Source organism: Phalangium opilio, unplaced genomic scaffold (genome assembly GCF_054372755.1).
Source record: "Phalangium opilio isolate 3A_F unplaced genomic scaffold, DU_Popi_V2 ptg000011l_1, whole genome shotgun sequence".
Lineage (NCBI taxonomy): Eukaryota > Metazoa > Arthropoda > Arachnida > Opiliones > Phalangiidae > Phalangium > Phalangium opilio.
Window position 1 is genome coordinate 8,879,625 of NW_028324147.1, and position 70,357 is coordinate 8,949,981.

Here is a 70,357-nt window from a genome sequence, read left to right on the forward strand (position 1 = left end):
AATCCTTCATAATCGGTTACGTAGTTTTTATCAATAAAAGGTTGTATATCTTTAAAATACGAATAATTTCACGTTGACACAAATTTACGGATAGTTTTAAAGGTCTACACATTTTCCAATGAACCTATTATGCAATTTTTTTTATTAAGCTCTTATAATAACCAGAAGTAATATAAGAAACCTCCCGAAGGGAGGTTTCTTATATTACTTTTGTAATAACTAGTTTGCCCAGATTTAGCCCCCCCCCCCCAATTTAGAAACCTAGCGACGCTACTGACCATAGTTACAGTACACAGAAATTTTGAAAATTGTATTTCATAATGTTAGATTCTTTAGTTGTGTCCAATCCATGGTTTTACTGCAGACCACTATGCCCTCATCTGCCTAGTCTGCCGCCCGTCAATTATGTCTATTCCCAAGTATCACCTATTTGTCGCAATGGTTTCAATTCCATCACCATAGCTGGTGTCAAGATTTACGCGGCAATTGGGTCTTCTACGAACTAATTATACAATTGCGCTGTTTATTCGAAACCGTTATATAATTCTCATTTTTCTAAGGCGAAATAACAGGCATACGCTGCGCTTCGAACGTAAAGTTTAGACAAGTCTCTCAAAAATGTTCAAAAATTCTTTCCTAAATGATGTAACGCTCAAAAAGGTTAATAATTGACGAAATATATTTTTTATTATTAAATATATTTATTTTTATTTTCATATTTATGATAATCTTGTTTCTCAACTCAAAGTTAATGCAGTAAGAGGAATAATGTCGTTTATCTGTTTGTGTGCGTCCGTTGTTAAGGCCCGTTTTCAATCAACTTTTTCCAAGCTTTTCGCTGTGGCTTTTTTGGGTACTTTTGACGGGCTTTCGAAGATAAAAAATCTTCAAAAAAATTAAAACGGAAAAGCTGAAACTCGTATCGTTTTCAAACAAGCTTGAAATGAATAAAAAATTACAAGTGGGCGTGTTTTCATGTGTGTAGACGTCATTTTCTTTTCAAAAAAAAAGTCCTAAACCCGTAGCACGTGCCAAAACTGTTTGAGCGGCAAAAGCTTAAACAAAATGAGAAGCAAATATCAAACTCATTTAGATATCTGCTTCTCGAAGGTTTAAAGCCTGAAAAGACGAAAAGCTGAATTTGAAGCTTGTTTGAAAACACCAAGATTTTTTGCTTCGGCTTTCCGCTGCTACTTTTGAAGCAAAAGCTTAATTTTTGTTCAAAATAATCCTGATTGAAAACGCGCCTTTACAGTAGAACACCGTGTTAGCAGTTAGCAGAATAAATGCAATGTAATTTAAACAGTAGAAACTTATCATTAAATAACAATAAAAAATGCATGGTCGAGGAAAATATATTCCAATTACTCGGAGAGGTAAAATTATAGCTAGCTGATATGCAAGAATTCAAGATGACAACCATGACGTCATCCCAAAACTCAAACCAAAACTTTGACAAAAATTTAAAACTCACCCACCCGCTGATGCCTTCTTTGCAGTCCCTTTAATTGCTATAAATTTATTGATAACGAGAGAAACATTTTTGCATGAATATGAGGTACTTAGGGTCGCTGGGTGGGTTTCTTTTGTTGTTATGGTCCTAGAACAATAAACATCTACCTTTTCCAAAATATTGTATGTTTTGTATTTCAGGTTAGGTTAGGGTTAGATTAGGCTAGTTTAGGGTTAGGTAAGGCTTAGGTTAGGTTAGTCTAAGTGCCTTTGAGACCTCCGGCTAAAAATTATAAGCATTGTAGACATAGGTATTCATAGCCTATAATTTTATTTAATTTTTTTTTCAAAGCAGACAAACTCCTTGTTTTGAAAAACAAATTGGCCGTATAGAATAAAAAATAAAATATAAACTGACAGGAAACAGTCTTACGTGACGCATATGACTTACAAAGAAATATATTAGCGAATCGTTTTAAAAAGGTTATATTAGCGAATCACTTTATAAGGGTAAATTTTGTTCTTTTAAACTGTAAAATTTGCATAATAAAATACTAGTGTAAGTGTTCATTTTACCAAATCACTCAATCGTTATAAGCAGGCCTGTGCGAGTACTCGAATGAAGGCGAGTACTCGATCGAGTCCCGAGTCGAGTACTCGACTCGAGACTCGAAAATCAAAATTTTAGGACTTGAAAATTATTTCGAGTCCTTAAAAATCTTCACTATGGACTCGAGGAGGACTCGAACCGAGACTTGACGCCTTATCAAGTCCAAAAATGTTTACTTTTTGACCCGGAATTTTAAGTAGAGCACCACATCTAGTGGGGTTTAATCGATTTAAAGTTTAGAATAGACAGGTGATTGGACAAAAATTTGACTTCAGCTAAAGGAGTTAAGCAAACCAGAATCAAAAGTTAAAATTATTGTTACTGCGCGTCATTTTTGTCGTGACATTTATACTTTGTGAGTAAAATCAGGAATATTCCTGGTAAAATTTATCCTTACTAGAAATTAATTTATTTTAATTCTTGTAAAATTATGTAAAATTAAACTAAGTAAATTAAATTAAAGTTAGTATTAATAGAATTAATTTAATTGGACTCGAGTGGGACTTGATATAATTTATTAGGACTCGACACTGGACTTGAAACATAGTTCGTAAGCTGACTTAAGGACTCGAGGACTCGATACCAATTAAAAGACTCGACTCGAGATTCTATAAGAGATTTTTTAAGGACTCGAACCCCAAAAAACTGGACTCGCACAGGCCTAGTTATAAGTTAATCAGATTTTGCGGGCAATGATAGAATGTCCTGAAAATGTTACTAGCTTCAACTCCCCTCATACCCTCTTTGGTTTCACGACAAAAGCCGATACGCAACATAATGAATCTCAAGTTTTGAAAATCATTATATTGCATGAGAAATAAAAAGGCAAAACTGTTTAGATTTTATAAATGTAGCAAATTTTTATTGTTTCACATAAGTTAGTCTCGCAGAGACGGAGTGGCCGTCAAAGGGACACGACTTTGTTTATTTGCTTTTAGAGATTTAAATAACTTAACCGAATGATGTTGACAGAACTTTAGTATAGACCTAAGATATTTCAAGTTTGGTGTCTGAAATTTAAGTTGTATGACTCACACTGAAGTTTATTTGGTGCAACTATTCGTAGCTATAAGCACGGTTATTTAGCTACATACTAAATAAAACAAGACGGTCTAGCCCATATCTAAGCCACCTCGTTTACGTACTCTCACTATCCATATTTCAGTTTATTTACTTCTAGTAAAATATAACCCCTAGCATAGCGGTAGGGGCAATAGTAAATATAACGGGTGATCGCAACTGTCCTAGTATCTCTTAAAGAGTGTTTGTAGACGAGGCAGGATAGCATTGGGCTGACGATACGTTGGTCAGCGGTTCGAATCTTGTTCTAGGAAACAAAGTTACGGTAGTAAAACTTATTACCAGTACAGTTAGAAGCAAGCATCATCTAGAGGTGGCTCTGCTTAGTGCTATTTAACAATAACGAACGAAACATCTTTATCTTCTTCTTCACACCAGGTCAAACTAATAACCTAATCGTATGCATATACGATGTGGCTAGAAAATGTGACCTCGGCTCCGAAGATTGTAGTAATTCTCATAATTGGCGATTACTTCCAAGAACAGAAAACCCAAACTTATAATTTGTCCCCAAATGAACATTTTAAACGGCGGTGATAAGGTTGTTAGGTTCAGGGCAGAAATAATCTTGGGCGGTTTTTTCCAGGCTACTTTTTCAGTAAGGAAAGTAGTTTCCATTTCCAAATGAGTCAGGGCCTTTGTTTCGAACAATATGAAAAATCTACAAGGAAAATTATGTCAGCAATTTATTATGCTATGAGCACTATGATGTGTTAGGCGTTAGCGATGAAAATTATTCTAGCTGCAAATTGAGATGAAAATTATTTCGCTTTCTAAAGTGTAGACATGATAAGAGTAGAGTGGGACATTTTTAAAGCGTATTGACATCACCATAACTGTATTTGATCAAAATTCGATTTGGAATTTATTCACTATATTTTGATGTTTTAGCAAAATGATGTTTTCCCTATCCCCCTTGATCTCATACTGTCTCTCAGAGAAATTACGATGCTCCTCTAGCTATTGTGGATTTTCTTATTGATTGTTTTTTTTAATTTTGGCAGAAGGGTTTAAAAATTGCGCCTCAGAAAAATTCATCGCGACAAACATGATGGGGGAGGCTTCAGGACTATACTTCGATGGGGATTACTGATTATAGCTTTCATATGGTTATCATAAACTTACGCTAGCGTAATATACTCGTCGAATATTTTGTTTTGAAACGACATATTCTTGGCCATTGCAAAATATATGTATTCGGATCGAATACTAGGTGAAGTGTAGTAAGATATGTCTCTATTTTCTGAGTCTTTTTTGCTGGCCATGGATTTTGAAACAGTAAACAAGAATTTGTATTGGGCGTCAAAAAGATTCTTGTTGATTAACAGAACGTGTTGTTCAGGTTGGTTCCACAAGTGATGTAGTTTGTTAATTTTCCTTTCATAATTTGGAAACAGAAGGGTTTTTTCTTCGTAGCTTTTAAGCCACGAGTTAATATTCGGGTCTTCCAAATTCTTCGTATAGAGTTTGGTTAATGGGTAATTAAAAATTGTCGTTTATTCTTGAGAAATCTTTACCTTTAAGTACTGGTCTAAATTTTGATCATTACAGAAGTTGGGTACGATATTTTTGCTCTCGACAAGTTCATCGACGGTGTCCAGTAGAATAAAATTCATTTCGCAAAAATCCGATTTCATGTAACAGTTCACGATGTTTAAAATGAATGTCAATCCAATTAACCACGAAATTATTAAATATCTCCCAGTTCCGTGTTTTGATATAGAAGGATAAGCTATACGTTATAAAAGTTGAAAAAGTATTTTCACAACATTGTACAATGTGAACGAGATCAGATCAACACCTTCCTTTGTGGACAAACCTCAATACTAGCAACGGATGAAGTCACTATACTAAATTATAGACGTCAAATAAATACGTTTTGAACTTCAGGTTTTATTGTATTCAAATGTGAAAGTACGAAAGGAATTTTGGGCAATATGCCTGAATCAATGTTTCAAAGAACAGTCCTACGATTAGCCTTAGAACCTAGGCCTCTAATCTGTTTTGTAAACAACGAAAATGATCGATGTGTCTACCATCGTGGTGTAGGCATTATTCAAGATACATTTAATTGGCAAGAAGTTCGACTAAGCCATTCTACAGCTCTTGCCATTTTAAAAAGCATAACTACCGGCCCTATCATATCCACCTCCTTCAAGAATTAACGGACGAGGATTACCTAAGACGGCAAGACATTTGTCTTACCATGAGTGAACCAATTGTAGCCGATCCAGTACTTTTGAGAAAGGTACTATTTTCTGACGAGGCCACATTTCACAGGGATGGTACGGTAAACCGGTATAACGTTAGTTACTGGACCCAACAAATTCCTCACTGGTTATGCTACCATTACCATCAAATACGATGGAAGGTAGATGTTTGGGTGGGAATTCTATGAAACCAAACTATCGGACCATTCATCTTCGATGAGAACATCACTGGAGACCAATACTTGGACTTCCTGTGCCAGGAACATTTTGTTTCACTCAGGCATATTCCCAAATATTCCTTTTGTACCTTCTCATTTGCATACAATGAAACCTGAAGTTCAAAACGTACTTTTTTGCATCCTGTGTTTGAAGTCTATAATTTAGTATAGTGACGTCGTCCTTTTCCCAGTATTGGGGGTTGTCCACAAAGGAAGGTGTTGGTCTGATCTTTTCCGCAATGTGTAAAAGCTAGGGACTACGTGTTATCATTCCATGGTGTTTAATCATAATTTTTATAAGGTATGTTGCGTATTCGTATTCCTGTACTTTGTAGTGCTAAAAATCGTAATGAGAGCTAGTCCCTCCATGACACCAAGTCTGAGTAACCAGTGTCACGTTAGCGTTTTGAACAAACCCCTGACAAAACTTACGTTCCAACAAAATTACGAATGTAATGTCCCAAAATATTTTCAGATAATAGTATAATATAAACGTCCTTTCCTTTTTTAGTAAATGAAATTTGTGTATTGCTAAAAGAAGCGATAAAACTGAGATACTTAGTAGAAGGCAAATAACTGTCTGAAAAGGTAAAACAATTTGATTTAGAAATTCTAAATGTACCAACATCTGGGTTCAGTTTCAAATCCGTGTACTGGTTAAAATATACTAACTGTTGAATCGATGTTTAAAAATGCGAAAGTGGTGGTTAAAATCTGTCTTGGTCTCGACATAATGACGGAGTTCGCGTACGAGTATAACCCTCTCGGAATCCAGATATTTTTTCCAAAGAAAGAGTGAAGAGAAATAGGTGCCATCATTAAATGAAATGGGTGACTTCTAAGTGTTTCCTTTGTTTTTCAATAAATATGTGATGCTGTTTTAGTATTTCGAATCAAGACTTGAAATGCATTCACTTACATTGTAGCTTTCTAAATCCATTAATATACTGGAATGTTGAATCTTGAAACTGTTAAGTTAATATTAGTAAAGGTAAATAGAAATAATTAAAAGAAAGAGAGTCACACTTTGCACATTGGTTGAGCAAAGAAGTGAGAGAATGAGATCCGGTCTTGAGTTAAGTCGAAATCATCAGACTGGGCACTTTGGAAGGCTTTCACGGGTTACGACGTACTTCAGATGTTTATCTCATTCTCTAGTTTCTTTGCACAACCAATTAGCTGTTTTATGACGTCATTTTTGATTCTTGGTGATCATGGATTTCGTAATCTAGTAATGTAATTTTGGTTTGGGTAGTTTGACCACGTACAAGCGCTAGTATTCACTTGGGGGTTTCTATAGTATTAAGCAGGAGGGTGTACCGAGTAACAGCAGTTCACGAAAAGCAACCGCGATCCTAAAAAACAGCGATGTAGTTCAAAACGGCTTTTTACCCCTCCGAGTGACGATCACGTCAAGAAGAGGTATTACACTGGACTAGTCTGTGTGTGCGTGTCTGTCAGTCTGTCACCGCCTTCGCAGTTGAAAAATCGGAGCAAACTTATTCGCAATATCCGGACCGCGTTCGCAGTTCACAGAAAACAATTTTGGCCATTATCATCGTTACATCTAACCTATCATGTATAAAAACAATGATAATCTTAAATCTAACCTATCATGTATAAAAACAATGATAATCTTAAATCTAACCTATCATGTATAAAAACAATGATAATGTTAAATCTAACCTATCATGTATAAAAACAATGATAATCTTAAATCTAACCTATCATGTATAAAACAATGATAATCTTAAATCTAACCTATCATGTATAAAAACAATGATAATCTTAAATCTAACCTATCATGTATAAAAACAATGATAATCTTAAATCTAACCTATCATGTATAAAAACAATGATAATCTTAAATCTAACCTATCTTGTATAAAAACAATGATAATCTTAAATCTAACCTATCATGTATAAAAACAATGATAATCTTAAATCTAACCTATCATGTATAAAAACAATGATAATCTTAAATCTAACCTATCATGTATAAAAACAATGATAATCTTAAATCTAACCTATCATGTATGAAAACAATGATAATCTAACCTATCATGAATAAAAATCATAATATAACTAATACCCATGGGGTTGAAACAACCAAACCTAAGCTGACCTAATACCAAAGGCGCATAGATCTAATACTATTAGAGTTCAAATAACCAGACCTACTACAAGTACTATTGTCGAATTAACCCAACCTAGCCTGATACTATTGGGGTCAAATGCTTTAGTGCTGTTGGACCCAATCCCATTTGATCGCTCCCCATTCGGCCGAAACTAGCCCAGATGTTCGGTTTTTCAAAGGTGAAAATCGATCTCTCTCAATAGTCTTTACTGGATAACCATGCTATTAATTGTCACATTGAATATACACTTAAAATAATAAATATAATTTTGCTAATATTTCATATAGAACTGGAATATGTATATAACCACAAGAAATAACAGTCTTGCCAACAAAAACAGATTGGTGTCCGTGAGAGATTGGTGTTAGAAGCCAATAAGAAAGCGATATAATGAACTGGGTCCAGAAATTGGGAATACCTTTGCTCCGATTTGCGAACCTCAGACAGACACGTCCGTCACGTTATCGGAGAAGTAAAAATATTCGCCAAATAAAATAAGTGACTACAAATTCAAGTTATATTATATTGTAATGGTTTCAGGCGGTAACTAATTACTATTTTTTTTATTTATTTATTAGGGAAAATATTTTGGAATAAGTGGCAACTAATAATTATAGGGTCAGTATTTTGGAAAATGTGGGAGGAAATTATTAGGGCCAAAATCTTGGGAAAGGTGGCATCTAATTATTCTCGCCATTATTTTGAAGAGGTAGCAATGAAATATTAGAGCCAATATATTGGAAAAAATGGCAATAAATTATTAGGGAAAATATATTGGAAAACGTGACAACTAATTATTGGTGCCAATATATTGGATATTGGATGAGGCCCATGAGGGCTTCCTGTAAATAATTTGGTTCATTGGCTAAGATGCTACATGCATTGTTCGTTACCTCGTCTTCAGTTATTTACATTTACTTTAGATTTAGCAATGCCATGAATGACTAAATTCATCGGTTAAGCTTAACCATACCTGCCAAAGTTGAAACTTTTCTGTAAATATTGAAGTATCATATCGAATATCTTGTCATTGTGTCCTATTGTGAAGAACTAAAAATTGAAATCGTTATTTGTTTTGTCGATTTAAGTTTCGTTTGCATTATACATTCGCTATTTTAGGGAGCCTTGAGCACTTGCCGAATATCAAGTTAAGGCCTTAAGGGGATGTATTTTCGCGTCTAAATGCAACGCTGTATATTCCATCCTTCAGTTCATAGGCAAAAGGCGAAAATTCATTACTTGGCGAATAGCGAATGGATGCGTGCATGACGTCGTCTTAATACTTACAAAATCTCGCTGGATAAGTAGTGTTGTATTTACGTCTGAATTCCTGATTTAAGTAATTAAAACGGTGTTATAAATATATACTATTTAACCCTCAACTTAACTAACCTGTAATTGAAAAGAGTATTGTTGTAAACCAAACTGAAGTTGAAGAAAGTCAATTCATGTGGTATTTTGTCCCGATAGTTCATATATTGTACTGAAAAGTTCATTCTTTCAACATTCACACGCGCAAAAATTTTAACCTTCTTTGTTATATTGCAGCACTTAATGACCGTGAAAACTAAAACTTCGGGCAAATTAAGGCCAGAGAAATATTATTCTAAAAAAGTTACGCTAGATCATGCCATAGGAGTGTTGTCCTGTGAAGAAAGAATTTTTCAACAGCTTTTCCCAGTCAATATGTTCGTAAAACCATTAAATATTCAACTTCTATGTATTTCAAAACTCTAATCATTCGTGTCCCTTCTCCCAATTTGATTCATTGATGTTGCTATGGGAACATAAAATACAGTAGATTATCCCTACCGAGAACGTTAGGCCCTGATGTTTGCTACCTCTCCGAGTGACGTATATCACAGAGAAGTTCTGTCCCTGACGCGTGTGTCTGTTTTTACACCTTATGAGAACGCGTTCGCAGTTTTCAAATCGGAGCAAACGTATTCGCCATTTCTGGTCCGCATTCGCAATACACAGAAGTTTGGAGAAACGTATTTCATAATATTAGCTATTCATTCATAACATCCATTCCACATTTTTAAGATATGTTCCTATTGGCTTCTAACACGACCATCTTCTGTTCTTTGTCTATATCATACAAGCAGCAATCGTTGTACTTATTGGCTTCTAATAACAGCTACCATCTACTTGTCATACGTCAAAATAGCACCAATTTGTCTTGCTGTCTTCTTCTTCTTCGCCACCATAGTTAGTGCTAATAACATTTACGCGACGGTCGGAGCTTTGACGAAAGGTTCACGCAATATTGCCCTGTTCTTACAATCAGCTGTGATTCGAAACCCTTATATACTACCGATTACTTTAAGGCGAAAAAACAGGCATACGCTGCACTTCAAACGTCTATTTTAGTCTAGTCTCCCAAAAATGTTCAATTGTTCTTTCTGAAAACGATGTAACGAGCAATAAGGTGAATAATTAATGAAGAAAATATATAGTATGAAATATTTATTTTAATATTGTTTCTCAACTCAAAGTTAATACAGAAAGAGTTATAAAGTCGTTTATCTGTGTGTGTGTCCGTTATTACACTAGTACATCGCGTTAGCTGAATGCAGATTAAATGCAGTCCTACTCGGGAACCTATATCCACCCAAAGTTTATACTAATTAATCATATTAGTTTAAACGACAGAAGCTTAAAATTTTATATAAATTAGAAGTGCCCATTCTGGCAAAATGAATGGAGTGAAATATTCCACTTTGCTCGGAGAGGTGCAATTTTGATTTTCCCAACTTGTTTTAAATTATACTAGCTAAGCTACCAGGTCAGCCACGCATTGGACTCAACTGTACGAAGAATGTTTTTAAAAAAAACTTTTTTTCTAACTTTTTAACTCAATAAAACATTGATTTACACGGTGTTATTCGTGAAAATAAAATGTTGCGGGACTAGAATATTACGTTTGAATAGGCTCGCCGTCCCAACGTTGAGAAACTCAAAAAACTGCTTCTAAAACCATCCTCTTGTGTTATTGATATCAACAATGTAGTTTGGTGTAATTTGGTAACGAATTGTGACTGTGCCTGTTTGTTCTTTAAGCACAATCTCAATTCGATACCGAATAAGACCAAATTTAGTGGTTTATGTCAGTAACACTACAGTAAGAATTTAGAAAAGGTTTGAATGAGTTGCTGAAAGTTGGTCTCGAGAACTCCTAGCCATTAAGTTCGTAAAACCCATCCTATTCTAGACCTTAAACTCTGGTAGAAGTTTATCAATGAAAACGGTTTATTTTAAACATTAATTAAAGGTAATAATAGGCAAAATGGTTAATCATAATATTGGGAGCCTGGCTGTTTTCACCTTTATGAAGTTCTTTGTTGCAAAGAGTTCTTACCGGTGCCCCTCGCCCATCTTTTATAATGGCAATAGCCTTTTGTGGGAATCACCCCTTGGAATTAAGTGTTTTTATAGTTACTGGCCTCCTGAATAAATGTAGTGAGATGGATTTGAAATGATTACGGGCGACCTGCGGCAACGTAACTATCCCAATGTACCCCGCGCACGGCTGTGCCTTTGGTAGGCGATTGTTAAGTGCTAGCTCGTGGCGCCTTTGTATTTGCGGGAGAACTACCTTCTATTTTGTACTGTACGACCCTATAATTAAGCTCGTATATCTACGTATATTCATGGTACAACTATTTGCAGCGAACGGCAACATCGTTTACGTACTCTTGCTATCCCTACTCAAATATATTTGTAGGCGAGGCAGCATAGTATTGGGCTGACAATTCGATGATCAGCTTTTCAAATCTCGTTCAAGGAAACAAAGTTTAAAATTACGGCAATAAAATTCTGAATCATTACCAGTATAGAAGTGGTTCTGCTTAGCACTATGTATGAATAACGTACGATATATGAGATGGGGCTGAAAACGCCGACCTCAGCCCCGAAGATTGTAGTGATTCTCAAAATTTCCGATTACTTCCAAAAACAGACAACCCAAACTTATAATTTGACCCCAAATGAACATTTTAAACGGCGGTGATAAAGTTGTTAGGTCCAGAGCGGAAATTAACTTCGGCGGCTTTTTCCAGGCGATCTTTTCAGTAAGAAAAGTAGTTTCCATTTCCAAATGAGTCAGTGCCTTTGTTTCGAACAATATGAAAAATCTACAAGAAAAATTTCATCGATCATATCGGTAATTTATTATACAGGCAGTTACTATGAGCGCTGCTTAATACTGTGTCCGGCACTTGCGATGCAAATTATTCGAAAGCTGCACATGGTGGTGAATAGTGTTTTCAGTTTTAAAGTGGAGACGCTACATATTAGAGTGGGACGTTTTTAAAGGTTATTGACGTATTGCATCAAAATTCGATTTACAATTTTTTTCTTTTTTAGCAAAATGATTTTCCCCCCCTTCACCTTTCCCTCTAACTGGCTCTCAGAAAAATTACCCTCCTTTTAGCTAGTGGATGTTTTATTTTATTTTTTCGGCGGGGAGGGGCTAAACCATGCTGAGGGAAGCTTCTTATCTAAAGTGAGATGGTGTATACCGATTCACCAGGAGAATGATCTAACATCAAGGTTTTATATCAGATTTTTGCCGTAGCCTCAGTTCTGAAAGTTATGACGCTGAGATTTTTTACGTTCCAAAGAATCCCAACTAGGACTGTTCAGTGTTCACGAGCTCGAGCCAGCTTGGGCTCGTGACGACCGGGCCGAGTTCGAGCCGAGCCGAGCCAACACTTTGGCATCGAGCCACTACGACTCGCGAGCTTAGTCACTGAAATAGTGCTTTCCTTTTAGTCTTTTTCTCTCCACCAATAGCGTTCCGCGTGTTTTTACATGAAATAAAGCGTGGGAAAATTTGTTTCTCTCGCCTCTAACCATAAGCATATAACGATTTCTTCACTTTTTACCGAGCAGGTTTTAGTGAACCACTAAATTCCTAAACATGGGATAGCATTTCTAGTCGTTCTCAAGCCAGCTTGGCTCGGTTCGATCATTTTCGAGCCGAGCTGCCGTTTTTTCCACTCGACCCGAGCCGAGCTTTTAAAAAAAAATCTAAAATATCGGCCACGACCGAGTACGAATTTTTGGAACAGCGCTCCACAGCGGTGGAGAGTGAAGTCAAACAGGCGGGGCTAATTTTAGGCTGATTAAGTTCAAGCAACGAGGGTTCATCCAGGGTTTTTTATGACGACGGCGTATCGTGCGTCGTGCTAAGGTTTTTAAAGAGGCTGATTAATTCGTCTTAATGGATAAATTCGAAGTCCTCAGATTTATTGTTTTCTAGCTGCGGTATTACACTGAGCTTGTTGTGAGAGTCCTTTATCCATTTCTAAATTAAAACATTTATTTATAAATTTATAAATTTCGTTATTTGTAACTCGATCCACCTTATAAGTTCTCCGTCTCTCTATTGGCCGAGTAGTTCATTACGTGCGAAAAAAACCTCCAATCCATAAATTGAAGTTTCGTACTTTTTAGTGGGGGGGGGAGAGATTTTTTTAGTGAGACCCAGCATTCGGTGGCTGATGTTAGTTGCTCTGGCCTTGGGATGTGAACTTTATGAACACTCGTGATGAGAAATTCGTCAACGAGAACTTGACACACAATATCCTAATTCGTAGGATATCTCCTTGATGTTGATAATTCCCTTGTGACTAATCAGAACAAAGCTATCATATGGTTATCATAAACTTACGCTAGCGTAAAATACTCGTCGAATATTTTGTTCTGAAACGACATATTCTTGGCCATTCCCAAAAATATGTATTCGGATCGGATACTCGGTGAAGTGTAGTAAGATAGATCTCTATTTTCTGAGTCTAGTTTGCCCTCCAAGGATTGTGGAAGAGTAAACAAGAAGTTGAAATGAGCGTCAAAAAGGTTCTTGTTGACTATTAGAACGTGTTGTTCAGGTTTGTTCCACAAATGGTATAGTTGGCTAATTTTCCTTCTATAACTCGGAAATTGAACGGTTTTTTCTTCGTAGTGTTTAAGCCACGAATTAATATTCGGGTCATCCAAATTCTGGAAGAAAAGTTTGTTTAACGAATATTTAAAATGACCGCTTATTCTTGGGAAATATTTACCTTTAAGTACTGGTCGAAATTTTGTTCATAACTGAAATTAGGTACGATATTTTTGCTCTCGACAAGTTGATCGACAGTGTCCAGTAGGATATAGTTCATTTCGCAAAAATCCGATTTCATGTAACAGTTCACGATGTTCAAAATAAATGTCAATCCAATTAACCACGACATTATTAAATATCTCCCAGTTCCGTGTTTTGATATCAAAGGATAAGCTATAATTTAAAGATGTTGAAAAAAAAAGGATTTTCACCTAAATTATGCCTAAAGCTATAAAAAATATTGTAAAAAAGCTTGGCGCTACGTGTTATCTTTCCGTGGCGTTTATTCCGTTTAATAATTTTTTTTACCTCTCCTAGTGACGATGACGTCACGGAGAAGTATTACACAGGACGTGTCTGTCACCACGTTTTCTGTTGACAAATAGGCGCTAACGTAAACACAATGACCGGACCGCGTTCCCAGTTCACAGAAAACAATATTGGCTTCTACTCCATTATCATCGTTAGGGTTAAGATGTATGCGGCGATGGGATAGGGTTACGAGAAACGTCCAACCTCCCAATGGCAGGGCTTCCACGAAAGGTTCACGTAATTGCGGGTTTTCTTATCATTTACTGTGAATCAATTGCCTCATATACCGCAAACTTCGTCAGTAATTTTCCTTAATTTTGGTTAAAGGAAAGGACCACCACTTTTGCATGTTAATTTTAAATGAGGGTCAATTATTTGCCAGTAGTTTGTGTTTTTGAATTAATTCTAGTTAATAAATGAATTAAAAACAAATTAGAAATGGAAAGATATGAGGCGTCATTGCCGTTTTATTTAAAACTGTGATGTTTTACGGAATTCGGTGTTCTGTGAACAGCGAGCGTGGTTCGGATATTGCCAATACGTTTGAACCGATTTGCCAACTGCGAACGCGGTGAAAGACACACTGACAGAAAGACAGACACGTCCAGTGTAATACCTCTCCGTAACGGCATCGTCACTATTAGAGGTTAAAACCACTGACAAAACTTACGTTCCAACAAAATAACGAATGTAATGTCCCAAAATATTTTCAGATAATTGTAAAATGCGGTCGTCCTCTTTGTTTTCCGTAAATGAAATTTGTGTATTGCTAAAAGAAGCGATATAACGGTGATACTCAGTAGTAGTAAAATAACTGTCTGTCAAGATAAATTGAAACAATTTGATTTAGAAATTGCAAATGAACCAACACCTGAATTTCAAATCTCGTTAAAATATACGAACTGGCGAATCGATGTTTAAAAATGAGAATGTCGTAGTTAACATTTGTCTAGGTCTCGACATAATAACGGAGTTCGCGTACGAGTATAACCCTCTCGGAATCCAGATATTGTTGCCAAGGAAAGAGTGAAGAGAAATAGGTGCCATCATTAAATGAAACGGGTGACTTCTAAGTCCTTCCTTTGTGTTTCATTAAATTTGTGATGTTGTTATAGTATTTCGAATCAAAACTTGAAATGCATTCACTTACATCGTAGCTTTCCAAATCCATGCCTATACCGGCATCTAGAATCTTGAAACTGTCAAGATAATATTAGCAAATGCAAAGAGAAATAATTAAAAAATAATCATATTTTGCAGATTGGTTGAGCAAAGGAGTGAGACAATGAGATCACGACTTGGAGTAAATCAGACTGGGCACTTTGGAACGCTTTCACGGTTCTTGACGTACTTAAGATGTTGATCTCATTCTCTCTAGTTTCTTTGCACAACCAATTAGCTCTTTCATGACGTTATATTTTTCCTTTTCGACGAAATTAGTTCGGCTTATAAGCTACTCTTGAGCGTTAGAATATTTTTGGTTCTTGGTGATCGTAGATTTCGTAGTGCAAATCTGGTAATTCGGGGTTGGGTAGTTTGGCCGCTTACTCGCGCTAGTATTCACTAATATTCCGCCGGACAGTGTACCACGTAACAACAGTTCCCCCAAAAAGTAACCGCCATTCTAAAAAACGTCGATGTAGGTCAAAACAGCTATTTTAGAAGTAGCGACTGCTGTTTTGGGAAACATTAATTTTAACTACAGTTTCTAACAATTCTTCACCCTACAGTTTACCTTACCTATCATGTATCAAAAATTAAAATCTAACCTATTATCAAAAATTCATGATATAACCTCCTTCGGGGTTATATCATGAATTTCTGCTATTATGTATAAAAAAATCATAATATTACCAATTATGTATAAAAAATCATAATATTACCTATTATTTATAAAAAAATCATAATATTACCTATTATTTATAAAAAATCATTATCTAACCTATCATGTATAAAAACAATCATAATCTAGCCTATTATGTATAAAAACAATCATAATCTAGCCTATTATGTATAAAAACAATCATAATCTAGCCTATTATGTATAAAAACAATCATAATCTAGCCTATTATGTATAAAAACAATCATAATCTAGCCTATTATGTATAAAAACAATCATAATCTAGCCTATTATGTATAAAAACAATCATAATCTAGCCTATTATGTATAAAAAGATCATAATATACCCTAAAATGAGTAAAATACAATCATAATCTAACCGATTATGTATAAAGAAAATTATAATCTATTATGTATAAAAAATCATAAACTAACCATTTATGTATAAAAACATAATCATCTATCCTAAAATGAATACTGAACAGTTATAATCTAACTTATTATCAGAAGTGGTATGATACTAGAAGTATTGAGCTAACCAAATTCTTCACTCGGCATTAGTGAAAAGACTTGATAAAACACAAACGGTTGGCCCTCTAGTGGCGGTTTCAGAATTTTCCCTCCAAAACGTGAGACGCTCGCGGTGGTAGACGGCCGAACTAGATTCAAGGAGCCGGGTCCGTGTTCTGCGGCTTTAGGTTGAGGGGAAGGGGGTAGGAAATGTTTTTGGAACTCGACCAATTTTTCTCTCTCTAGTTTTAGCGCGTGGGAAGCGGCATAAAATCCTCAAATTTGTTCACTAGTGCCAGGATCTATTACCAATGCTAGAGCCCTTCACTTCTAGTCTCATACCACTTCTGTTATTATGTATAAAAAATCATAATCTAACCAAAAATCACAATACAAGTTACAAAAAAAGCGCCGCCGAGGATTAGTTAGTTAAAGTATACTTTTATTAGGCTAATAATAAACGCTGTTTAGTAATTCACATGGCTTTTATTGTGTTCTCTCGGTTTTGAATACTATGCTATTTTTAATATTAAATTTCAGTAAAGTTCTCCTATACGTCCAACGTAAACTCATGCCCCTAATTTCCCCAAACATTATTTTATACTAGGGAAAATATTTTTTAAAATTTGGCAACTAATAATTAAAGCCAGTATTTTCGAAAAGGTGGCAACTAATTATTAGGGCCAAAATCATGGAAAAGGTAGCGTATAATTATTCTGGCCACTTTTTTGAAGAGGTGGCAACGAAATGTTAGGGCCAATGTATTGGAAAAAGAGGCAACAAATTATTAGGGCCAATATATTGGAAAAAGTAGCAACAAATTATTAGGGCCAATATATTGGAAAAAGTAGCAACAAATTATTAGGGCCAGTATTTTGGAAAAGATGACGACAAATTAGTAGGGCCAATATTTTGGAAAGGTGACAACTAATTATTAGTGCCAATATATTGGATGAGGGCTTCCCGCCAACGTGGAAGTTCCTGTAAATAATTTTGTTCGTTGGTTCAGCGGCTACGTGTATTGCTCGTCTTCAGTTATTTAAATTTGCTTTAGATCGGAGCCTCCGAAATGAACTAGGCCCATGCATGTCAAATTTTATGTGGGGAAATATCCAGTTTGTTAAGGAAAATATTTTCACCATATATGTGTACGAGATGGCGCTTATATTACCGTTGTGACAGGGGTCTTCCTTAAATTATCGTTGATATTTTAGGGGTCAGTCATAAAATTTTTATGATAGAGAAAAGTTTCATCCTAAAATTAACGTAAATGTTTTGGGGCTATTCACTTTTTACTGAATCTTTCGGTTAGATTGTATTGATGACAACAAAATAAATTATTTCAATTAAAATAATTCAGTAAGAGTAGTAAAAACGTATACTTACAATCCGCGACCTTGGCCCAAATACCTTAGCAGTCGACAGGGTCACGGGGTTGAACTTTGTTTATTTTACGGTAATATAAGCACCCCCAAGCGTAAAACCACGGCGAACTAAATTGGTTAAAAAAATATTCTCGCTTCGCCACACGCATGGGCCTAGTTCATTTCGGAGGCTCCGTTTAGATTTAGCAATGACATGAATGACTACATTCATCGCTTAGGCTTAACCATACCTTCCAAAGTTGAAAATTCTCTGTAAATATTCAAGTAACATATCGAATATCCAGTCATTGTGTCCTATTGTGAAGAACTAAAAATTGAAATGGTTATTTTTTGCCAATTTAACTTTCGTTTGCATTATACATTCGCTATTATGGGGAAGCCTTGAGCACTTACTGAATATCAGGCTAAGGGATGTGTTTAAGCGTCTGAATGCGACGGGAAAAGGCGAAAATTCGGTACTCGGCGAATAGAGAATGCGTGCATGACGCCGTGTTAATACTTACATAATCTAGCTGAATAAGTAATGTTGTATTTTCGTCTGAATTCCTGATATACGTAATTAAAACTGTTTTATAGATATACAGTATGCTATTTAATCTTCGACTCAACTGACCTGTACTTGAAGAGAGTATTGTTGTTCACCAAACTAAAGTTAAAGAAAGTCAATTCTTGAGGTATTTCTTTCTTATAATTGATGTACTGTACTGAAAAGTTCATTCTGCCCACAAAAAATTTGATTCTTCTGTGCAGCACTTAATAACCGTGAAAACTTCAACTTCGAGCAAATAAATAAAGGCCAGAGAAATATTCCCTAAAAATGTGACGATAGACCATGTCATTCGAGTATTGTCCTGTGAAGAAAATTTTTCAACAGCTTTTCCGAGTCAATATTTTCCCAAAACCATTAAATATTCCACTTCTGTGTATTTCAAAACTCCAATCATTCATGTGAAACCAACAAATGTTTCTCAAAGAAAGACCAAAGTAGCAGAAACTATGGTAAACCTGTCGGTTTTTTAAAGTGCATACTCCCCAATTTATTCTTGATGTTCTTCGTTAGTTATTCACCTTATTGAGCGTTACATCGTTTTAAAAAAAAGAACAATTAATCATTCTTGAGAGACTTGACTAATACCAGAAGTGGTATGATACTAGAAGTATTGAGCTAACCAAATTCTTCACTCGGCATTAGTGAAAAGACTTGATAAAACCATAGATATAGTAAAACTATAAAGGGTCTAGATCCACTCCCTATAGAGCTATTTCAGTGGGGGAAAAATTTCGTCTGCTACGAAAATTGGGCCTGCCTTTGAGTGTAGGGCGGCCATTTTATGAGGGTTTTCTCTATGGGCAAATAGCATTGGTGACGTAGCCATTACCCCCTCTGAAATAGCTCTATAGGGCATAATAAGTCAAACCCTCGGAGATGCCATTACTCCATTTTATTATTTTTTATACGAGCTAAGAGCGGAAAAACGTATTTTATAAATTTTACACCTGTAAAATCTTTTAAAAAACACTTGGAACTTGTATTTCTACTTACTTTCGAGGAAATACCACCGTTTTCTGAAGGTAAGAGTCTTTTTTTATACATTTATTAGTAATGAAAACATTTAAGGCGAGCTAAGCCTTGGTCATGGCCATAATGTAGAAGTAGATTTGGAAATGGAGTAATGGCATCTCCGAGGGTTTGACTTATTATGCCCTATAGGGAGTTAACATAGAGTGCCACTCATCCTTATCATAGTTCCAATTTTGGCCGCTAATTTGTCCCCGATAGATGGCGTTTTATACGGCTACCCCCAGAAAATAGCGGCTGTCTGCTCGTTGCCCCTTCCGCGTCGACCTCCCATTGAATTGTGTATCTACCCTTTTTAATATATCTATGGATAAAACACAAACGGTTGGCCCTCTAGTGGCGGTTTCAGAATTTTCCCTCCAAAACGTGAGACGCTCGCGGTGGTAGACGGCCGAACTAGATTCAAGGAGCCACGCCGGTGTTCGGCCGCTTTAGGTTGAGGGGAAGGGGGTAGGAAATGTTTTTGGAACTCGACCAATTTTTTTCTCAGTAGTGTAGGCGCGATGGAAGCGGCATAAAATCCTCAAATTTGTTCACTAGTGCCAGGATCTATTACCAATGCTAGAGCCCTTCACTTCTAGTCTCATACCACTTCTGCTAATACTGACGTTTAATACACAAATAGGTAGTATATCGTAGCTATATGTAAGAACAGCGCAATTGCGTGAACCTTTGGTGGAAGCCCCGCAATTGGGAGGCTAGACGTTTCTCGTAACCATAGCCAATCGCCGCGTATGTCTTAACCTTAACGACGATGATGATGGAGATAGAAGCCAGTATGTACAGACTAGTGTCCATGTGGGATGGACAAAAGACCAGATGATGGTGGTGTCAGACCGACAATAGCCCGTGTTAGTGGAATACAATTTTCCAAATTTCTGGGAACTATAAATGAGGTCCGGAAATTGAGAACACATTTGCTCCAATTTGCAAACTGCGAACGCGGTCCCCTGGGGTGTAACAACAGACAGAAAGACAGACACGTCGAAATTAGAGCCTCTCCGTGACATACGTCACTCGGGGAGGTAAAAATTCTCAAAACTATATCAATCGCTACAATAGACATTAAATTTGTTTTTAAAACAAACCGCGGTGTTCTATCTTATTTAGTTATTTTGTATTTAGTTCAAGAAAATTTGCCTTTATTACTTCAAAACACTAATTTACACGACGAAAGCCGTTAAACAACATATTTAATCTCAAGTTTTGTAAATAATTATATTTCCATAAGATCTAGTAAGGCAAAACTGTCTAACATGTCAGATTCTTCAGTAGAAAACAGGTACACATTTTTAAAACTAGATTTTTCAAACATTGCAAATTTTATTGTTCCACACAAACTAGTCTCACAGAGATGGGGTCGACCGTCAATGCGACACGACTTTATTTGGTTTTAGAGATTTAAATAACTTGACTGAATGATGTTGACTGAGCTCTAGTATACACCTAAGATATCTATCAAATTTTCTGAAATTAAACTTGATGAGTTTAAAGTGAAGAATGGCTCTAAGTTTCATGGTTCGCACTGAAGTTTATTTGATGGAACTATTAGTAGCGAAGCATGGTTATTTAGCTACATACTAAATTAAGCAAGGTCTAGCATATAATTAAGTCACATCGGTTTAGGTACTCTCGCTATCCTTATAAAAACTTATAGTAAAATATAATATCTTTTGAAGAGTGTTTGTAGACAAAGCAGGATAGCATCGGGCTGACTATCAGATGGTCAGCGGTTCGAATCTCGTTCAAGGAAAGAAAGTTGAAAATTGCGGCAGTAAATTTTATTACCAGTTCAGATAGAAGCCAGCGCCATCTAAAGGTGGTTCTGCTTAGTGCAATTTAACAAACGAGCAAACCATCTTTTATCTTCTTCTACACACCAGGTCAAACTAATAACACATCGTATGTATATACGGGATGTGACTAAAAACGCTGACCTCAGCCACGAAGATTGTAGTGATTCTCAAAATAAGCGATTACTTCCAAGAACAGACAACCCAAGCTTATAATTTGACCCCAAATGAACATTTTAAACGGCGGTGACAACGTTGTTAGGTTCAGGGCGGAAATTACCTTCGGCGGTTTTTTCCAGGCTATTTTTTCGGCAAGGAAAGTAGTTTTCATTTCCAAATGAGTCAGTGCCTTTGTTTTGAACAATATGAAAAATCTACAAATGAAAGTTTATCCATTATAGCGGGAATTTATTATACTGTATAGTTAGTTAATATGAGCGGTGCTTTATACTGCGTCCGGTTTTAGCGATGTAAATTATACGAAAGCTGCACATGGCGGTGAATAGTGTTTCCCTTTCTAAAGTGGAGACGTAACAAATCAGAGTTGAACATTTTTTTAACATTGTTGGATCCAAAAATTCGATTAACAAGTTTTCACTGGTCTTTGCCTATACTTGTTTTTTAGCCGTATTGTTTCCCCCCTATCCTCCTTGCTCTCTTACTGGCTGTCAGAGTAATGACAACTCAAGTTTAGCTAGTGGATTTTTTTTTCGTCGGACGGGGCTTGAAAATTCCGCTGTTGCAGCCTTACACTCGGTTTTCACTGGGCGAATTTCATTACGGAAAGAAATTCGCAGAAAAAGCAAAAAAGGTAAAAACCGCAACGGCAATTTTTATCCTGTGTGGTCGGTTTTCACTGTGCGAAACCGTGGCGGAAAGAAATGTCTAAATACGCCTATCCGAACTGAACTGACCCGTGTCACCTTCGCGATTATCTGCTATTTCAAGATGGAGGATAATAGCATCGCCGAAACTCTAACCACGATTAAAGTATATCTTTTATATCGAAGATGGAGGAGAAAACAATATATTAGACGCTTCTGGATACGTGATATATATGCAAAAAGGTTTCATCAAGGTGATTTCGCTAATCTAGTTCAAGAAATGAGAGAAGGCGATCCTGAAAAACATTTTGAGTAAGTTAAGCCTTGGTTCTTCAGTCAGTCACTTCATTTTGATTAGCAGTTAGCTTCTTCACTTGGCTATATACTGAAGAAATTAAGGAATGACTTAAATTTATTAATTTTTTAGATACTTCCGTATGTCTGCTGCCCAATTTGACCATGTCTTATTCCTAGTCCGCGACACAATAACGAAGAAAGATACCAACTTCAGGTATAGCGTATCTCCCGATGAAAGATTAGCTCTCACTCTACGGTATTATTATTATGATGTGTTTCTATAGTGGCATTTTCTAACATCAGGTTTTTGATTTAGATTTTTGGCAAGCGGTGACATGCAAGTTAGCTTGTCTTATAGCTACCGCTTGGGAAAAACCACGGTTTCAAACATAATAAAAGAAACATGCCATGCTATTTGGGAAACCATGGCTCCTGTTTACGTTAAGCTGCCGTCTTCAGAAGAGGAATGGATCAAAGTGTCTCAAGGTTTTGAACAACAATGGAGCTTACCAAATTGTATTGGAGCGATAGATGGCAAGCATGTGCAAATAGCTAAACCAGGAAACTCGGGCTCTATGTTTTATAATTACAAAGGAACGTTTAGTACCGTTTTATTAGCTCTTTGCGATGCTCATTATAGATTTTTAATGGTCGATGTGGGTAGTTATGGCTGTCAAAGCGACGGTGGCATCTATGGAACATCAGAGTTTGGTATTCGGATGCAAAACAACGATCTAAATATTCCTGAAGGAAGAATTCTCCCAGGCTCGCAAACCAAATTTCCATACTACATTGTTGGAGATGAGGCCTTTCCTCTTTCTCGTGATATCATGAGGCCCTACCCTGGAAAGGGTGACTTGACCAAAAGAATCTACAATCTTCGTGTTAGTGGAGCTAGAATTGTAATTGAGAATACCTTTGGTATCATGGGCGTTCGTTGGAGAATATTCTCACGGACTCAATATGGTAGTCCCGAAAATATTGATGGACTAGTAAAAGCCGCAGTATGTCTACATAACTACCTTATGACGGATGAATTCGGAAAGCCCTCTACAACAAGAAAGTATGCGCCAGAAAGGTTTGCAGATTACGTAGATGAAAACAGAGTCTTGAGAAATGGAACCTGGCGAGAAAATGTAGCATCATGCGTGATAAAAGATTTTTCTGAGAGGAATCAGCCGAATAGACATAGTCGTTTTGCTGGTGTTTTAAGAGATACATTAGCCAAATATTTATGCAACGAAGGTGCCATTCCTGGCCAAGAAGAGAATGCAAACAAACAATAAGGTCTATCAGGATTAGTGCTTGTAACTGCATTTTAGAATCAAACTTTTAAGGAGTCAACAGAGATGCTAAATTTTTATCTCGTGTTTCTTTCTGTAAATATTATAATAAAATGCTCGTGTTTCTTTCTGTAAATATTATAAAAAAAATGCTCTTGTTTCTTTCTGTAAATATTAGATATACATTAAATTATCTTGCACAAGAATAATTGTTTTGAAAATTTGTACTTTATTTGTAACGTCATAAAATCATGCCAGCATTGCGACATAACCAAATTGACTCATTTCAGAGTTTAGAAACTAAATTGTTGGTGATAGGAAAGCATCGTAAAGAACATATATTACTCGGTCGATTCAACTTCATAAAACAGTTTTTCGATTTGAAACCTTAAATCAATCTGTTTTTTTCTGTCCAAACCCTCATATCTAAACAACAAGCTTTTAAAGTATAAGACAGATTCATCATTTTGCCCCCCTTTTTTCTCTATACTCTTTGTAGCAGCATCTAAGTAGGAAATCATTTTATAATCAACATCGTTAACTTTCCTCCTTTTAGAGTTAGGTGGCTTAACTTGGTCACTAATAATTTTGGCTTGCTGAGCTTTGATATGAGCTGGAGCTGTTCCACTTTGACCTTCACAATCCATGACGGCAGCTGGAATATTTTCTTGCGTATGTTCTTGACTAGTTACGATATCATTTGGGGTTATATATATATTCGAGTCAGTACTTTTACCCAAATTGTTAGACACTTCATTGTCATGTTCAGTAAGCGTTAGGTCAAGGTCCCTGTTAAAAATACATAAGAACTTTTTAATCGAATAGCACTTTCTTATCCAAAATCAATTGGGCCATTGGGAAGAAGCATCAGTAGCTTCTCCTTTGATTTTGAGATTGCAAAACATAGGAATACTTACTCGACTGTTTCACCATTCGCCATATGGTTAAATATCACACGTGCTTCGTTATCATCTCGCTGGCTCAGCTCAGCAGAAATATCACTATCATTATTTTGATTCACTTGAAGCGGATGCGCTACTGAGCGGTTACACACTTGCTTTATCATAATATTGCTAGAGGTTCTATGAATTTATATGGAATAAACTATTAATTTTCAGAACTGGACAACGAATATAGCACAATTTACCTTCTAGGTTCTACTGTTGCACCCAGAAAACCATCCAAGATTGTGTACAATTTCCACTTTGGCATCGATACATCATCGCTACCCGCTCCACTGGATTGTTTTTGAAGATATTCCCTTCGTAGTTTCAGATATCTATCTCGCAGCCCTTTCCATTTAGTAGCCACTTCATTTTCTAATTACATTTGTAAATATGAAATATTATATCTACGCACATTATATGAAATAACTACTTACTTGAACAATTTAACATTGTTGCAATTGAACTCATTCTATTGTCTTTCATATTTATATCTTTATAACTACCATTTCTTTTATCCCAAAGGTAGGGATATTTTCTTATTTCTTCCACCAACATTTCCGAATCGAGTTTAGTCATTATCAGTTATCACAGTATTATCACAGTATTATCACAGCACTCTAATCAATCAATTTGAATCAAATGATTGTTAAACCTCGGGTCGAACACTGAAAATTTCAAAATGGCGGCTCCCAAGTAAACACGCGCTCAGCGTTAACCACGTGACTAGCATACCCTCAATGATTGGTTTGTGCCATAGGAAAAAAAAAACGCGGCTTGGGAAAATTCGCAAAAATAGAAATAGGACCCGCAACGCAAAATCGCGAAATTCGCCAAAAAAAGAGGAAAAGTTTTTCCTTTTCCGCAAAATAATGCGAAAAACGCTGAAAATTCGCTCAGTGAAAACCGGGTATTAGAAAAATTCATTGCAACCGTCGTGTGCTTGGGGAACCTTCTGAACTAAACTTCGATGGGCGTTAATTCTACAGGGCCGGTAGGCCCTTGTAGATATGACTTGATACCGTTTTGTAACGTTAAAGTAATATTCACCCGCTTTTGCTAATTTCCTATGGAGATTAACATGGGTTTTTCGTGATTTTTCCCCACCGATAACTTAAAAACTACAGCGAAGATACTTTTCGGAATTATCTGAAATTAACAATTAAGTATTCAGGGTGTGCTATCAGCCAGATTGATCAAAACAATTAAGTCTAAGTATGTTAATTTTAGTTAATTACAGAAGTACGGCTTTGACCATCGTGATTGGACTTAATAATTAGCTAGATCTCTGGGAAAACTCAGCGTTATTACGTATCTGTAGTGTGGTGGTTATCACGTCCGCTTCAGACGTGGAAGGTCCCAGGTTCGAGCCCTGGTAGATACATGTATTGACCATAGTGATTGGACATAATAAATAGCTAGATCACTTGGAAAACTCAGTGTTATTACGTATCTGTAGTGTGGTGGTTATCACGTCCGCTTCAGACGCGGAAGGTCCCAGGTTCGAGCCCTGATAGATACATGTATTGACCATCGTGATTGGACATAATAACTAGCTAGATCTCTTGGAAAACTCAGTGTTATTACGTATCTGTAGTGTGGTGGTTATCACGTCCGCTTCACACGCGGAAGGTCCCAGGTTCAAGCCTTGGTAGATACATGTTTTGACCATCGTGATTGGGCGCTTGAATTAGCTAGATCTCTTGGAAAACTCAGTATTACCACGTATCTATGGTGTAGTGGTTATCACGTCCGCTTCAAACACGGAAAGTTCCAGGTTCGAGCCCAGGTAGATACATGTTTTAAGCATCGTGATTGGGCAAAATAATCAGTTAGATCTCTTGGAAAACTTAGACTTACCACGTATCTGTGGTGTAGTGGTTATAATAAATATTTAACAATTATTTCACTTCACTTGGTTTAATAATGTGACATAGGTAGCATACTTTTTCCCTACTTTTAAAACCATTAAACTAAGTAATATAAGTAGTTCAACAGATTGTCAAAAAAAAAAGATGTTAAAAGCCACTGTAAATGGTGCTTAAATGCCTAATATTTCCTTAATAGTTAATACTTCAAAATAATATTAGTAAAAGGCGTGAATTGATCATAGAAATGGGGTTAAAGTACACCCTAAACGATGTCTTTTTTGGAACTGGAAAAAACAGCATATATTGTGTTTGAATGCACCATTATATTTTAGAGTGCAAATGTATGACGGTAAAGCAAACATAATTATTCAAAATTTCATTACATTAAGACTGAAGTGACAGATATTATATAAAAACGTCTTGGTTTGGACCAAGGCCGAAAAAACAAACGATATGTGTGAGGTTTATCAATTGACTGAAGTTCAGATATTGAAATTTTTTTCTAGTTATTTTTATCCACTCAATTCTTAATAAATATTTAATTCAATCAACTGATTTTACTGTTAATCGATCTAGTCCCTCTAAATTAATTGAAAAAATTACATATCTACGCTTTTTCAAGAACAATTAATTTCATGATAAAATGTTTTCGGAAAATGTAATTGTTCTTGAAAAAGCGTAGATATGTAATTTTTTCAATTCAAGTTCTATTTTTTTATTGATAGGTGGTGCTTTCAAAGTGATCGAATTTGACGCGCGCGCGATGTTTAAAAACTAGGCTTAGCTCTCGTAATGAAATCTGTCTCGCGCTGGTCTACCTCTTATGACGTCACCAGGGGTATATTTATAATTCCGTTTAAATGAGGTATGTGAAATATCAATTTTCTTTTTCATATTACCAGAAGGGAATAAGAGAGAAGGGACACACTTTATATCTCCATAATGCTTTACACTCGTAACAACAGTCTTACTAACCTCAAATCAACTACCCTTCACTGATTGGCTATCTAACTTCTGCCTTAGCTGTGACGTCTCGGTTGACGAATAAAAAGTAGTTTTGTTTACAACTTTACATTGAAGGAGATAAAAATGGCCGAATTTCATGTTGATAAACGAAATAAAGCTGCGCAATTAATTTAGATACACGGGTATTGAAAACATACCAAAATCAGATAATTTGAAGGTAATAAATAGATGGAAACTAATTTCTGAATTAATATTAAAAAATACAAATTAGTTTCAATAAAATACATACTTGAGGTTATAATTACACAAGAACGAAACATCGACAGCCCTAAGCCTTTGGAGAATGAAAATCTAGCAGACAAATAGGCCGCCTGATACCGCGGAGAACTTAAAGAACTATTTTTGCAGTAAATTGGTTAAAAGCTGTGTACTTGCGCAAAGTTTTCGCGGTTTTCTTGAGGTTGGTCGGACTCTCGTTACCAAAGCAGGCTCTTATGTCTCCCTTCTCTCTTATTCCCTTCTGATATTACAAAATGAATAAATTTCTATAAGACTTTTTACCTTGGATCTACTGTTATTATAACCCTTAAAAATAACCCTTTTAAAATACACGAACGAAAAATATCACCTCACCACAATTCTCTCACATTCACTCTCCCTTCAATGTCGAACGAAACGTTTTATACTGCCAAAGCAATAAAATAACCATTTCTTCGGTTAGCTCTGACTAACTATTTCTTTGGGTAACTCTGACCACATTCCAAATCGCGAAAAACTACTACGACCACCACCACTCCCACAGGCTCGCGGGACAAACTAATAGCCTCATCGTATATATACGATGTGGCTAAAAACTAAATTAACAAAAGTCTGATCTCAGCATCGAAAGCTGAAGTGTTTCTCAAAATTCGCAATTATTTCCACAAACAAAGAAACCAAACTAATGATTTGTCCCCAAATGAACATTTTAAACGGTGGTGATAAGGTTGTTATCTTCAGAGCGTTTTGTTCCTTCAGTGGCTTTTTCCAGACTATTTTCTCTGCAAGGAAAGTAGTTTCCATTTCCAACGGATCCAGTGCTTTAGTTTCGAACATTATGTAAAACCTACATGTGTTTCTAGTAAGTAAATTGTCATCGATTATCCCTTTCAGTTGATTATCAAAAACTTACGCAAGCGTGATGTACTCGTCGAATATTTTGTTCTGAAACGACATATTCTTGGCCATTGCCAAAAATATGTACTCAGACCGAATACTTGGTGAAGTGTAGTAAGATAGGTCTTTTTCGCTGCCCCATGATTTTGAAGGATCAAACAAGAAGTTGTAATGAGAATCAAAAAGACTCTTGCTCGCTAATAAAACGTGTTGTTCGGGTTGGTTCCACAAATGGTATAGTTCGTTAACTTTCTTGTAATAATCTGGAAACTGAACGGTTTTTTCTTCGTAATGTTTAATCCACGTGTTAATTTTCGGGTCTTCGTAGTGCTTGATGTAGATTGTTTAATATATAAGCAAAATTATCGCTAGTTTTTAGGAAATCTTTACCTTTAAGTACTCGTCTAAGTTTTGATCATGAAGGAAATTAGGTACGATTTTATCCATCTTGACAAGCTGGTCGACAGTGTCCAAAAGAATATAATTTTCTTCGCAAAAATCCGATTTCATGTAACAATTCACGATGTTCAAAAGGAAAGTCAGTCCAATTAACCAAGGCATTATTAAATGTTTCCCAGTACCGTGTTTAGATATCGAAGGATAAGCTTTAAATTTAAGTTAAAAAAGTAAATTCATATGAACTAATTTAATATCAAGTGAAGCTATATGAAGCTTGTAAAGAAGCTAGGCACCGCATGTAAATTTTCTCCAATGCCTAAGGCCGACGCTGGTAGTAAAGGAGTAATGTTATATCGGAACTAAATATAAAATATAATTTTTTGGAAAAGGCATATTATTTTGGGAAGTTAATGAAGATAAACAACAATATTTTGGAAAAGGCGTACTTTCGTACGCTCAAGATATAACGCTGTAATCAAAATGCGCTAAAACGAGAAATGGCTATAATGGCAAACGCGTTTATGAAAAAGCCGTTTTGGACAATGCTGTTTTGATAACACGCCCAATCGATAACATACCGTTCCAGAGTATGACACTTCCTATACTTCGCAATGCTACCGAATTAAAGGTTCATAAACTCGCGTCCGCTTATTGACTATTCGCTGTTTAGCAGTTCTCGTTTATATTTAGCCGATACTATGCCTTTAGCAGCTCCTCACTAGATTTCGTTTTTCGATAATGCATGAAGTTTCACCATAAGTTTATAATGCCTCTAAGTAGAGAAATGGCTGCTACTCCTATGGCAATAGTGTTTGTCTGGCTCCCTTTAATGAAACCCTATACTCTCTCCGTATCATTTATCACCTCAACTTCAATACAAAATTGTACTGCCTAGCCTAGCGTTTCTTTTATCCCTTTTAGAATGTTTCAGGACTGAAACCGCCTCTATCTCACGAGAGAGAGAGGGATTTGGGGTTGATTAAGTAAAATTCGTTCCCCCCAATGGCTGCCTATACGAAACGTAAAAATCTCCTTTATTCCATTGGATGATTTTTTATCATGTGACCCATTTAGCAATCGTCTCGTCCGCTTGGTGGCTGCACCGCGACAGAAATTTCAAAATTTTCTCTCTTCGGATCTTAGCGCTATACGAGTTCTGACGTCACAGTAGCCTGCGGAAGATGCCCAGTTGTAACCCGTATTTGTGTACTTAGAGGCATGATAAACTTATGGTTTCACCTATACGTTACTACACGACAAGCTTTCAGTTCCCAATGTATCTTATGGAACATCCATTATAAACCTTTGTTTCAAACCTAAAAGCCATTCAAGTACATCTTACGTTCCAACAAAATAATAAATGTGATGTCCCAAAATATTTTCAGATAATTGTAAAATGCGGTCGTCGTTTTTGTTTTCCGTAAATAAGATTTGTGTATTGCTAAAAGAAGCGATATAACGGTGATGCTCAGTAGTAGGCAAATAACTGTCTGTCAAGATAAATAAAAACAGTTATTTTGAAATTCCAAATCCGTGTACTAGTTAAAGTATACTAACGGCCGAATCGACGTTTAAAAATGCGAAAGTGGTAGTTAAAATTTACCGGGGTCTAGACATAATAACGGAGTCAGAGTGTTTGTACAACCCTCTCGGAAGCCAGAAATTGTTGCCCAGGAAAGAGTGAAGAGAAATAGGTGCCATCATTAAATGGAAAGGGTGACTTTCAACTTCTTCCTTCATGTTTCGTAAAATAAAATAGGTGATACTGTTAAGTATAACCTGGTAACCATGAGTATATTAACCACTAAGTACCCATCTGAGGCTGTTCGGTCATTGCTTCCATGAGATCTACGCCACCGTGGTCACTCTCATAAATTATTTAAGCCTAGCGATCTAACTACTTTTCGCCAAACTCATTTTACAGCTGCCATCATTGACGACTGGAATTCTTTACCCCCGATCTCGTTGTTATTATTAGTAAGTCCCAATTTCGACGTAAACTGTCTGATTACTTTAAAGGCGGAATTCATAAACAGCGAACGCAACGCAATTTACCACAGGCAGGGCGTTGTGCACAAACGTTCTACAAATTAGCTCAGTTATTGATTGTTTGTTCACCATACTTGCCGCCTCCCCCCCCCATTGTAGGCTCCTCCAATCCAAATGTATTTTTACTTAAAGGAATAGCGACCTGATTTAAAAATTATCTCAAATCTAAAGAAAACCTTACTTTTTTGAGAGTTTAAACTCATCTGATTCCAAAAAATAAGGTTGATAAATATTTAAATATGAGGGAAAACACAGAAAAAGCACTTCGAAAACTTGAAATTTGGGGGCAAAAGCAAATTTGCGGAGAAGAATTTTGGTGGGTTTTCTCCATAGATATATATACGGGTCTAGATACCCTACTGAATCGGGGGAAAATACGGAGATGACAGCTAGCAGTCGACGCGATTTTCCCGGGGGAAGATACCTAGTGCGCCATCTATCGCTGAATTTTGAAAGCTAAAAAATTGGATAAATAACTTTTGCCAGCGGGCGTGCTGATGCTTTGCAATTGTATTTGGTAGTTATAATGTTATTATTTGGTTTCGAGGTGGTAAACAAACTTTTAATCATACTTATAAAAAGATATTCCTTTCCAGAAGTTGATAAATTATGACAATGTGCGAAAGAACAACTGTTAACCATCTTTAATGCCTTATTTCACTAACATTTCATTAAAAACACTACTTCTTTTACGTAAAAACTATTTATTTCACTTAAGAACATAATTACACGTATAAAGGAGATCAAAAATACGTAAAGCTATTTGAAAAGTTAAGCCTAATTTGAATTTCCCGCTCTTTTCATATTCGAATTTTTCGTTTTTTTGTTTCTTGAAACTCTCAATAGATGGCGTTTGGATCTAATTCCCCCTCCGTAAAGCGTCGACTGCTAGTTCTCACCTCCGCATTTTTTAAAGGGCCTAACAGAGGGGAAGTGTATCTAGACCCGTATATATATCTATGGTTTTCTCCTTGCTACGTCATTCCCGGCATCTCGCGGAAAAACCAAGCGCGTGCGCCCGAGACTCCCGAGTATACCAATGGCGCGGGAATCTGAATAAAATAGGCTTAACGCGGCGCTGAGACACTAACAGGCGTCACGTGAGTGGCTTCTAGAGAGAAAATGTCTCCTTACTACGTCATCAAGCGAAACAAAATTTTAACTAGGCCTTTTCCAAACACAAAACTTTGATCGCAATTTTATAAATTGCCACGAAACCTAATATAAAAGTAAACCAAGAAGCGATATCTAGTTTATTAGGGAGAAGGTATAAGACGCCTAAGTATTCGCGCGCCATAGTCCCAGTCCCCTTTCAAAATTCAAGGGGGGACGTAAAAGGAGGCCGGGTTATTTCGCCTCTCCTCAGTCGGAAAATACGTAATTTTCGTCATTCGCGTCGCTCTGACGTGAGTTTTCAAGAACCAATGATATGCTGGTTGTAATTTAGAGGCGGAGATTAACTCCGGACCTACGTTTGGACTGGAGATAAGCTGGAAATGTGGCGAATTTATACCTTCTTCCTAATAAACTAGATATCACTAATTGGTAAACATATCATAATAAACTAGATTTTTCAAGGATTTGTTTCGCATTTTAAGTTTGTGGCACACGTCTCATATTATCGCCACCCTTATGGCTTTGGGGGCAACTGTCATTTACTAATAAGTAAATAAATAACTCAATCTGAGATTTTTATAAGATAAGTGACGCCGCTCGTGCTTCAGAGGAAAGTATACTTGGGCGTGGTCTGACTTCCTTGGGTGGAATTTCTAGATTGGGGCTTCTCTTTTCATCGTGGGGTATTCCTCCCGTTTCCTCCGACCTGTCTTTTTTCCCCGGATCACGCTGTCATTTTCCATTCTTTACCCTACCTAATTTTTTTAATTTCGAAAGAAAAACAGGGGAAGAACGAAGAGATTTTTCATCATGGTTTTCTCAAAGAATAGTGGGTACCGTCGCTATCCCACCTAACTCTCCCTGGTGCATGTGGCCTCACGGTCACACGCACTAGTGCATCGTTGGAGGAGATTTTTTTTTTTTTTTCAATTACATTTTATACTAAAGTGAAGCCTTTACGGCGGTATTACCTTTTATAATTTAATACAAAGTTGAAGCTCAAACGGAGAATTGGCTGAATGCGGACATAACAGATTCCAGACAGACATAGGCACTTAGAGTTCAATACAATTATGGTAACACTTACTTCGTAATATTCCAAATTCATTCCTATACTGGTACGGTAAATCTTCAGACTGTTTAAAATAATATTAGCAATGGTGAGTAGAAATAACATAATGCGAGAACCGGGGGATAGACGATAACTGATGGATTAGAGTATTGGCTGACTACTAGCATATGGAGGAATAATGGCTAGTTAATTATTGCCGCGAGATAGATAACGAAATGAAATAGAATTTTCCGCAATTTCCGTTGACTGTGAGGTGCTCAGTGTCCGTAAACGGACCCCAACCCGATCCCGAAAACCGGGGACCCCGGACTTTGCCCCTGACCTAGACCTAAAATATGAAATGTAGTCGGGGTTAGATTTTGGTACTAGGAAACCTCCTTTATATATGTTCCATAAACAATTGTCTGGTTCGTCTGAAATCAGTTATCTTTTATAAAAAGCAGAGAAGGACTATAGTAACAGAGACCAAGTTCATCATCCTCCTAGTCGCGGACCGGCGTCCCTCGCCCTTCTTTCATAATGGCAATAGCCCTTCTTGGGAATCACCCCGTGGAATTAAGTGTTCCTGTAGTTACTAGCCTGATACTAGCAGGAATAAATGTAGTGAGATGGATTTGAAATGATTACAGGCGACCTGCGACAACGTATCTATCCCAATGTACCTCGCGCACGGCTCTGCCTTTGGTAGGCTATTGTTAAGTGCTAGCTCGTGGCGCCTTTGTATTTGCGGGAGAACTACACGACCCTATAACTAAACGCTGAGGATGCTGGAATGACTACGGTGCCGTAGGTGGGGGGTAGAGATTCAACGTTATAGGAATGGGGGTTTCCACTCCATCTGTCTCTCCTTCAAGATACTAGCAGAGGTACTATAATATATAGGAATAAATTTTACGATTCCGATAATTTTTCTATAATTCTGAAACCTACCCCGACATTTGCGACCAGACTTGGTTTTTCTAGGATACCTTGACTCACAACCCTGACCCCGTTCGGACTCTAGTAACGTCGCATGGACAGACAGCCACGTCCAGTTTAATAACTCTCCGTGACATAAGTCACTCGAAAAGGTGGAATGGGAACTTTTGTCAAAATTTTCATAGCCAACCCCGGTCACAGGAAAGCATTGCTCATAGCAACTAACTATACAATAAACTCCTGGTTAGACTTAGCCATACCTGCCAAAGCTGAAAATTCTCTGGATATATTCAAGTATCATTTTGTATATTTCGACATTGTGTCCTGTTGAGAAGAACTAAAAAAGTGTTCAAAGGAGAATCGTTATTCGTCTCTTAAATTGTTAGCCAGTGAACGTTGTACATTTGCAAACGTGTGTCACCAGTTTAATACTTACAAAGTCTAGACTGACGAGTAATGTTGCATTTTCGTCTGCATTCCTTAGTAAGATAATTAAAATGTTTTAAAATATGGACAATTTAACATTTGTTCAACTGACCTGTACTTGAAGATGGTATTGTTGTTAACCAATGTAAAGTTAAAGAAAATTAATTCAGGAGGAATTTTGTCATAATATTTCATGTATTGAACTGAAAAATTCATTCTTAATACTTTTACAAGTACAATAAAATTTGATTCTTATATTCTTTATTATGTTGAAGAACTCAACGACCGTGAAATCTGAAACATACCGCCAGTGAAAACGAAAAAAAAACTGAAGCGCCTTTTCCCAATACGACTTGTGAAGAACGAATTTTTGAACAGCTTTATGAAGTCAATATTTTCTCACAACCTTTAAATAATGAAATTCGAAAGCGTAATTACGCAGGAGAAACTATCAAATATTTCCTCACGCCAGGACGAACGGACTCGATGGGAACACAAAAATACTGTAGCTTGTAGCTTATCCCTAACGAGAATTTTTCCCGTCATATGTTTGTTTTTACACGAGCATATCTGGGAGCACGGCAGTGCTCCCAGCCAAGTCGAGCACTGACATCCTTTTCTCGAAGCAACTCGTGGCACTTTTAAGCCCATTGTAACTTCGTGATGGGTACAGGTAAAAGTCTGAAATTTTGCTTGCCGCGAGGACTGTCAATCCTAGCTATAGTTTCCAAATTTCAAGTTCCTACCCTATATACTTTTCGAAATATCGAAGGTGAAATCTACCTTATTTTGTCACTCACTCACTCACTCACCGATCATCAAAATTCTAAGGTACTTCTAGGGTAGATAGAAACTTAAAATTCAGGATTTAGTTTTCATTTATTTTATAAAGCACAGAAAAATTAAAACATCCCGAAATTTTTATAAAATTGTTCTTTAGTTCTTTATTTTAAAACTAGATGGCGCTGCCGTCTTTTCAACAGAAATAGTGTGTGTTCTTGATGAAAGGACGTAATGGTCCAAAGTTAACCGAAAGTTAAATATATATTAAAGCTAATAAGAGTAGTAGTTTAAAATAAATGTGTCGTAACTGATGCTACATTCTTATATTAGGATATCGCGTACAATCTTTATTACATATTCTCTGCGGGTCGAAAGGGGTAATTCAGCGTAAATAAGGACAAACGTTAGCGATTATATTGGCAAACGAAGTACCATGAGAGGGTCTTGTTTTAATATAACTACCGAGGGTCTACAAAAAGAAGTGAGATCCTATGAAAAACATTAACATGTACAAAAATGGGCCAAGCCTCGCCTCGTGACCTCTCCGCCGTAAAACGTTCTGAGATCCCATGTAGAGCCAAGTCTGCCTTTTGTTCTCATTCAATCGCCAATTGAACAATTATGTTATAAATTAAGTCCTTTTCCAAATTAATAACCAATATTCTTTGACTCTATCATTATTATACATCTTTGTTCGTATCAAAAATATCGTGACTTGGCAAGCGCAGGTCATCCCCTTCGATTATTTTAAAATAGGCAACGATTTAGTGAATATCCCTTCGATTATTTTAAAATCAGCAACGATTTAATGAATATCCCCTCGACTTCCTTTTAATATTACTTACCTGCGATTGCCAAGTCACGATATTTTTGATACGAACAAAGATGTATAATAATGATAGAGTCAAAGAATATTGGTTATTAATTTGGAAAAGGACTTAATTTATAACATAATTGTTCAATTGGCGATTGAATGAGAACAAAAGGCAGACTTGGCTCTACATGGGATCTCAGAACGTTTTACGGCGGAGAGGTCACGAGGCGAGGCTTGGCCCATTTTTGTACATGTTAATGTTTTTCATAGGATTTAAAGCTTACATTACCCTCATTCTTCGCTGTTATGCTTGTTTTTAAATTTAAGCACGCCTTACTTTTCGATTGCAGCAACGACTGCGATAAATCTGTCGATGATGGAAGTGGCTATTACTAAATTCACAATACTAGAGGTCGGACGTTTGTCAAAATACCATACAGTTCGTTAGAAGTCTCTTTAAAAAACCTCTCTAAAATCCCGAAATCGCAAAATCACTCCTCAAAATCTAAAATTCCGATATTTTTCCTCAAAATCGAGAAATCATGAAACCTCAACCTTAAAATCTAGATATTGCAATATTTCAATCTAAAATCCAACCTTGAAATCTAGAAAACCCAAAATCTTATTTAAAATCCCGCAATCTCAGCGTAAAATATTTTAATTTCAAAATCTCGAAGTAGTCATTGAATCTCGGACGTGTAATACTAAATCTGGAAATCTCCTGCAAAACTACAACATCTCTCTATAAATCCCAAAATCTCATTAAAAAATATCGAAATCTCGTCAAAAATCTTATCTCATTTCAAATCTCCTTCAAAAATCTTGAAATCTCATTTTAAATCTCCTTCAAAAATCTTGAAATCTCATTTTAAATCTCCTTCAAAAATCTTGAAATATCATTTTAAATCTCCTTCAAAAATCTTGAAATCTCATTTTAAATCTCCTTCAAAAATCTTGAAATCTCATTCTAAATCTCCTTCAAAACTCTTGAAATCTCAATATAAATCTCCTTCAAAAATCTTGAAATCTCATTCTAAATCTCCTTCAAAACTCTTGAAATCTCAATATAAATCTCCTTGAAAATGTTAAAGCTCGAAGGAAATGTCAAGATTTTTAAAATCTTAGTCAAACTCTAGATAGAAAACCTGAAAATCCAGGTGAAAACCTGAATATTGTCGAAATCTCAAATCCCGTTCACTATTCACTAACATTCCGAAAGTCCAACTACGATGGTTGCCACAATATAGGCAGGTGAATTCTTTCCATTGTCCATTTTTTAACAATATTACAAGAGCTGGAAGCGGGAAATTTCTTGACCAACCCAGTTATCCCAATAAACTTCTTTTTCGTCCATACGAAGTCAAGCAAACTTATTTAAACCGAAAAGACAGCGCTAATGTACTTTCCTTCACGTTACGAGCTCCAAGGTAGCCATTCGCCATTTTTAAGCCACATCGTATGATGTACATCTACGATGAGGCTCTAAGTTTGACCTGCACTTGTCATTCTCGTCGTCGTAGTAGTTGTAGTGTCAGGAGTATCGACTTTGGCAGTATAAATTTTTTCATTCGTCATTGAAGGGAGAGTGAATGTGAGAGAATTGTGGTGAGGTGATATATTTCGTTCGTGTATTTTAAAAGGATGGGGGCTATAATATTAAGTTTAAGCATTGAATCTAATTGTACTATTAAGGTTAAGCATTTTGAATTGTGTTTAATGTTTGCTCGATATATTTAAAGCGAGAGAGAGAGAGAAGATTATGCTATTACATTAATTTAAATGGAAGGTTTAATACTCTATCTAAAATTCCTGTCATCCGTCGACATTAAAGGGTTTCACGCTTTCAATCCCACTCCCCTATTTCAAAATTCAAAGAAATCGAGGGGAAAGGAAAGTGTATACCGATGTTATAATTAGAATGGTTTTAAGGTGGTGTTTATTACTAGAAGTTACGTGTATTTCTCCACAAATCGAGAAGAATTTTAAAAGAAAGTACAAGCTGTTTCCCCTGGAAATTACAATTATCATCTCTTCCTTACCGTTTTAAATCCTATAGAAATCACAATTTTCTGATAACTGGTGAAGCAACGTGATGAAAAAACCATTGTTTCTCCATAATCTTACAATAAATACAATAATAAAACTTATAGAACTCAGAAAATCAAGTAGTCTGAAGTTAATGTAATATTGGAATAACTATATTATACAATATCGAATTGTTGTTCAGTCTCTCAAAAAGAGTCAAAAGAGAGATGTTGACCACTATGATCTATAGCACCACAAAACCTTATGATCCTGTTGATAGGATGTTAATATGCCTAACATAAAAATAATATAACCTAAGCGTTACCTAACATAAGCCTTACCAAAACCTATCCCAAGAATAACACACTATGAAAACAAAAGAAGTCAGCCATAATCTTAATACTAATATATGAAATTTATCTAAATCGAATTCATTCAATCAAACCTTGAGTATGATGAGTGGTGTTTATTTCAAGAATTTCACAAATTTCAAACATTAGCTTTCGTCTCATTCTGTTGCCAGTTGCCACACATTTAACGGAACGAATTTATACCGTTACTTTGTTGACCTTATCAGAAGTGAGATGAGACCAGAAGTACTGAGCTAACCAAATTCTTCACTCGGCGAAAGTGAATATTCTTGATAACACACCAACGGTTGGCCCTCTGGTGGCGGTTTCAGAATTTCCCCTCCAAAACGTGAGACGCTCGCGGTGGTAGACGACCGAACTAGATTCAAGCACCCGCGTATGTGTTCCGCTGCTTTAGGTTGAGGGGAAGGGGGTAGGAAATGTTTTTGGAACTCGACAAATTTTTTTCTCTCTAGTGTAGGCGCTTGGGAAGCGGCATAAAATCCTCAAATTTGTTCACTAGTGCCAGGATCTACTATCAATGCTAGAGCCCTTCACTTCTAGTCTCATCTCACTTCTGACCTTATGCAGATATGAAAAAGTTTTCAAACGCTATTACTAAATATTTAAATGAAACATTGTCACACCATTAACGTCTTTTAACGAAAGGCCATTAGCCTAATTTCATAGTGAAATCATGGATAAAGAATGCGGAAATTTGTTTTCACGCTATAGGATCGGCAACTCCCTATCTCGAACGACAGCTTATTCTGTATATACTCTGTTACAACATCGGTTGTCAGCACGCGCAAAGCTGGGTCTCTATGTAATCTAGCCTTGCGCGTGCTGACAAGAGACAAAAAACTTCAGGATCTTCAGGATTTAAAATCGTTTAAAATATCCTGAAGTTTTTTGTCTCTTGTCAGCACGCGCAAGGCTAGATTACATAGAGACCCAGCTTTGCGCGTGCTGACAACCGATGTTGTAACAGAGTATATACAGAATAAGCTGTCGCTCGAGATAGGGAGTTGCTCCTGTAGAGTGAAAACAAATTTCCTCACGCGCATTCTTTATCCATGGTGAAATAGTTTGAATCGCTGAAATGTCTAAACACGTGACCTTTCACGCGAAATGATAGCGTGATATTACGTGCCCATCGGTCATTGGTCATTGGTTGAAAGACAGGGTGCCTTATAAGGTCATGAAAAGGGTCGCCTAACGCGCTTGGTACAGCGAAAAACGTTTTGCCTTAATTTACAAATTAATTAAAATAACATACTTAGACTTAATTGTTTTTGATGGAACTTGTAAAAGGCACACCCTGAATAGTTACTTTTTAATTTAAGAGTATTCCGAAAAGTAACTTCTCTGTAGTTTTTAAGTAATTGGAGGAGAAAGATCACGAAAAACCCCATGTTAATCTCTATGGGAAATTTAGTTAAAGCAGGTGATTTTTTTTCTTTAACATTACGGAAGGGTGTCAAGTCATATCTACAAGGGCCTACCGGCGCTGTAGAATATTCCATCAAAATTTAAAAACATTTAGCTGCCTCTGTCTATATATATTTTATCCAACAATTTTTTCCCCTTTCTCATTGGTCTCTCGTGCGCTGACAAAAACCACGACGTTCCTTTTTACCTCTCCGAGTGACGATGACGTCACGGAGAGGTATTATACTGGACGTGTCTGTGTGTTTGAGTGTCTGTCACCACGATCGCAGTTGGTAAATCGGAGCAAACGTGTTCGCAGAATGCAATTTTTGGCCTCTACTCACATCGTTAGGATTAAGAAGTACGCGGCGATCGGCTAGGGTCTTCCACCAAAGGTTCACGTAATTACGTGGGTTTATGCCTAAGCAGCTACAAATAGTAATTTTTTTCGGTACAGGCTGTGGCGTAACGACGTATGTTGGGCCCGCCCGCAGTTCGACAATTAGGGCCCCTTCTTGAGTGTCGAGCTTTCAAAAAGTATGAAAGCATCACGAACGTTACAACTTTTCTCTTTCATAATTTATAACAATGCGTCTTGTTGCGGCTCTCGACTAAAATTTCTGGCACATACATGGCTCACTCCGCTAAACTGCAATGCAGGGCCTTAAAATGTTAGTGACATAATTTTCGTCATACACAAACTTAAATTGCGAAAAAAAAACCCTCGAAAATTCTAGTTTATTATATTATATTTACTTCTTTATTTGGTTTCGTAGCAATTTATAAAATTGCAATCAAAGCAAAAGGCCTAGTTAAAATTTTGTTTCGTTTCATAACGTAGTAAGGAGCAATTTTCACTCTAGATGTCGCCTGTTAGTGTCTCAGCGCCTATTCAGATTCGCGTGGCATTAGTAGACTCGGCAGTCTCGGGCGCTCGCGCTTGGCTTTCCCACGAGATGTCGTGAGTGACGTATCAAGGAGAAAAATCCGCCAAAAATCTTCTCCGCAAATTTGCTTTTGCCCCCCAAAATTTCAAGTTTTCGAAGTGTTTTTTCTGTGTTTTCCCTCATATTTAGATATTTATCAAGCATATTTTTGAAATCAGAAGAGTTGAAACTCTCAAAAAAGTAAGGTTTTCTTTAGATTTGAGATAATTTTTAAACCACGTCGCTATTCCTTTAACTACTTGGGAGCATTTTTAAGACAAACAAGATGGCCTAGCCCATAATTAAGCCACATCGTTTACGTACTCTTGCTATCCCTACTACAATAAATATACTTCTAGTGAAATATCCCCTAATATACCGGTCAGGGGAATAATTTTTCAATGGCTGCTTGACAAAGTGAATCACATATCGCCAACGCCCGTTACTAATTTAATTTCTAATACTACTACTATACCACCACGCTTCGGGTAAAACTATTAGTACCATCGATACCTTGTAGCTAAGAAGAAACAAAAAAGTTGCCAAAGCGCGCTGCTAGAATTCTCGGCCGCTCGGACCTGTTCTAAATCCCTCCCATTCCTCTCTCTCTCTTGTAACTCATGAGTCACTAAGCACAGCTCCTAAATACATTCTTTCTCACTCCTACTATCTCTGCAACCCTCTTTCAACAAGCGACTGTAAAGGAAGCCGTATAGTATCAGGCTGGCATGCCGTAGGTCCTGGGTTCGAATTTAAAAATCGTTCAAAATAAATTATGGAGCCAGCGCCACCTAGAAGTAGTTTTACGAAGTACTATTTAAAAATAACGAACGAAACATCATCATCTTTTTCTTCTAAACACTATGTCAAACTAATAGGCCATCGTATATACGATGTGGCTAGAAATAGGATTCTCTTCGCAAAATTATAGCATTATATTGGACCAGGTTAATCAAATTGTAGTATTAAACATGACTCATAAGTCACATGATTTAGAGTGTAGATAATTTTATTATATTGAGAACGTAAGATTCTTCAAATGAACGTATACCTCGCACCTAGATCTAAACAAATGCTAAATGGCTCACACATACATTTAGATTTACTTGAAAAAGTGACAATTAAACTGTAAAGAGACCAAATGACCAAATCAAGATATTTAAAAAGGTCAGGTAGGAAGAGAGGTTTTCAGAGAAAACAGATTTTCAAAACTAATTTTTACAATTAAACATATGTGCAATAATTCAGTTTAATCAGTGGGATTATATCTTTAAATGCAAGGTCTGAGGCAAAATTATGTTGTGTTATTTGGAGTGCAGCTCAGAATGTAAAGTAATTGTTATCATTTCATATAAATACCTTAAAAATCGTAGAAATTCAATTATGTGAGAATTGAAAATAACAAGTTGGGAAAACCAAAATATTACCTCTCCGTGTCGAGAAGATTATATAAACTTAAGTATCCAATGAAAACGTCGACCTTTTTGCCCTCATCCTTTCCTGCGCTTTGCGCTTCCGCATTTCATCTTTACTCTAAACATTATCTTCCTCCATTTTACATACAAAAATCAAATACTCACAAAAAGAAGCGCCAAAAACCTGCTGGCTCTTTACAACCACTTAATTTGACTTAATATCCAATTTCCAACAACAATAATATACCGGTAGTTTCATTGACAACCTACTAGCATCGAAATTCTCATTAAAAATGGCTCCCGCGGATAAAAAAGGGCAATTTTTAACTAGGTGGGCGTTATCTCATTAGATTTGAAAAATATCATTTGTCTTTTTTACCAATGCCTAACCGTTTGGATTTTTTTAAAGCAATCTTAGCACCAAAAAATATTTTTTGATACAAAATAAATGTTTTATATTCTTATTAAGAATAAAACAAGAGGATAAAAAAGGTCTGTCTCTGTCCTCTCGTAATTTTTTAAGCTTTTATCATGATTACTCTATACAACAGTAACAAGGAGTATAAACCCATTAGTGGAAGCAGTATTTTTTTCCGAAACATTCTCGCTTATGTTTATCTTCTCTAGACTTCGCTAAAAACGTATTACTCCTACGTAAAATATTAATAGACAGGCAAGGATTCATACCATTAAAGAAGGAGCGCAATATTATCCATATTTTCATTTCATATACAGAGAAAAGAAATTATTATGTTTCTGAGAGGAGCTTCCCATTTTGGTTGTTGTTTTGAAAAGTATATCGAAATGCACGGGCCTTGATAGATAAAGGAGGCAATGAATGAAATATATCACAATGCACGGGCCTTGATAGATATAGGAGGCAATGAAGGAAATATATCGCATGCACGGGCCTTGGTAGATATAGGAGGCGATGATAATCTCTCTCTTTGCACGAGAGGTTTATCTTTAATATTTAAATAAATATAATTAATTTTAATTATTTTAATCTTCAATAATTAACATTAATAATAGTTAAATCGTTTAAAATAAAGTTATACCTATTATCATCTCAAACTTTGCTAATATTGACGTATAAAGTGAAGGGTACCCCTCTTGCCCGCTTTCTTCAAATTTTGGGGTATATATACGATTCGTTTCCATTATAATAGTAAGGAAAAAGCGCAATTGCGAAAACCTTTGGTGGCGATCCCACCTTAGGGAGGCTAAACGTTTCTCGTAACACTAGCTGATAGCCGCGTATATCCTAAAACCAAACGATGATAATGGAGCAACTAGAAGCCAATGATACAGATTGGTGTCTATGTGGAATAGAGGGAAGACCAGTGGATGGTGGTGTTAGAAGCCAGTGTAAGTGCAGACTGGTGTCAATGTGGGATTGACAAAGAACAGAAGCTGGTGGTGATTAGAAGCCAGTAAGAACAGACTGGTGTCCGTGTGGGATGGACGAAGACCAAAAGATGGTGGTGATTAGAAGCCAGTAAGAACAGACTGGTGTCCGTGTGGGATGGACAAAGACCAGAAGATGGTGGTGTGAGAACTCAAGTAGAGGAGCCGTCTCCGTGACTGTGAAAGCAGTTCGGAAATGGCGAACACGTTTGCTCCGAGACGCAAACTGCGAACGCGGTCACGTGGGTGTAACAACGGACAGACAGACACACACAGACACAGCCGTTACAGAACCTCTCCTGGACTACGTCACACGGAGAGGTAAACAAGTTGGGAAAACCAAAATGTTACCTCTCCGAGTCAAGAGGAGGACTACTTACAAACTTATTTACCCAGATATGGAAATGTTTCTTTTTTTTATGAACAAATACTGAAGTTAAAATTTATGAAATATTAAAGCAGTATACAAAGCATAGCAAATATACTGTAAATCAGATGACATTTTACATCCAACGATATACTTGTACACATTAAAATCATCCGATATGGAAAAAACGGGAAATGAAGAGATAAAACTTTGGAGGGATATTACCTTTACGTGTTTGTAAAGACCCAATTTTCTACTCCTCGACTGTATACCATCCATGTTCAAATTCATATTCACAACAGGGTTGCCATGTAAACACCATCCTCTCGTTTCACTTTTTACCTCTCCGAGTGACGTATGTCACGGAGAGGTATTACACCGGCCGTGTCTGTCTGTCTGTCTGTGTGTCTGTCACGCCCCACGTGACCGCGTTCGCAGTTTGCGTATCGGAGCAAACGTGTTCCCAATTTCCGGACTGCATTGGCAGTTCACGGAAATTTGGGTTTGTCTCCTCTGGCTATTCTACTTGAGTTCCAACACCACCAGCTTTGGTTTTCGTCCACTCCACATGGACACTAGTCTGTACTTGCTAGCTTCCAAGCACAAACATCTTCTGTTCTTCGTCAATTCCACATTGACACCAGCTTCTATGCACCACCATCTTCTGTTCTTCGTCAATTCCACATTGACACCAGCTTCTATGCACCACCATCTTCAGGTCTTTGTCCATTCCACCGTGACCCCAGCTTCTATGCACCACCATCTTCTATTCTTCGTCAATTCCACATTGACACCAGCAGCTTCTATGCACCACCATCTTCAGGTCTTTGTCCATTCCGGCTTCTTTTCCTTCGTCAACGTTTGGTTTCAAGATATACGCGGCGATCGGCTAGGGTTACGAGAAACGTCTAGCCTCCCAATGGCAGGGCTTCCACCATCGGTTCACGCGAATGCGTTTTTATCTATTATTATAATGGAAACGAATCGTATATATACCCCAAAATTTGAAGAAAGCGGACAAGAGGGGTACCCTTTACTTTAAACGTCAATATTAGCAAAGTTTCGAAAGAAAATAGGAACAACTTTATTTTAAACGATTTAACTATTTTTAAAGTTATTTACTGGCGATTAAAATAATTAATATCATTTATATTTAATTAATTATTTAAGATAAACTTATTTCTATGTACTGACACAAGTGAGAGTTAATATAGAACGAGTAATGAAGATTGCATCTGAATCGAAACAGTACACGCATATCAAAGTTAATATAAAGCGAGTAGGGTGAAAAGATCTCTTACAAAACGATAACATTTTCTTTTTGCAGAATATTAAATGGAAATACTTAAATATTTTTCGGCATTACGTTTCTTTTAGTAGTTGTGTAGCTATAAAGCTCTATTTCATCTCAATATTCCAAGAACATCTTTTGATATTAACATTTAAAATTTGGTGTTTACTTTTTAATTCATCTTTACTACATTTATATATAGTGTAAACGTAACTTTTAGCTTCATTAAATAATAAGGATGTTAATACTTCATCTCTCCATACGTGTTGAAACGACTGGGTCTATGAGATAAGATAACCTAGATCTTAACCATAATTGACCTTGTTTCATGTCCTCTTATAGGAGGTCTTAACGGTTCAGATTGAGCCGAAAGTTAAATACACATTTAAGTGATAGATATTAGGTCCTCATTAGAATTATTGTGGATACGCAGGAAATTATTAAAACGCTTTAAACTAAATGATCATGGCAATATCTCGCCGATTAGAACTATGTATTTCCGGTTTGCCTCATTGGCTTGCGGAACTGTGTTTGGAAAGTAAATTCGTCTCGGCTCGGAGAGGTTTATTTTGGTTTCCCAACTTGTATAATTAAAATTTGAAACTAACATGTTTCTTAAAATTCTCGCGTGATCAACTAGTTTCACGCCAATTAAATAGCTATAGTCCCATCAGCATCAGCACGAGCTATTTGTATTAATTCCTCCATATTCTTTTCGCCAAGCTGAGAACTACGCGTTTTACGTCACGTTATTCAAAAACCCGACTATTTTCTTTGAAGACCGCGCTGGCTCAGCGCTGAGCACCGTGACGTCATAATTCCAAAGCAAAATCCCGTTCTGTAGGACACTGTACACAACGCTGAGCTCTGCTGAACGCGGCCCAGATTTCCTCCATGATTTTAAAATCTAAGCCTGATTATTTGAAAGTGTATTTAACTTTCGGCTCACTCTGAACCGTTAATGTCTCTGCATTACAGAAACGAAAACCAAACCCAAGCGTTAACTTTCTGGTTCACTAGGATTATTGACAAATAAAAGTTCATTTGACCAACATAGTAGCGTTCTTCTTTTAATCACTTTAGAAAGGATTATGCTATAAACAGATGTAGTATAGCTTAAGTAATATATAAACATCCATTTCAAATAATAATATAAAAAATATTCTTGGGATATCAAAATGAAACAGAGCTTTATAGCTACAAAACCACTAAAGGCATCGAAATTACGAAAAATATTTCCATATATTAATTTTACATTATGAGAAAACCAAATATTAAGGTTTTGTAGGATTTATTTCCACAAAACACAAAGCGAACGGCTAACGCGGTGCACTAATGTAACAACGGACGGACACACACAGACTAAAACATAAACTGCTTTTTAACTCTTTCCGTTTTAATTTTGAGTTGAGAAACAAGATTATCTTAAATATTAAAATAAATATAATTAATATTAAATATTTTCGTCGATAGTTGTTCGCTTTATTGAGCGTTACATCGTTTTAAAAAAGAATAATTAAACATTCTTGAGAGACTTGACTAAAATTGGCGTTTGAAATGAAGCATAGGCCGGTTGCTTAGCCTTGCTCAAATAGGTAGTATATAAGGGTTTCGAATCGCAGCTATGGATAAGAACAGCGCTATTGCGTGAACCTTTGGTGGAAGCCCCGCCATTGGGAGGTCGGACGTTTCTCATAACCCTGGCCGATCGCCGCGTATGTCTTAACCTTAAGGATGATGATGGAGTTGAAGCCAGGTGTGCAGACTGGTGTCCATGTGGAATGGACAAAAACAAAGACCAGTAGATGGTGGTGTAGAAGCCAGGTGTAGAGACTGGTGTCCATGTTGGATGGACGAAAACAAAGACCAGTAGATGGTGGTGTAGAAGCCAGGTGTACAGACTGGTGTCCATGTGGGATGGATGAAAACAAAGACCAGTAGATGGTGGTGTAGAGGCCAGGTGTACAGACTGGTGTCCATGTGGGATGGACAAAAACAAAGACAAGAAGATGGTGGTGTTAGAAGCCAGTGTGTACAGGCTGGTGTCCATGTGGGATGGACCATGACCAGAAGATGGTGGTGTTAAAAGCCAGTGTTTACAGACTGGTGGCATGTGGAATGGACCAAAAACCAGATGGTTGGGATTTGAAGCCAATAAGTACAGACTGGTATTCATGTGGAATGGACAATTGACTAGTCAGATGAAGTAATAGTGGCCAGTTGAATTGTGGATAGCTTCAAGTTTGAATTTTCCGGGAACTGTGAATGCGGTCCGGAAATAGCGAGCACATTTGCTTCGATTCGGAAACTGCGAACGCGGTCCCCTGGGGTGTAAGTCAATAACAACAGCCTGACAGACAGACACACAGACAGACACGTCGAAATTAGAACCTCTCTAGAGGGCTGCAAACTGAAAAAAGTCATTCCCAAAGCCTGCCAACTCCAATGGTAAAATTTTCACAAACGCCACAGCCACCCTAACGCCATTGCTATATTTTCAACTCCTTCCTAACGCCACACTAAAGTTCATTTCATTTTTGAATCTCTGCCAAAGCCAATTTTGAAGTTTCACACGAATTCCAATCCCTGCCAAAGCCGATTGACAGATTTAAAAATCTTTCCAATCCCTACCAAAGCCAATTGATAAATTCAATAATATTTCCAATCCCTGCCTAAGCCAATGTGAAATTTAACAATTTTTCCAATCCCTGCCAAAGCCAATGAGAAATCCGACAAGTTTTCTAATAATCCCTGCCAAAGCCAATGAGATATGCGACAAGTTTTCTAATCCTTGACCAAACTAATGTGATATCCGACAAATTTTCCCATCTCTGCCAAAGCCAATGAGAGCTCCAACAAACTTTCTAACTCCAAACACAAAAGCATTTAACCTAACCAATTTTCATTTATATTTACCCCAACGTTTCCCAGCCGGCCGTGTGGTATATTATGAACTTATATATTATGCAGGTTTTCCAACGTTATCCCACTGCATTTTTTCAATTATTTCTATTATAAACTCGAGCATTGTTTATAATTGTAGTTTTCCTTTTTACGTTTAATCTAAGGCGACGGAAAAATTTATGACTCTCTAACTTAAAAAGAACAAATAGTTTTAGTTTCGTTTTCTCTCGCACAGCAATGATTTTGATTTTTTTGCGGAGGGACGGCTGTACCAGCCGCGACCGTCATGTGCCGTCTGTGTGGGGTTGAACTTCATGCATCCCGCTTGCGCCAAAACAACCGCGTGGGAAATTCAAAGAGGAAAAATTGACTAATATCACTAATGCCACCCAACTCCAGTTGAATAAAATAAGGCTGGCTCTTAATGCCACCAACTCCATTTGGATACTATAAATGCCAACGCCAGCCAAAGCCACCTGAATCCAACAATAATGGAGTCCCGACCGACTCCCGTATAAGTTTTCGAAATATTTCCACTCCCTTCCGACTCCGTTCCATTTCAGAGATAATATTCCCAAAGCCACCCAAAGCCAAATTACTTATTTTACCCAACTCCAACTCCGACCAAAAATGAGGGAGTCCCTTGGCTTTCTATGGAGTTGGAGTTTTCCCAAAGCCTTTGCAGTCCTCTAAACCTCTCCGTGACATACGTCACTCGGAGAGATAAAAAAGTTGTTGACTAACAATATAATTCAATATTTCATTAACTTCTCACGCGTGAAATTGTTTATGAAATTAAAATTTGGACCTAATAATTTTTCCACTTGTTAGAAGGCAAACGCAGTGAAGGGATAGTGCGATTTTGAAAAGATATGGCTCTACTGAAACTATCATAAACTAGAGGCTAACGTGCAACAGAAAGCAGGTCAGGACAATTATCAAAAACTGTCTTTGTAATCAATACACAGACAACTGCTCGTATTCTCACTTTATACACTTGCATTGGTCAATATTAACCTCTAACGTCTATTGCAGTATGAAAAGGAAACAATTGTTTTCAACTATGCAAGTAACGTAGACGCCGCTTAAAAATAAAATGTTCGTTTTTTCCGAGAAACTACTTGTTTTTCAAAAGCTAATTCTACATTTCGAAAGTTGTTTGGAAAAAACCGACCAAAAGCCTTGCAGCAATGTCGATCAACGAAACATACGGAGCATTCGTGCTGTTCCTCTATGGTTTGGGAATTGCCACAGCAGCTTTTATTGCTGAAGTTATTATCAAATTAGTCTCTAGTTACGGGTGTACACGTTTTTAGAAAAACCCTCGTTAATGTTACTAAATCACTTAAGGTTATCTTTAATCCACAATAACATACCATAACAACTGCGTTAATGGTTTAACATGTGTTATAATAAAACTCTCAGAAAAAATTTCGCTGCTTGTACTCATTAAAATTTAACACCAATAAATTAACAATAATGATGAAAATTATTCAAGAAACATATAAAAGAAAAACCTTCATTGAAGGATATTTTACAACTACTACCGATTATCGTGTAAGTGTGAACATAGCTTTAATAGACGCGAAATACAAGTTAACGTTTCACAGAAATATGTGTTAAAATTTAACACAAATAAATTAACACTAAATTAATGGTTATATTCAAGAAACATAAAAACGAAAATCCGTGATTGAAGATTATTTTATAATTATTATCGATTCCCGTTCAAGTGTGAACATAGCTTTAGTAGACGTGAAATACAAGTTAAGGTTTCAAAGTAATTTGTCAGAGAACCATTAGGCCAAATATTTACGCTTCTGGCCCAATCATAACAGTAACACGTGCTGATTTTCTCACTAGCTTTTCCACGCTTTACAAAATCGTAAACTAAGGTCATATTTCAAAGGAAATTCATAAACGGAAAAATTCGTTTCAAGTAGGTTGCCGGTATTTTCAAGTTACAGGCGAAATTCTCTCGATGGACTTAAGTTCTTGAAATTATCATTAAGTTAGTCTTTAAGTCCAACAAAACACGAAATTTATATCCCTCGAAAGAATTCCTCCAAAGAAATCGACCTTTGACAACCATCAAGAAGTCATGAATTATTTGTTACAGTTAATTTATAGTTTCTACCGATTCCCGAATAAATGTGAACATAGCTCTAGTAGACGAGAAATGCAAATTAAGGTTCCACAGAAAACATGTCCGAGGACCGTTAGACTAAATATTTTCGAGTGCGGTTCGATCTATATAGAAACATGTGCAGATATTCACACTAGTTATTCCCCGCGTTACCCAATCGTTAGCTCTACTCAAAGAAATTTCTCAAACGGAAAAATTAGTTTCAAGTATACGGTTGCCGGCATTTTGAAGTAATATTCTAAATTCTTTCGAAGGACTTGAAATTATCATTAAGTTAGTCTTTACTCCAGCAAAACACGAAATTTATATCCCTTGTTGGAATTCCTCCAAAAAAAAACAGCCTTTGAAGAAGCCATGAATTGCGAAAAGGTTTTTGGATGAATTTGACGAAACATAATAACCGCGAAAATCTTTCCTTCAATTACTAAATAGTTTCGAAAGCTTTCGGAAAATTAGATCTTTATTTATTGAGGGCTCCAAAGTGCATGAGTGTTCCCATCGTAGTATGCGAGGTAATGTAAAATCGACAAACGAGAAATAAGGTGTGGAAAATTGTCTATTAAGAACATCAATCTCTAGTAGAGTCATCATTGCAATTGATCACCGTTATTGAAGAGTTTCATCTCAAACTGTTCAACGTAAAGTAAGGGGTTGATAATCACTTGCAATTAGAATTTTTCAAGACGGATAGATCTTTTCAAATCGGTTGGAAACAGTGCCAAAGTGTGTATTGTTAAGGCGGCCTAAGAATGGCAATACAAGTAAATATGACATATAGGATTAGCAACTCAATTTTCTTTTCGGTAATTTAGTAAGTCGATCTAGCTAGTTTTATTAAAATGTTGTTGATTGGTCATATAATTCCGCGTTTGATTAACTTAGACGCAAACGAAACATTTCCATAGGTTAGAAGGGTTTATTCGAATAGGAACGTAAAAGGCTCTACTGACACTATCATAAACTGTAGGCTAACGTGCAACAGAAAGTAGGCTAGGAGACAATTTTAAAAATGTTAACTGGGATGGGCATAATCAATAGCAAAGCACTGCACGTATTTTCACTTACTCGCGTGCATTGATCAATATTAACCGCTTTCCTCTTTTGCAATGCACTTAGCCAACAACTCATTTCAATCAAGCAAGTAACGTTGCCGCCGCTTAAAAATATAGGTGAGTTTCTTCTGAGGATTTTTAGCTTTAAGGATTGCTACATACAGTCGTACACCTTATCAACAAATTAGCAAAACGAAACGCTAATTAAGCATACCTAAAAATCCAATCTTTGACAACCAACTGAGAGACCATGAATTGCGAGAATTTATTTGGGATGAATTTCACCAGAGTTTATAACAGCGAAAATCTCTTCTACAAATACAAGTAATAAAAAATACTTGGTTCAAATATTAAAAGCTATTTATTAGAAAGCTGGTTCTTTATTTTTTCAGGGCTGCAAAATGCGTAAGTGTACCCGTCGTAGTATGCGAGGTAATGTAAAATTGCTTAAAAACAACAATCGAGATTATAAGGTGTGGAAAATTGTCTATTAGGAACTACACTGTTAAAAATAAAGGTATTTTGAAGGTACTATAAAATACCTCCGCGACTTTTTTAGTACCCATGAACGTATTTTATTAGTTGTCTCACAGTGCGGGTATTAAATGATTTCGAAAAAGGTATTTTGGAAATATAAGGTATATAATGAAACCTTTTAGAGTTTCTGCGCTTCTGCTGGTATGTTATCGTACCCTGGAAGTAGAAAAGGACTTAACAGACTCCTTTAGAGGGAGTTTTTAGTTCCGGCGTGCTGATTATAATTAACACTACTAAAGTAAAATACATGATATAATACTTCAAGCCCCAATTCTCTAACACTAACTGTTTACTTCACCAGTAGCACTAGTAATGACAGCGTAGAAGAAATCTCTGTTGGAATAATATTAATAACCATAAAGAATAGGTTCGGTAGGGTAGAATTGGGTAGTGGTTTTCTACCCGAGATTTCAATTTCAATCTCAAGTTTCCTAGCTAGTGGTTTTTCTTAAATATATAATTACATATAATTAACATTAATTATTTTCTTTGACAGCTATGTACACTAGCATACGTTACATCATTTAAAGGCAATACAATTATGATATAAGGCTTACATAGTTAATATAAAGGTTTGAATCCGAGCTTACGCCTTCAGTCGCCATTCAGAAAATATCCATGTATATGTGACCCTGAATTACCTTTACACTATAACAGTATCACACTTTCCTTAACAAGGGGAAGCTAAATATAGTATCGGGAAATGTAGAGTGGTTAATCCCTTGCTTACTATGCGAACTCTCACGACCCCGCAAGCCTATGGCGCAGACACTTAAAGGCGAGATGGAAGGCAAAATTTTACCCTCATCCCGTAAGCCCACAACACAGACACTAAAAGTTGAGATGGAAGGAAAATATTACTATCGTGTCTTTCAGTCTCATTTGCATCGAAGTGGTGTATTGCTTACCATGTCTAAAAATGATTCAAGCCCGCGGTAATTAAGGAAAGTTTACCAGTTTCAAATGTGGCGCAAATATTTTTGATGGCGCGAAAGTATAATTTAGACCTGTTTGTGGGTTTTATTTGACACCTAATTCGGTAGCACAAAATACCTTTAGAAGTATATTATCGAACCTTTTTGAGTGTTAACAGGTACCCTTTTCGGTAATAAGGAGTACCTTTCACAATTTGAAAGTTTTATTCCGACCTTTGTTGAGGTTTAAATGATACCCATTACGGGATCACAAAATACCTTGTAGTCCTCAAAAGTACCTTCTTCAAGAGGTATTTCATAGTACCCTTAAACAACGGTATTTTGTAGTACCTATATAGGTACGTCTGGGGATGCATTGAAAAATACCTTTAAAGGTACTAGACAGTACGGTTATTTTTTACAGTGTACTAACTCTAGAGTCATTATTGCAATTTGTCAAGGTCGTGGAAGAGTTTTATCTCAAACTGTTTAACGTAAAGTAAGGGGTTGATACTGACTTCGCGAATAATTGAAAAAAGTTATATTGCGTGTAATTTTGAAACCACGTTTTGATTTTCAAAATACCAGATTTAATTATTTAGCTATTCCTTATGCTGAACTGACGACAAACGGAACCACCATTGTACAAATTCAGGTAAAAATAATACGATGAATTTCATTAACTACCAAACATAAGTAACATCATTTTAATCGGATATTTCAGAATATAGCGGGTGTACTATTTCCCGTGGAGCTTTCAGACATTGCAAAAGACAATTTTTGGTACTATTCACCGGCGTTCTTGACATCAGAGCTTGTCTTAATGACTGGGCCACCGGCTGAAGTTGAAAAATATTCCATGTCCTTCTTAACCATTGACGACACGGTACAATATGAACTTTCTAAATATATTTAACCAAAAATGTGACTTCTAAAGAAAATGAATCGTTCAGGTTTCTTATCTGCTTGTTTCGTGCGTCATCGTTCTACCGCTGCTGGCGAAGTTTTCCGAATTTGTTACAAACAGAGGTCATGGAAGACGTCGAGAAGAAAAATCTATTCATCAGAATGTTCAAAGCCATTTCAATTTCACGTGGGATTTTGTTTGCATATTTTTCTTCGAGCGTAAGTACTTCAGTGACGATTGACTTTCTCCTGTGACTATTTTCCAAATTGCACAATTTCCAAAAGATAATTTCAAATTATGTTCCAGCCTTTATTAGGGTTCCGAAATGCATTTCATGGAGGATCACAATCGGTTCGTGGCTCATTGCTATTTTAATCATTTCAATATTCATGGGATCCGCCTTGAAAACAGAACTGTACTCAACCGAACATGTGTTGATCGACAGTCTAGAAAGTTTCAGCAAATACAGCAAAGCTAAAATTCAATTTAGCTCCACAGACAACGCGGCCGGCTATTTTAAGGAATGGGTAGGTTATGTGTTTAATGCTTAATATTGCCTTATTTTTAATCTCGGTGTTGTATTAGGAGAAGACCACCGTAGAAAAGGAACCCCAATTGTCTCTGGCTTCGAGGGTCAAATATGTGGAAACAGAAGACTCCTTGGACATTAATACGTATAGGGATGTATTTTTGGGAAGAACTTAGGGCTTGGACTCTGTTATAGATTACATTAAATTACACATAGTCTCTTGTACATATTACTTATAGACAAAGGGTTATGAATAACTGATAATGCTATCCTATCCGTAAGGAAATATAAACGGAGAAAATGACAAGCTGTACCAATCAAATATGAATTGTTTATGAACAATAATATATATATGCGTAAGCAGATGTATATAATATTATACGATGAATAAAACACCCATTTCCGATATACGCTCATATATTCATGAACAACACCATTTCCCTTAGTAAATTCAGATGACTTTTATAGTAAATTACACGCAAAGATATTGTTTTCTACGAATTCATGTAACTGATGTGTTACAATAATAGCGTATTAATCTATTACCACGTAACCATCCATAAGAATAGTGCGGAGATCCAGCTCGCTTGTACACAAATTAAACACTGGATGGTTACTTGCTAATGTTAACGCTCTGCATAAACCATGATGCACCTATTTTCAAATAAGTCAGCGTAGGATTAGCAATAGGTTCAAAAACATTTTATTATGTTCATATTTGTAATTATATAACAAGCATTATAGTGAAGCCGTCCACCATGACTTCAAACACATAACGGCTGAAATTGTATCTGGCTTTAACGATCCACGCTTGGGTGATACTAGGTTTCCTCCTTTAGAAAACGTTCGTTCTGATGGCACGGATGACCCTTGGATTGACAAATAGTCCCTCGCCATTGTGGCAACATTGGGATACTTTGTTTCATTAATCTATGGGACAAATTGGATTGGAATTTGGTTTTGTTTGTGATGAGAGATCTCAGTTTCTATTGCCATCTGACATTTAATACTCAACAGGAAATAATCGAACCTTCCTATGCCACTTACCCTCCACCATTCAAGAATATCCGAATTTGGTGACGCTAGTTCGTCCTTTAAATATAGTAGGAGTTCTGAACCTTTGGTACATTTCCTGGCTCGCTTAGGATATACCGACAGCATTGCATTAGTTAGGTCTGAACTACATTTGTCCGAAGCATAAGCTGGGTATTCTGCCGGACCACTATTTGCGTCATAAAACTTGTTGAACGTGTTTAAAACGGCAGATTTAATATTCTTCACAGATGTTTTATCATAATGATCTTTGAAGAAATCCAGTTTGAGGGTTGGATCTACAACTGACGATAGAAGGAATAACATCAACAGTTACCGTGGGCCATAGAATAGAGCATTGAAGGTAACGTACTTTTACTCGAAGTGCCGTCTCACCCAACAGAGAAAGCGTGTGGTTACATTGATAAAAATAAAGTTATTTCTATGAATATAATGACATGCTTTCTTTGTGGGACGAGATCGTATTGCGAGTAAAAGTACGTTTCCTATTTCGTCTTTATTACCTATTGCTATCCACTGAGCCTCCACGTTAGATTGTTCGGAATATTCCTCCAGCTTATTTCGGGCAAGGCAGCAAGCTTCTTTTAGTGGTCCATCAGTTTTGCTTATTGTATCCTTTAACCTGTCCTGCAGCCAATGGTAAACAGGCATAACAATTGAGATGGTAGGGTACTTGGAAACCGATACTCGTCTTGTTGCCAGTTCGAAGTCCTTGGATATATTTTACAAACATAAGACGATTTTAAAACGTATGTTATTCAATGAGCGTTAACTTGCCTTCAAGACGTCAACAAACTCTTCGATTTGAGTCCATTCTGCATCAGAAACATTATATTTAAGGAGGTCCTTTTCACTTCTCATGAGCGATTGTAATGACTACATATAAATGCATTACAAAACAACCACATAAGTACATTCCGAAATATGCATAACATTACCGGTTTCAAAGTCAGTGCCCTTTTGAGCATGTCGTATGTGGAATTCCAGCGATGTGTGACATCTAATACAAGTGATAAGTCCTTGATTCCAAATGACTTGTTTAAGTGGTGCAGTTTCTCTTCCTTCAAGATGGATAATCGAATGTGGACTATGGCAACTCTCATCTGACATGTCGGAAAAATGGGCAATATATATTGTAAGAGAACCGCTTCCTGGCACTTTACTTTTTGTTACAAATGGCTTGAACGCAACCAAGTACTACGGCCTACTGACACCGAACCACGATAAGGACCACGACCTACTGACACCGAACCACGATAAGGACCACGACCTACTGACACCGAACCACGATAAGGACCACGACCTACTGACACCGAACCACGATAAGGACCACGACCTACTGACACCGAACCACGATAAGGACCACGACCTACTGACACCGAACCACGATAAGAACCACGACCTACTGACACCGAACCACGATAAGGACCACGACCTACTGACCCCGAACCATAATTAATACCAAGGCCCATCGAGCACCGATACTTAAAGAAGACAAGCGGCGAACGATTTACCGTTCTGGCTAGAACCATAGATCAGACACAAAAAGCAAGGAGATTCCCGACCAAAATCGACACTTAATTAGAGGCTGTGAAATGATAGTCAGACCACGTATTTGTGTACCTTGACTATTGCATTCCCAATAGGGGCATCATTTGACAGCCGGAGAGATTCGTCATCGTCCAGTCCATACTCATCGTCCAGTCCATACTCCTCCTCCGTTTGGTGCTTCGGGTTGGATTTCAACGTGTCCAGAATAACTTTCACGGCTAAATTCAACACATGAGCAAAACAACGAAGCCTATGTTGCATAGAGTATCGATATCCAAGAAGGGCACTTCTTTCGGCGAGCTCCTTGGAGAAGGTTTGATTGTTGGACGCATTATCCATAGTAATAGCAAATATCTGAAATGGTGGTACTTGTTCTTTTAACTTGAGTCCTTATATAACAATTAACTGGTTTACTTGATTATATAACAATTAACTGGTTTACTTGATTAATGTTTCGCTCCTTCATAAGCTCTAGGAAAACATTGCATATTTCTACACCCGTATGTCTTCCAGGAAAGTGAATAAAGCCTAGCAAAATCGATCTTACGCCCCATGTTTTGTCAATCCAATGGGCAGTAACACCCATAAAGGGTATGCGGTTAGTTGATGTCCAAATGTCTAGGGTATAAGCTATCTGACCATCTATGTTCTTTGAAATACGAAAGTGGACGTCAATGCCCATTTGCATATTAACAGTAGCTACGTTTAAAATGTATACCTCACAAATTGCGTTAATTTTTGGTATTTCCTCCGCATATGCCTTCATTACGTAGCTCTTAATAGTTTTACCCGACAAAATTATACTATTGGATACAACAGAACTCTTTGGGTCAATGGCGTTTACAAAATCTCTAAAACTTGATGTTTCAACTTCGTCAAATGGTATGTCATTTAAAACGATCCATCGCAACAGTTTCTGTTTTGCATTTTCAATGGCGGTCAAGTACATCTAATAGAAGATATTAATTACACACTAACTGGGGAATATTAATACATATGCAGGTTGAACTATTGCACGACCAATGCTAGTTTTCATCACCAAAATCGGTAGCCATGACCTTCAAACAATAAACTAATGTCACCAAACCGGCCGTAACCATGATAACTAATTCGAACTACGTGAACATTCTGATATGGGTTAAAGGCCGAGTTCCAATGAAATGGGTTCTGGCGAACTGAAGAGCAAGCATCAAGACTGGCAATGGGGATTGAGGCGAACGTCCCGAGCGGCAAGGTCCTTAACTTGAGGCGTTATTACTAACTGAAAGAGGGTTCTTGCAAAATGAAGATCAATAATTGTATTAACGAAGATATATTGTATTTTCGATCTCCAATTGGCAAACGTCCTCCTTTCACGCCTTTCAGTTAGTAAGAACCCCCTCAAGTGTTTGTCATTAAGGGCCTTCCAAATTCAGCAAGGTCGCCCCATTGTTAGTCTCGATGCTTGGTTTTCAGTTTGTAAGAAACCTTTTTGTTCCAGACCATCATAACATTAAACATGGGCACACAATAGCAATGAGGTGAACCAAGATTACCACTTACAGTTGACTTTAGGTACTCTTCGATCTTTTCGGGATGTTTCTTTTCTAAGTGATATTTCAAGTTACCAGTAGCTATAATGGAATTCTTCCCTTCCGAATAAGAAACACTAAACACGTAATTAATATTTATTGGAGAACCTTCATGTAGGTTACAGTAAGGACAGAATAATATTGTCGACTATTCCCTTTAATGTTTGGCGTGTTCGGGTTTAGTTAGAATGACACCGACTTAAATAACCAAAGAAATCAATACTTACTTCTCACAATATTTGCATTTGGCAACGCGTTTTGTTTTACCATCTGATGTTTCGAGAAGAATATTAAAATGCTGCCACACGTCACTGCGGGTACGAGGATTCTGGCGTGATGCATTAGCAGAGCTTGGAGTTTCTAACTGTGGTATATGAGGCTCTAAGGTAGAAGCTTCGGTCATGATCAAGTGCGGCGAAAGCGACGTAAAACTATGTATTTAATCGTTCCGTTGTATTACGGAATGAAAATTCCCATGAATAATTACAATTTAAATACTTCTTTACTATTTTTTAACGTTGGATTGAAAATAGGTTCTAGTCGCGCACACCCCAGGTTAGTAGGCGTATAATTATGAATATGTCTTCACGATTCTAACAATACTATCTATAGAGACCTAAAAAACAATTCTTTATAAAAAAAGAAGTTAACGATTTATGAACAACATATTATATTTTAATGAGCGTGTTTATTTGTTTAGTGATATAAATTGTCGAGCCCTGGGATATCACAACTCGTAAAGTATATCCAATGTTATTGTTTATCAAGATCAGGCGAATGCACATGTACCGCTATTTCAATGTTTGTAGATAATTGTTTATAAACAATTTGTAGGCGAGTATAAACGCATTTACACGTTCCTATCTGTTGTTGTATATATAAATATGCCACAAATCAATATAGCAATAGCAAATATTATAGAAAGTCCGACCCCTAGAAGAACTGGAGTCTTAGCACCACAGTTTTACTTGGACAATCTTATGTCAATTCTTCTTCAAGGCGACGCTGATTTCAGAAAATTGCTTTTCTACTTCAACGCAAAGCGAATCAAAAATCTGCTGTTCGTCATTCCTGTCGGTAGCGAAGCGAAACGGTGTCCTGAATATATCGAGCAAATGACTCTTGGGTAAGGACTAAATAGCCTTGTTTGATGAGTAATTGGAAGTTGTACAATTCATTTCTCTGTTTTTAGAACGATGGTGGTCACCGAGACCAAATTCATGGAGTACTTGTACATGAAAAACAATTTCTATCTTTCAAGAGTTGCTTGGCAAAAACCGACGAAAAGCCTTTCAGCACTGACAATCAATGAAACAAACGGAATATTCGTGTTGTTCGTCTATGGTTTGGGAGTTGCCACAGCCACCTTCATTGCAGAAGTTATTATCAAATTAGCATCCAGCGCCAGCGGTGCATGTTTTTAGTGAAGTCCTTTTTATTAACTGTCGGTATTGTTTAATATTTCTTCATTGCTGGAAGCAACTTCGCAATGAGAAAAATTACCAACATGTTTAATAGTAATAGCAAAAAAACACCATAGCTTTGTACTCTTCTTTGATGAAACACAATAAAAATCAAGTTTTTTGAGATACAACAACACACTCTACATTTCAAGAGTTGCTTGGAAAAAACCGACGAAAAGCGTTGCAGCAATGTCAATCAATGAAACATACGGAGCATTCGTGTTGTATCTCTACGGTCTGGGAGTTGCCACAGCAGCTCTTATTGCTGAAGTTGTTATCAAATTAGCCCCTAGTTACGAGTGTACACGTTTTTAGTAAAACCCTCGTTAATATTACTAAATCTCTTAAGGTTATCTTTAATCCACAATAGCATACCATAACAACTGCGTTAATGGTTTAAATAACATGTGTTATAATAAAACTCTCAGAAAAAATTTTGTCGCTTGTACTCATCAAAATTTAACACCAATAAATTAACAATAATGATGAAAATTATTCAAGAAACATATAAAAGAAAAACCTTCATTGAAGGATATTTTACAATTACTACCGATTATCGTGTAAGTGTGAACATAGCTTTAATAGACGCGAAATACAAGTTAACGTTTCACAGAAATATGTCAGAGAACCATTAGGCCAAATATTTACGCGTCTGGCCCAATCATAACAGAAACATGTGCTGACTTTCTCACTAGCTTTTCTCCGCTTTACAAAATCGTAAGCTAACCTCATATTTCAAAGAAAATTTCTCTCAAGTAGGTTGCCGATATTTTCATGTAACAAGCGAAATTCTTTCGATGGACTAAAGTTCTTGAAATTATCATCAAGTTATTCTTTAAGTCCAACAAAACACGAAATTTATATCCCTCGAAAGAATTCCTCCAAAGAAATCGACCTTTGACAACCATCAAGAAGTCATGAATTATTTGTTACAGTTAATTTATAGTTTCTACCGATTCCCGAATAAATGTGAACATAGCTCTAGTAGACGAGAAATGCAAATTAAGGTTTCACAGAAAACATGTCCGAGGACCGTTAGACTAAATATTTTCGAGTGCGGTTCGATCTATATAGAAACATGTGCAGATATTCACACTAGTTATTCCCCGCGTTACCCAATCGTTAGCTCTACTCAAAGAAATTTCTCAAACGGAAAAATTAGTTTCAAGTATACGGTTGTCGGCATTTTGAAGTAATATTCTAAATTCTTTCGAAGGACTTGAAATTATCATTAAACTAGTCTTAACTCCAGCAAAACACGAAATTTATATCCCTTAGAAACTCAATTTTCTTTTCGGTAAGTTTAATAAGTCGATCTAGCTTTATAATTCCACATTTTATTAACTTTACGAGCGTGAAATTGTTTACGAAGTAAATTTTAGACGTAAACGAAACATTTCCATAGCATAGAAGGGATAATGCGAATAAGAACGTAAAATGGCTCTACTGAAACTATCATAAACTGTAGGCTAACGTGCAACAGAAAGTAGGCTAGGAGACAATTTTAAAAATGTTAACTGGCATGGCGTAATCAATACCAAGGCACTGCACGTATTTTCACTTACTCGCGTGCATTGATCAATATTAAACGCTTTCCTCTATTGCAATGCACTTAGTCAACAACTCTTTTCAACGAAGCAAGTAACGTTGCCGCCGCTAAAAATATAGGTGAGTGTCATCTGAGGATTTTCAGCTTTAAGGATTGCTACCTACACCTTATCAACAAATTAGCAAAACGAAACGCTAATTAAGTATACCTAAAAAATCCAATCTTTGACAACCAACTGAGAGACCATGAATTGCGAGAATTTATTCGGGATGAATTTCACCAAAGTTTATAACAGCGAAAATCTCTTCTACAAATACAAGTTATTAATCTTACTCGGTAGCCGGTACAATTATTCCGGTTTCAAAATGCATTCTTTATTTCTTTTTTTCAGAGCAGCGGAATGCGTAAGTGTTCCCATTGTTGTATGCGAGGTAATATAACAAGTTGGGAAAACCAAAATATTACCTCTCCGAGTCAAGTGGTCTACGAACTAGAAATAATTCCATATCTAGGTAAATAAGTTTGAACTAAAACTTATTTACCTAGATATGGAATTATTTCTCTTTTTAAAAGTAGAGAGCTGCAGAGAACAAAATATCTGTGTCCGATCCGTTTCAATTCCGTAGCCATAAGAAATTTTTTTCCTTTTTCCGTTCCGTTTCCGAAACTCCTTCATTAGCTATTCCGTTTCCGTTCCGTTTCCACAAATCCTTCATTAGCTCTTCCGTTTCCGTTCCGTTTCCACAAAATCGTTCATTAGCTTTTCCGTTTTCGTTCCGTTTCCACAAAATCGTTCATTAGCTTTTCCGTTTTCGTTCCGTTTCCATAAAATCGTTCATTAGCTTTTCCGTTTCCGTTCCGTTTCCATAAAATCGTTCATTAGCTTTTCCGTTTCCGTTCCGTTTCCATAAAATCGTTCATTAGCTTTTCCGTTTTCGTTCCGTTTCCACAAAATCGTTCATTAGCTTTTCCGTTTTCGTTCCGTTTCCATAAAATCGTTCATTAGCTTTTCCGTTTCCGTTCCGTTTCCATAAAATCGTTCATTAGCTTTTCCGTTTCCGTTCCGTTTCCATAAAATTGTTCATTAGCTTTTCCGTTTCCACAACTCCTTCATTAGCTCTTCCGTTTCCGTTCTGTTTCCGTTTTAATCCGGCGGAACGGAACGGACTCCGCGGAAAACGGAAAAAAATTCCTTTCGGTGAAGCTCACTAGAGAGCTGCAGAGAACTAAAGATCTGTGTCCGAACTTATTCAATTCCTTAACCGTGGATAAAAAATGCGCGTGAGGAAATTTTTTTCACGCTATAGGATAGGCAACTCCCTATCTCGAAGGACAGCTTATTCTGTACATACGCTGTTTCAAGATCGGTTGTCAGCACGCCCATGGCTAGGTCTCTATGTAACCTAGCTTTGTGCGTGCTGACAAGAGACGAAAAACCTCAGGCCTTAGATTCAAATACGTGCAGTAGGCTGTAGGCAATTTCACACGCATCTGAAACTAAGGCCTTGAGGTACTTTCACTCGAGCTAAAAAACTCGCGGATACATTAAATCCTGAAGTTTTTCGTCTCGTGACATCACGTACAAAGTTAGGTTACATAGAGACCTAGCTTTGCGCGTGCTGAAAACCGATTATGTAACATAGTATATACAGAATAAGCTGTCGTTCGAGATAGGGAGTAGCTTATCCTGTAGAGTGAAAACTCCTCACCGGTATTCTTTATCCATGCCTTTACCATAACACATTTTTTTCCTGTTTCCGTTCCGTTTCCATAAAGTCGTTCATTAGCTCTTCCGTTTCCGTTCCGTTTCCACAAATCCTTCGTTAGCTCTTCCGTTTCCGTTCCGTTTCCACAAAATCGTTCATTAGGTTTTCCGCTTCCGTTCCGTTTCCATAAAATCGTTCATTAGCTTTTCCATTTCCGTTCCGTTTCCACAACTCCTTCATTAGCTCTTCCGTTTCCGATCCGTTTCCGTTATATAGATCTTTCTTCCTTCCGATTCCGTTTTAAGCCGGCGGAACGGAACGGACTCCGCGGAAAACGGAAAAAATTCCGTTCCGTGCAGCTCTCTATTTAAAAGTAAAGATTTACGAAATATTGAAGCAGTTTTCCAATCATAGCGAATATACAGTAAAGCAGACGACATTTTACATCCAATAAGGATAAATCTTGGACACATGGAAATCAGTCAATGGGGAAAAGAACAGGAAATAAAGTCTACGCTTCAGCTGTTCACCCTATATTCTGATAGCTACATTCACAACTGGTTTGCAGTGTAAACACTATTGTCTCGTCTCACCTTAACAATATTCTTAGTTTGCCAACATGAGTGTTTACGTTAAATAACACCAAAGCTAAATTGTAGCTGGACGTACTGATAGTCAATGCGCAACATAAAGAGAATAAAAACTCTGTAGCTAGTAGCTACTACCCGTTTACCATTAGCCCTTTTACTAATCTAATTGCCACCATGGTCTTTTCTTTCTATTATAAAATCTTAACCTGATTGTTTAAGAGTGTATTTAACTTTCGGTTCACTCTGAACCGTTGATGTCTCTTCATTTCAGACACGAAAACAAAGCCCAAAGTTTACTTCACCTCAGGCCTTAATTATTAACTCTTTGTTTCACTGAGCCTATTGCGGATAATACTAGATATACCGGCCGGAGTCTAGGTCTTAGTTTTCTTCATGAAATCACTAAACCAAGGATTATTCTATATACAGATGTAGTATAGCTTAAGTAATATATAAACAGCCATTTCAAATAACAATATTAAAAAAATCTTTGGAATATCAAAATGAAACAGAGCTTTAAAGCTACAAAAGTACTAAATGCATCATAATTACGAAAAATATTTCCACATATTCACCTTATATTATGGAAAAAGGGAATATTAAGGTTCTGTAGGATTTCTTTACACATCAAAACAAAACGAACTTCTAACGCAGCGCACTAGTGTAACAACAGACGGACACACACAGACAAAAACATAGACCGCTTTTTAACTCTTTCCGTATTAATTTTGAATAGAGAAACAAGATTATTTTAAATATTAAAATAAATATAATTAATATTTAATATTTTCTTCGTTAGTTGTTCGCCTTATTGAACGTTACATCGTTTTGATAAAGAACAATTAAACATTCTTGAGAGACTTGACTAATATTGACGTTTGAAATGAAGCATACGCCTGTTGCGTCGCCTTACTGAAATAGGTAGTATATAAAGAATTCGAATCGTATATATTGATAAGAAAATCCGCAATTGCGTGAACCTTGGTGGAAGCCCTGCCATTGGGAGGCTAGAAGTTTCTCGTAACCCTAGCCGATCGCCGCGTATACCTTAACGATGATGGTGGAGTAGAAGCCAGAATGTACTGGCTGGCGTCCATGTGGAATGGGCAAAGACCTGAAGAGGGTGGTGCATAGAAGCTGGTGTCAATGTGGGATTGACGAAGAACAGAAGATGGTGGTGCTTACGATCCAGCAAGTACAGGCTAGTGTCCATGTGGGATGGACAAAGACTAGCAGATTGTGGTCCTTAGAAGCCACTTAGTAAAGCCTGGTGTTGGCAGATGAATGGCCAAATTTCCGTGAACCGCGAACGCGTTCCGGAAATCGGGTATTTGTTTGCTCCGATTTGTAAACTGCGAACGCGGCCACGTGGGGTCTGACAGACAGACACACAGACACATCCAGTGTAAAACCTCTCCGTGACGTCATCGTCACTCGGAGAGGTAAAAATTACTGAGCGAGCGACGCGATTTTTTGATCTGACCACAGCTGGGATTATAAAAATTACTTGAAATCTCAAAAATATAGGACTTTATTGGACGATTTGGGGAAGTATAGGACACTTTTAAAAATATGGGACAATCAGTCTATATGCAAAATTTGGAAAGGGCCCCCAAAAGCCTTGGGCCCGCCCGCAGTTGCGGGCTCTGCACCCCTGTAGTTACGCCACTGGGACCGTACAGCTCTAGCTCTTCAGTAATACCACGGCAACTTGGATGACCTTCTTCCGGCGGTAGAAGGCCTGTCAGCTTTACTCGAGCCCCATGTTAAAAATCGACTAGAAAATAACCGTAGTTCCATTGAGTTCAGAACATATATCCTTCTAGAGTTCTATTTGGATATCGGGTTTTCGCGCTCGCGCGACCATCGTTTTTGAAATTATGGGACGGACGGATAACTTTATCATTAGGTGGTGGCGCCATCTATTTCACTTAAAAACACATATTTGTAACTATGGCGTCTGCTATAATTTCTTAATATAGATAGGAAATGTTTAGAAACCGCTATGATAATGGAAGTAAATTGCTAGATTCGAGTAAAAATAGAGAAGGAACTGCGTAAACCGATAGTATATGTATTTTAGAGCTTTCGTGATAGTCAACTTGACAAAAATGATCACTGCAAATGTCTTTTTTGGAGTCCATTCAATTCCATTAATGGCCTGACACCATTGTTTTGGTAATTCCGAATTTTTTGTAGGGAATCTTAATGGTACAGTTCAAAAAGGGTTGAACTATCTAAATATTTATTAATTTTCTATACGTATACACTTATGTCACAAAACATTTTTATTTCTACCAGTGTTGACACACTTTTCTACTGAGCATTTTCGACCCATTTTAAAATTTAATACATTTTCACATTATGTGTTACTTTAATAACTAATAACATATAATTCCCAAGTAAAAACATGCACTTAATAAGAAATTGATCAATATTCCATTTATTAAATATCAAATTTTATTTATTAGGCTCCACTTACTGTTTTTCAATTACCTAACTTTCATATTTCGCGCTGTACTTCTTCCTAAGCCTAATTTTCAAACTCAAGCTGCGGCGATTTTGCGGGGCGCTTTCCTGCAAAATCGTGGGAAATTCTTTTAAGCTTCTCACGTAAGGCGACAGATGGCGCTAACGACTAATGATAAAGTAATGAAATTCGACGAATCGAGTACGCGAGGAGGAAATTCAACAAAAACTCTAGAAATAAATATATTAGAACTCAATGGCGAAAACTGCGAATAGGCCTAGGCTAGTACTCAATACTCATAGAGATATGCTAGTACTTTTAAAATTTTAAGGCAGTGTTTTTGGGAGCCATCTCTCGGCTCGGAATACTAAACTGACCAAATAGTGTAAAGTTTAAAAATTCGACCAAACTTAAATTTCTATAAAACTATTCTACCAAATTTCAAATTTATAAATAGTGGGACACGGAAAGGTACTTTTTAAAACCAGAAAACTTATTTTTGAACGATCCAGTGTTTTATTTATGAGCGGCTAAATGTGCGCCTGTTTTTGTTATTATCAAGTTTTATCAACTGAATAAATTTCCCCTTTTCCAAAATTTTACTAAATAGAATATATAGAGCTATCTCAGAAGGCTTAGTGTGACGTCACCCATGCTATTTGCCCATAGAACTAAAGCGGTACCAAACATGGCCGCCAACTGCCAAAGCTAAACGGTGACGTTTTACCTAGGCACTGACGTCATAACTGAGATAGCTCTATTTTTGCCCCTAATTATTGGTATCTTTCCAAATTATGGCTAATTAGCTTGTTTATTGCCACCTTTTCCAAAAAAATTGTTATTTTTAGTTTCTTTCTACCCTCAAAAGAGGCGCACTTTTAGCCATTCGTTTTTATTTTTATCAAAATTAAGTTAGTTGTCAATTCCATACCCGGGATAGATTTAATATTAGAAGTAGTAATGGAGAACGGTTAGTATTTACTTCACTGCAACTCATAACCCAGTGTAGAGCCCCTCCCTCCAACTCATTACGAAAATTTTAAATTATCTTATTGGCTCACTTCAACTAGGTTTTGATGACGTTGCTGACGGGGACGGCGAAAAATGCGTAATTCCTTTTTACCTCTATCGCTATGACCCGCCTGAGCCTCTTTTTTCATACCCCCCTTCCCGGGGAGGGGTCCGGGACTATGACGCGCGCCCAGATTACTCTGTTCTCCATTCCTACTTCTAAAATTAAATATATTCCTGTCCATACTAGCTTTGCAGTGCATCATACCATACTTTTTAATAGGTATACTGTAGTGACATGTTATAAGGAAGATCGCTTCGCTGCGACAAGTTGATAATACCCATTACCATTGTCCATGTATAAAGAATGCGCGTGTCGCGTGAGGAAATTTCTTTTCACGCTATAGGATAGGCAACTCGGACCAACTCCCTATCTCGAACGACAACTTATTCTGTATATACTCTATTACAACATCGGTTGTCAGTACGCGAAAAGCTAGCTCTCTATGTAAGCTAGCTTTGTGTGTGCTGACAAGAGACAAAAAACTTCAGGATTTAAAATATCCGCGAGTTTTTTCAGCTTGAATGCACGAACCTCTAGGCTATTGTTTCAAATACGTGTAGTAGGATGCAGGCAATTTCACACATATTTGAAACTAAGGCCGTGCACTCGAGCTGAAAAACTTTTTAATATTGAATATTTTAAATCCTGAAGTTTTTCGTCTCTTGTCAGCACGCACAAAACAGAATAAGCTGTCGTTCGAGATTAGGAGTTGCCTATTCTATAGCGTGGAAACAAATTTCCTCACGCTCAATTTCCTGCTGAGTGGTTGATTCCAGATATAGCCTCCTAGATCGCGCGACTCGGTGAACGCAGGTAATATTTAACAATAGCCAGCCACGCCAGAGTTTTCAAGCTATGTCTGTCGAGTCGCGTCATCTAGGAGGCCATGGTCCAGCAGACTATCACAGGATTCACAGCGCATTCAAGTTCACAAAATAAACAGGAAAATTCAAAAACTTGTTGAGAATACCAAATAATTAGGCCAATCTATATCTATATAAATCAAAGTCCTGACTGACTGACTGATAATCAACGCCAAGCCCAAACCGCTTGCCCTAGAAGGCTGAAAATTTGAAGTAGTAGGCGCGTACTAAGAAAGATTTTTCGAATCCGCCGCCATTAAAGAACAATGGCACCCAAAAATGCAAAAAATCTCCTCTATGCAAGTCCGCGCGTTTCAACCGATTTCACAAATATTTAGTACACGGGTTTCCTTTAACCTATAGACGGGCTGATTGGTCTTTCGGATTCGATTTGTTGCCATCTTTTTAAATGGCGACCATAAATTTAAAAACCCTTCTTTATGGAATAATGTCCGTATGAAAAGTAATAAAAAAAATGTCCCGACTGGCTGACGGGCAACGCCGAGTGCCTTCTCTCCTAGGGTGTTACAAAAATATTAGTCATCAGTAAAACCTCAATGGAAGCACTCGTTCGCGTATGTGATAGGATGAGTCGCTTGTGGCGCCATCTACACGCGACGTGGTAAACTAAAATATTACTAACCCATGCTAACACTCGAAGTTAAGCAGCGTCGAGTGCAGTCAGTACTTGGGAGGGAGACAACACGGGTTCGAATCCCTTAGGGGCGCCACGTATCAAAAAACCTATCACACACGCGAAGGGTGGGATTGAAATTATCGTCTCAGAATATCGCGATACCCCCCCCCCCTGCAATAGTTTGTCTAGGTTCTTAATAGTGTTCTAATGTCTATGGAGCAAATAGTTACGAATAGACTGCACGGCCCTATCACGAACGCGAGACGCCAGCTCCTAGCGATGTAAAAGCAAGCCTGGTAGAATACGTTCATGAATAACGGGCGGGAAATCCAAAGGATAAAAAATTTAACAAGTAGTTTTCTCCTCCTTGGTTTCGAAGTTCAAAATAACGGACGGAAAATTATGTAATAGGTCTCAAAATATAAATTAGAACTTACTTGACTTCTCATTTAAAATTCGGCCAAGAAAAAAATAGGTAAATATATTAAAAATGCTCTAAGAAACCGAGTCCACTTCCGGAATATTTTCCCCATAGAAAAAGCATTATCAGGAAAACTGGGTTGGTAGCGCACCTAACGGCGAAAGTCAGAACTACGCATTGAACTCAATGGTTTTCGCCTTATATATTCTTATATAGGAGGTAGTGCACAGCCCTAGACTCCGTGAACTACCGAGTGGCGGCGCTGGTAGTTAATATTCGGTCGCTTTTGCTTTGGTAAGCTGTCAGCCGGTTAGTGTACTAAGAAATTTGATCATTTTGACTTAAGCTTCGTTGCGTTATTGATAATTATTTTGATTTAATCGGGATTACTAACTTTATAAATGGATGTTTTAAGAGAGAATTTAAGTCGGATTAAAACTCCGACTCCCGAAGATCGTATATTTAAGGACGAATGCGTCTTTTCGTTCGATACGCCAGTAAGTTTTCAGCAAAGTCATTGACTTTCTTGTTAGGCTTACCAAAAATTTTGAGCCGGCCCTCAGCCCTGGCTGAATTACGTTTTAGTTTTTGACGTAACCAAGGCTTACATTTAAACTTAACTTACTTAAGTACTAACTCGGTATGTTACAGTCTTACCAGAATTTTTATTAACTTGTAGGAATCTGAAGATGGGTTATTTGTTTGTATGAAGACCTTTTTGGGCTTTGGTCGAGCTTACGTTGAACTTTATCACCGAGAAACTGGTTGTTCCGTTTTTCTGCATTTAAAACGAATTAAGAAAGAGGTAATTTCATTCGTCTTAGTACTTGGAATCCTTGTTTATACGGTGAGCGATAGATTCCTTCGGAGGCTAAGCCAGTGGAATCTCAAAAACCAACGCGTCTAGCTATTGGTGTGGAAGGAGGATTCAGCGTTGATGAAGGAAAGAAATACGAGTATGAAGAAATCAACTCTATTATCATTTTGCCTGATTTTATTGAAATTCCTCTTCCCAATCCAGATCTTCCAGATCAAGTAATTAAAATATCTATT

The 70,357-nt window shown here is 37.0% G+C and overlaps 6 protein-coding genes, 2 long non-coding RNA genes and 3 other non-coding genes across 14 annotated transcripts in view; 6 read left to right on the plus strand and 5 right to left on the minus strand.

Moving 5' to 3' along the window:
- Positions 1–2,922: 2,922 nt before the first annotated feature.
- Positions 2,923–13,014, minus strand: LOC149710246 (uncharacterized). Of its 2 annotated transcripts, none has more exons than XM_089860551.1 (10): positions 9,869–13,014; positions 9,101–9,799; positions 8,996–9,038; positions 8,682–8,758; positions 6,490–6,538; positions 6,243–6,419; positions 6,003–6,150; positions 4,660–4,874; positions 4,268–4,596; positions 2,923–3,803 (listed from the first exon to the last, which is right to left on the minus strand). In XM_089860551.1, exons 2-10 carry the CDS (start codon positions 9,202–9,204, stop codon positions 3,560–3,562), a joined length of 1,386 nt encoding a protein of 461 aa, XP_089716677.1. In that variant the 5' UTR covers positions 9,205–9,799; positions 9,869–13,014; the 3' UTR covers positions 2,923–3,559. The 2 variants fall into 2 exon arrangements, with proteins under 2 accessions (XP_089716677.1, XP_089716676.1); XM_089860550.1 differs by having other exon boundaries at positions 9,101–9,485; positions 9,550–13,014.
- Positions 13,015–13,050: 36 nt separating this feature from the next.
- Positions 13,051–19,108, minus strand: LOC149710247 (uncharacterized). 3 transcript variants are annotated; one of them, XM_089860553.1, is made up of 10 exons: positions 18,934–19,108; positions 18,479–18,676; positions 18,369–18,411; positions 18,096–18,172; positions 15,280–15,328; positions 15,033–15,209; positions 14,800–14,947; positions 13,777–13,991; positions 13,386–13,714; positions 13,051–13,319 (listed from the first exon to the last, which is right to left on the minus strand). In XM_089860553.1, exons 2-10 carry the CDS (start codon positions 18,580–18,582, stop codon positions 13,301–13,303), a joined length of 1,161 nt encoding a protein of 386 aa, XP_089716679.1. In that variant the 5' UTR covers positions 18,583–18,676; positions 18,934–19,108; the 3' UTR covers positions 13,051–13,300. The 3 variants fall into 3 exon arrangements, with proteins under 3 accessions (XP_089716679.1, XP_089716680.1, XP_089716678.1); XM_089860554.1 differs by having other exon boundaries at positions 18,871–19,108; XM_089860552.1 differs by having other exon boundaries at positions 18,479–19,108.
- A 4,742-nt stretch (positions 19,109–23,850) lies between these two features.
- Positions 23,851–25,514, minus strand: LOC149710248 (uncharacterized). The gene is made up of 4 exons (XM_089860555.1): positions 25,023–25,514; positions 24,789–24,960; positions 24,559–24,723; positions 23,851–24,430 (listed from the first exon to the last, which is right to left on the minus strand). Exons 1-4 carry the CDS (start codon positions 25,162–25,164, stop codon positions 23,983–23,985), a joined length of 927 nt encoding a protein of 308 aa, XP_089716681.1. The 5' UTR covers positions 25,165–25,514; the 3' UTR covers positions 23,851–23,982.
- A 382-nt stretch (positions 25,515–25,896) lies between these two features.
- On the plus strand, positions 25,897–25,969 carry TRNAL-CAG (transfer RNA leucine (anticodon CAG)). The gene has a single exon. It is a non-coding gene; the product is annotated as a tRNA-Leu (tRNA).
- Positions 25,970–26,034: 65 nt separating this feature from the next.
- On the plus strand, positions 26,035–26,107 carry TRNAL-CAG (transfer RNA leucine (anticodon CAG)). Its single transcript has one exon. It is a non-coding gene; the product is annotated as a tRNA-Leu (tRNA).
- Positions 26,108–26,172: 65 nt separating this feature from the next.
- TRNAV-CAC (transfer RNA valine (anticodon CAC)) lies at positions 26,173–26,245 on the plus strand. Its single transcript has one exon. It is a non-coding gene; the product is annotated as a tRNA-Val (tRNA).
- Positions 26,246–27,187: 942 nt separating this feature from the next.
- Positions 27,188–49,479, plus strand: LOC149710252 (uncharacterized). The gene is made up of 3 exons (XR_016377639.1): positions 27,188–27,321; positions 49,102–49,195; positions 49,306–49,479. It is a non-coding gene; the product is annotated as an uncharacterized LOC149710252 (long non-coding RNA).
- Positions 27,191–29,182, minus strand: LOC149710253 (uncharacterized). The gene is made up of 3 exons (XM_089860571.1): positions 28,968–29,182; positions 28,594–28,907; positions 27,191–28,527 (listed from the first exon to the last, which is right to left on the minus strand). The coding sequence occupies exons 1-3, from the start codon at positions 29,136–29,138 to the stop codon at positions 28,299–28,301; spliced, it is 714 nt and encodes a 237-aa protein (XP_089716697.1). The 5' UTR covers positions 29,139–29,182; the 3' UTR covers positions 27,191–28,298.
- Positions 29,433–35,121, minus strand: LOC149710254 (uncharacterized). Its single transcript, XM_089860572.1, has 6 exons — positions 34,670–35,121; positions 34,568–34,610; positions 34,392–34,468; positions 33,229–33,277; positions 30,534–30,710; positions 29,433–30,466 (listed from the first exon to the last, which is right to left on the minus strand). Exons 1-5 carry the CDS (start codon positions 34,771–34,773, stop codon positions 30,576–30,578), a joined length of 408 nt encoding a protein of 135 aa, XP_089716698.1. The 5' UTR covers positions 34,774–35,121; the 3' UTR covers positions 29,433–30,466; positions 30,534–30,575.
- Positions 49,480–54,143: 4,664 nt separating the features above from the next.
- LOC149710255 (uncharacterized) lies at positions 54,144–54,753 on the plus strand. The gene is made up of 2 exons (XR_016375686.1): positions 54,144–54,353; positions 54,412–54,753. It is a non-coding gene; the product is annotated as an uncharacterized LOC149710255 (long non-coding RNA).
- Positions 54,754–69,583: 14,830 nt separating this feature from the next.
- Usp5 (ubiquitin specific protease 5) overlaps positions 69,584–70,357 on the plus strand; it is a 7,169-nt gene continuing 6,395 nt past the window's right edge. Inside the window, exons 1-3 of the mRNA XM_089860556.1 lie at positions 69,584–69,801; positions 69,984–70,109; positions 70,163–70,339. Of these exons, the coding sequence (XP_089716682.1) occupies positions 69,706–69,801; positions 69,984–70,109; positions 70,163–70,339 (399 nt within the window). The 5' untranslated portion in view covers positions 69,584–69,705. The remainder of the gene's footprint in view (positions 69,802–69,983; positions 70,110–70,162; positions 70,340–70,357) is intronic.

Excerpts from the sequence above, each read along its gene's own strand:
- LOC149710253 (XM_089860571.1), bottom strand. The coding sequence starts at position 29,138 with ATGCCTTGGTTAATTGGACTGACTTTCCTTTTGAACATCGTGAATTGT. Across the intron at positions 28,908-28,967 it reads ACTTAGACGAGTACTTAAAG|CACTACGAAGACCCGAAAAT; the intron begins GTAAAGATTTCC and ends ATCTACATCAAG. Across the intron at positions 28,528-28,593 it reads GACGAGTACATCACGCTTGC|GTTTTACATAATGTTCGAAA; the intron begins GTAAGTTTTTGA and ends AAACACATGTAG.
- LOC149710247 (XM_089860553.1), bottom strand. The coding sequence starts at position 18,582 with ATGAACTTTTCAGTACAGTACATCAATTATAAGAAAGAAATACCTCAA. Across the intron at positions 15,329-18,095 it reads AGAATTTTCAACTTTGGAAG|TTTCAAGATTCTAGATGCCG; the intron begins GTATGGTTAAGC and ends TTATCTTGACAG. Across the intron at positions 13,715-13,776 it reads ATTTCGACCAGTACTTAAAG|AATTTGGATGACCCGAATAT; the intron begins GTAAATATTTCC and ends CTTTTCTTCCAG.
- LOC149710254 (XM_089860572.1), bottom strand. The coding sequence starts at position 34,773 with ATGAATTTTTCAGTTCAATACATGAAATATTATGACAAAATTCCTCCT. Across the intron at positions 34,469-34,567 it reads TACTCGTCAGTCTAGACTTT|TTCTTCTCAACAGGACACAA; the intron begins GTAAGTATTAAA and ends ACACTTTTTTAG. Across the intron at positions 33,278-34,391 it reads AGAATTTTCAGCTTTGGCAG|TCTGAAGATTTACCGTACCA; the intron begins GTATGGCTAAGT and ends TATTTTAAACAG.
- LOC149710248 (XM_089860555.1), bottom strand. The coding sequence starts at position 25,164 with ATGACTAAACTCGATTCGGAAATGTTGGTGGAAGAAATAAGAAAATAT. Across the intron at positions 24,724-24,788 it reads GCAACAGTAGAACCTAGAAG|AACCTCTAGCAATATTATGA; the intron begins GTAAATTGTGCT and ends ATAAATTCATAG. Across the intron at positions 24,431-24,558 it reads GCGAATGGTGAAACAGTCGA|GGACCTTGACCTAACGCTTA; the intron begins GTAAGTATTCCT and ends TATTTTTAACAG.
- LOC149710246 (XM_089860551.1), bottom strand. The coding sequence starts at position 9,204 with ATGAACTTTTCAGTACAATATATGAACTATCGGGACAAAATACCACAT. Across the intron at positions 9,039-9,100 it reads AATACTCTTTTCAATTACAG|GAATTCAGACGTAAATACAA; the intron begins GTTAGTTAAGTT and ends TACTTAAATCAG. Across the intron at positions 3,804-4,267 it reads GACGAGTATATTACGCTAGC|ATTTTTCATATTGTTCGAAA; the intron begins GTAAGTTTATGA and ends TTTTCCTTGTAG.